Source organism: Papaver somniferum, chromosome 8, assembly GCF_003573695.1.
Source record: "Papaver somniferum cultivar HN1 chromosome 8, ASM357369v1, whole genome shotgun sequence".
NCBI classification, from domain to species: Eukaryota; Viridiplantae; Streptophyta; class Magnoliopsida; order Ranunculales; family Papaveraceae; genus Papaver; species Papaver somniferum.
This window is the reverse complement of record NC_039365.1, coordinates 154,934,263-155,006,351: the sequence shown is the minus strand read 5'-3', so window position 1 is coordinate 155,006,351 and position 72,089 is coordinate 154,934,263. Positions and strand designations below refer to the sequence as shown.

The window sequence follows — 72,089 nt, the reverse complement described above, 5'->3', positions numbered from 1 at the left end:
CGTCTTTTGATAAATCAAGGTGAACAGGAACCAATTGATAAACCAGACTTATATTCCCGAAGAAGAGCTCAGTATTATCAATCACCTCACAATAATCTTAATCGACTCGGCGAAAGAAGATATTGTGGAATCACAAACGATGAGACGAAGATGTTTGTGATTACTTTTGTATCTTCCCTATCTGAGATACAATATCAAGCCAATCGTTACGATTGTACTCAATACGATAGAATCAACAAGATCAGATCACACAACTACTAGAAAGTAGTATCGGTCTGGCTTCAAAATCCCAATGAAGTCTTCAAGTCGTTAACCTACAGGGTCTCGGTAGAAACCTAAGGTTAAAGGAGAATCGACTCTAGATTATACAACTAGTATCACACAGGAGGTGCGGGCAAGTTCTCCCTTATATTGTCTTTCAAATCATGGTTTGCAATCAATGTTAGCTTAGTAACAAAGCATTCAATATTCACCGTTTAATGAAAACCTGATTAGATTCAAGCTAACATATTTCAACCGTTAGATCGAAAACTTATCTTGTTACACACAAATGAAATGCACGTTTTAGGTTTGTGTAACCGTACCCAAACATGTACATTCGTTGGTTCAACAGTATTTAACCAAATGGTTAGCCGTATGAGCACTTTCATATCAACCATATTCTTCTTTACCATAACTAGTTCAAATGACTCAAATGAACTAGTTAGAGAGTTTTTCAATTGCTTAGATCTTATAGAAGTATACAAGACATAATCGAAGAAAAAACGATTTGATTCACTCGAATCGATTCATGAACTTTATATCCACGGTTTGCAAACTTGCATTCCGTAGTTTATATAAGTATAAGTTCACGAATAATCGTTTTTAGAAAATAACCAACCTAAGTACGCGGACTAGGTACGCGGACTTAAATACCCGGAATATGTTTCTAAATGGTTTACAAACTCCAGCAGATTTTCTCAAGAAGAGAACCACCGACAGTACGCGGACTGGGTTCATGGACTGAGTTCGCGTACTCTGTTCCGGTTTTCCTGAGCAGAAAAGTACGCATAGTTTGGTTCAAGGAATAAGGACTTATACATATGCTTATAGCCAACAATGGTTATATAATCTAAACTCTCATTTCAATCATTGAAACATTCTTAGAGGACGTTATATAGTTGTTGTTCACAAACTATTTTCGTCAAAGCCATTTTCAAGTAATTGAAACATAACATGACTTTCGTCACTTGGTAAAGATGAACTTGGCCAAAGCGAAAGCTTACCAACACATATTTCGAGAAATAGATAAGCGAGAAAAACTCGTCTCGAAATAGCAAATGTGTATAATCAAAGTCTATATAGTAAAACGACTTTTGTCTCAAGATAGGAGATAAATTAGATAGACTTTTGAGTGATAGATAAGTTCAAGTCTCCACATACCTTTTAGTCGATGAAGTTCCACGAGTTCCTTGAGTAGTTCTTCGTCTTGTAGATGATCGCCATGGAGTTCTTGATCTCAACTACACTTTCTATCCTACTACAAGACTTAGCTATAGTAGACTAGAAATCAAGATTTATAGTTTTGATCACTAACATTGACAAACATGCTTGAGATAGCAACACATGCGAGTTCGACCGAGAAGTGCTCTAACATGTTTACTTTTCTTGTTTGTATAAAATGTGCGGTTCTGGGTATACATTCTTTGTTATGATTCTCAACTAGTTTGGGGTTTTTTTTTAGGTATCTCTTAGGATGTTTTCATTAAGTAAGGCTTTCCTCTTTTTTATTATTTCTCTTTCTTGTTTTTGAATTACAACTATTGATGTAATTATGTTGCTAGTCCTTCTAGCTTTTTATTTGGAGTATCCATTCTTCATGGAGACTTCAAAATTTTCTAATACATTGCCCTTTCTCGAGTAAAAAAGAAAAGACTAATTAACCAGTACCCACAAGAAAATTCCAAAATAACGACTAACAATTACTTAAGTACAAGAGACTAACAACTACGACTACTTAAGTAGGAGTTAATTCGTTATCTGATTTGAGCAATCACCCCAGCTTCTTTTCCTTCTTGTCTTTCTTCTTCTGATCCGCGCCAGCATCATGCCAACTTATTTTCTTTCTTTTCTTCCTTATAAAAGTTTAGCATGTAGATGTTGCATGCCTGATCTTCAATATTAAAGTTCATTCAAAGTAGTGAAATAGTTTCTTAAGTCATTCTAGATAGAATGAATTAACTGAACATCTTCATCAAAATTATCGTCTAAATGAATGTTATAGTCGATGCCCTCACCGAGATCGGACTTTCCACATGTTCGAAGCCCATCTTCTACACATCTAGTTTTCTCATTTGCATCATGCTAAAACAATAAATTAAATATTTAGGTTTGACAAATGCTATCCCGCACCGTTTTGCAGGTTGCTATCCCTCTCAAGCGGGCTTCTTTACTGTTAGATGATCAAATTAACGGTTAGATTCGAATTCAGGAAAGGACCCATCATTTTCAGGAAAACATCCACCATTTTTCTTAAAGGGTTCAAGGCTGTTAGATCTGGATTTTAGCGTGATCTAACGGTAAAGAAACCGCTTGAGCGGGATAGCTACCCCGGTGCGGGACAACATTGCTCTTTAGGTTTTATTCGACGTTCATTCTAACTCATACCATAAAGAATTAAAATGTTGAAAATTTCAAATTAATTTTTAGAATAAAAGGACTTACCTGGCGTTGCTCCATTTTCATTGTCTAACATCTTAATGGGAGATGAGATAAAGCCGAGCAAGGCCGTTTACAAAAACTATTGAAGTCTAAATGATCTAGGGTAGGAAATACAATAGCTAGGTTGTATTGGTTGAAGATTTTAATATAAATGGTAAATTTCAATATTTTTTTTTTATTTTATTTCCTTAATATATGAGTTTCTCGACCGTTTAAAGATTTTGTATTTATATTAAGTATCCACTGGCACATGTTAATTTATCACCGGTGGATATACCAGACTCACAAAATCTTTCAAGCTCATCGACAAATAATTGGATATTTAGACATTAATTGAATTATTTGATATTGTTTTATATAGGAAGCCATCTTTAAAATTCTTTTCATCAATCACATAGAAAGAAATTCCAGTGCTTCCTTGCTTCACCTGGATTCGCAAGACGGTGAAGCGGAATGATTGCCTTCTTCGATATTTTTTATTATCTAATTTTTCAGCAGCAGCTTGTAAATTAACCCTTGGGATTAGTTGAAGGATAACCCTTTTTGGCGAGGTTACCCTTATTGTTGATTGCAATCGGCTAATCCCAAGGATTGATTTACAAGTTATTGCTGAAAAATTAGATGGTACAAAAGTCTCGAAGAAGGTAATCATTTTGTCTCAACATCTTGTGAATTCAAGTGAAGCAAGGAATCTTAACATACTAGTATACTCCGGAAGGGAATGAAGCAATGGAATTTCTTTTGATGTGATTGATGAAAAGAAATTTAAAGATGGTTTCCTATATAAAATAGTGTCGAAGAAATCAATTGAATATCAAAATAATCAACTTTCTTTCGACGGGACTATAATATTTTTGTATATCAAGTCTTTTTATTTATAGGTTTTCAAGGCTCCAGGTAGCTTTAAATTCAAGCAAACACTTTCTAGGTAGCTTTGAATTCAATCAAACACTTTCTCAGTTTAGATGAAATTCTTATTAGGAATTCATGTAAGCGTGTGAGATGTCTACCTTAAAATTACAAAGTAGAATATGCATTATTGACCCGATTCTGGAACGGTGCACAATGAGGCTAAGTACCCCGTGAACTTACAAGCACATAGTGGTGTTCAATAAAGACTAATTCATGATGAACAACCACAAACTGAATCTGTAAATAAAGTTTTCTTAGAGGTGTCTATGGGAGTTGTAGCAAAATCGAACACATTTATATAGAATAGTTCGTGAATTCTACTAATACTGAAACTGGACAGGTTTGCGAACATATGAAAGATCGCGAAGTCAGTCAACAAGGGTTTCCAAACATTGGAAGTTCACGAAAGGCGGATAGTAAGGGTTTGAAACCTGGGTTCGCGATCCTACCTCATTCCAGAACTCAGATGTAAAGGGTTTACAAACATGGTTCGCGAACCTATACAACACATGGGAATCAGAGTGACTTTGGTACAACATGCAAGTATGTGTACCATAGCAGCTCTTTCCTCATATAATTAATTCGAAATATTCCCAATAGAGATACATAGTATACATTATTGCTTGGGAAATTTCGAAATGATCAACTTGAAACAAAAATAGTTTGTGAACGATAAATTGTCCTAATAAAGATTGCTAAGGATCTACGAACATCCATTGCTTGAATCATATTTCGAAACTGAAAACTAGACAAGCTTGAAATCAAAATTTTTTTATTTGTAATATTAAATCTACTAAAAATATACGACTTAGTCTCATAAGATAGAATTTTAAACTCCTTGAATAAATAGGATATGTCACTCTTCACATACCTTTTTGTTGATGAAGTTCTCGCAAATGTCTTCTTTTGTTCTTCAGTCTTCAATCTTTGAACTTAGTGATGTCTGATACTAAACTACCATACTCTAATCCTAGTCCGAGACTTGACTTTAGTATACTATAAATCAATATATAGTTATGTACATCTAACATTGACAATAAGCTTGAGATAGCAAAACTTGTAAGTTCGACCAAGCGATGCTCTAACACCCTGCACCAAGGAGTCAAATGGGCCACATAATTATTTTTTTGAAATATGTTCATTGAAGGGTATTTCAAGGTAATTATCTTGTATTTATAGGGATGGGAAACCTCAATCACTTGGAAAAGCCACTCTATTTTGGAAAATGTTATAGCATTGCTCGGTCAAACTCACAAGTGTTGTTATCTCAAGCTTGTTGTCAAATTTAGTTAATCAAAACTATATCTTAATTTCTAGTCTACATTTAGTCAAGTCTCAGATTAGGATAGATGTATGTAGTTGAGTACCAGACATCACTACATTCTACCGTTTGAAGTCGAAGATCAACCGAAGCTTTTGGAGAACTTCATCAACAAAACGTAAGTGAAGACTGAACCACCTATTACTCAAGTTTTCACCTTTCTATCTATGAGATATTGTCGCATGACTAAATTAAACAGTACATGCATAAAAGAAATTTGGATTCAAGTTTATCTTGATTAATCGTTCTCGAAATATTCTAAGCTTTAGAACATTTGTTTATACTTGATGAATTTAGTTAAAAACAATTTATTGTTCAGAAAATAAATTATGATTCATAATTTAATCATTTGAGAATAGCTTGTAACAGTGATATGTGTCATTGATTTTATTCGGGAATGTTTCAAATTGATTATTAGAGAGATATATAACTACTGTAAATCTGGATACATGAAAGTAAGCATACCAGTTCACATACTGGGAGGATTGTAATAAGTATAGAGCCGTAGTACATGTATCCAGTGCACGTACCATCATAGCTATAGTTCGGCATCGATTTTTGGTACGCATATCCGTTATCCATACCATAAACAGTCTCTTGACTCGTGAACCAGGAAGGTACACATACCTAGTATGCAAATCGAAAAAGATCTGCTGGTTTATAAACCGTAAAGGTACGCATACCTAGTATGCAAGCCGAAAAAGATCTGTGGATTCCTGAACCCGTTTTTGTCTTAATGGTACACATACCAAGTACATGTACCATGAAAAAAAAACTCTCGAACAGGTATGCAGTACACGTACTTACCCTATCGAATATTTTTAGATGCATCAGAAATATTTCTATGAGATAATCGGCATTTGAACAACTCTCTAAAAATATTATCTAGACATGTTTGATCACATTTGTGACTCGATTAAAGCCTTAAAATGTTATATGAAAATGGTTAATCTTAATTGTTCAATTGGCTAGTTTCGACTAACCTTTCATGAACAAGCTAGTCATTGTACACGGTTTGGTTATGGTTCATCCTAACCAGAGTGTATATTCCGCAATATTAATCTCAAGTCAAATTTTTCATCTAACGGTGATTATTTATTGCTTGATTCCAAAGATACCTTATCTTAAATCGAAAGAAACCTTGATCTTGAAAGTTTATATAAGGAGAACCTCAAGCAACCGGGATCCTTGAATACCTGACACTATTATTGTGTCTCCTAGTTGTAAACTAGAGCATGCAAACATGTGAAATACCTAATAAGTCTATGTTTGAAGCAATCTGACTATATAGATGAAAATACTATCTCTAATAAAGTATCACCAGCTCAGACTATGACAGATCCCGAGTGTGTTCAACAGCCATCAATGATGACTTTGGTTGTGATGTGAAGAAGATGATCGAAGAACTTTGTTATGAGAAACAACGTTTTATAAGGAAAATCGATGGACTTGACTGTGAAGTGTATATCAAAGACTCTGATGTTCGAGAAGGATCTGACAAGGGAACAATCTCTCCAGTTAAAATTGGATGATCAGATTTGAAAAAGAGGGGGTCTAACATCCACACCTAACATTTCTCTTAGCAATCTGTATGGACAAACTCCAATATACTTTCAAGATAATCAACTAGACATTCATACTCAATCTTTATAAAAGTATATCAAAGAGTTTATATCTCAATTTCTTAATTCAATCAGCAATCAAACAAATAGGAATTTGCGAGCCCGATTGAATAAGAGAAACAACTTGGACGGTATCACAAACCAATATCCAAGTGTCAATCAATTCTATCGACAACCCAAAGGCCAGATTCAAGAACTGATTGAACTTAACACACAAACTGTGATATTTCTATTATACAAACAAATATAATGCGGAAAAGAAATAACACAGACACCTGAAATTTTGTTAATGAAGAAACTGCAAATGCAGAAAAACCCCGGGACCTAGTCTAGCTTCGAACACCATACTGTATTAATCCGCTACAGACACTAGCCAACTACCAATGAACTTCTTACTGGAATGTAGTAAATCCCTAATCAATCTCACACTGATCAAGGTACAGTTGCGCTCATTACGTCTATGAACCCCAGCAGGATTCTACGCACTTGATTCCCTAAGCTGATCTCATCCACAACTAAGAGTTACTACGACCCAAAGTCGAAGACTTGATAAACAAATCTGTCTCACACAAAAAAGTCTATTGAGATAGATAAATCTGTCTCCCACAGAAATACATATAAGTTTTGTTTTGTCTTTTGATAAATCATGGTGCACAGGAACCAATTGATAAACCGGACTTATATTCCCAAAGAACAGCCTAGTATTATCAATCACCTCACATTAATCTTAATCTTATGGAAGCGAAACAAGATATTGTGGAATCACAAACTATGAGAAGAAGATGTTTGTGACTTCTTTTTATCTTGCCTATCGGATATCAATCTCCAGTAAATCTTAGAGAAGATAGTATTCAGTACGATAGAATAGGGTAAGATCAGAACAAGCAACTATAGAGAAACTAGTTGGGTCTGGCTTTACAATCCCAATGAAGTCTTCAAGTCATTAACCTACTGGGTTTTGGAAAAAACCTAAGGTTAAAGAAGAATCGACTCTAGTCGAAACTAGTATCACACAAGAGGTGTGGGGATTGGGTTTCCCAGTTGCTAGAGTTCTCCCTTATATAGTTTTCAAATCAGGGTTTGCAATCAATGTCACCTTGGTAACAAAGCATTCAATATTCACCATCAGATGAAAACCTGATTAGACTCAATCTAATATCTTTCAACCGTTAGATCGAACTTAGCTTGTTACACATAAATGAAATGTACCTTCATTTAGATATAACTAACCGTACCTAAACGTTACACCTTGTTGGTTCAACAATAGTTTACCGAAGTTAGCCGTATGAACACTTTCATATCAACCTTATTCATCTTAACCACAACTAGTTCAAATGACTCAAACGAAAGTAGTTATAGAGCTGTTCAATTGTTTATATTCTCATAGAAGTATACAAGACACAATTAAAGCAAAATTGGTTTGATTCACTCAAGTCAATTCATGAACATTATAGCCACGGTTTGCAAAAGATTTCATTCCTTATTATATAAATGTATTAGTTCATGACACAACTGATTCTAGAACGTAACCCACTCAAGTATGCAAACGGGTACGCATACTTAAGTAGTCGGATGTGGACTGTGTCCGACAGTATGCGAACGGGTACGCATACTATCACACATAAAAAAAAACAGTTGAATTAGTATGCGTATGGGTACGCATAAAATAGTTCCCTGACTTCAACTGAGTTCGCCAGTACGCGTATAGGTACGCATACCAAGGTTCCCGGACTTTATCTGACCTCGCCAGTACGCATACGGGTATGCATATTATACCGGTCTTGGATCAACATATATGCAAGTATGCATATTATGTCTATAATCCAATTATGGTTAAGTGTTATAAACTCTATTTCAATCATTGAAACACTCTTAGAGGATGACAATAGTTGTTTTCACAAACTATTCGCATCAAAGCAATTTTCAAGTTATTGAAATAATCAATACGAAACATTTCAGGTCTACATCAAATGATTGTCTCATACAAATCATGTAAGGTGTTACTAGGAGATTTTCACATGATCATCTTTTGACTTTCTTCAAGAATATAAGATGAACTTGGTTAAAGTGAAAGCTTACCAATACATATTTAGAGAAATATGTAAGCGAGCTAAACTCAACCCGAAATATCAAATGTGTATAAATCGAATACTATGTAGTAATACGACTTTTGTCTCAAAGAGGAGATAGAGTAGAAATACACTTTCTGAGTGATAGATGAGTTTCAGTCTCCACACACCTTTTGTTGATGAAGTTCCACAAGCTCTCCTTATCAGTTGTTCGTCTTCAATTGATGAAAGTCGTAAAGTCTAAAGCTCAACTACACAATCTATCCTAGTCCGAGTCATCATTATATGTAGACTAGAAATCAAGACTTATAGTTTTGATTACTAAACTTGACAAACAAGCTTGAGATAGCAATGCTTGCGAGTTCGACCGAGCAGTGCTCTAAAAATCTCCCCCTTTGTCAATTTTAGTGACAAAACTATCAATACATATGGATTACAAAATAATTAAAACTTGGTAGCTTCTCATCCAAATGCTTGATATCCTTGGTTCTTCAACATTACTCGAAATCATCGTCACTTCCAAGGACTCCAGTGATTCTGAACGTGTTCAATTCAGCATCATAGTTGTTGAAGATCTGTAGCGATAACAATGAGAATACATTTGCTCTCAATCATTTTTATACAATGTCATAGTATTATTACACAACATCAAAGTTCAATTGTACCACAACTTTGACAATAATACCATGGTGACATGTATCACTCCCCCTTAGTCAATACTTCATCTCACAATGAAAACCACTCTCCCTTACATAATGATCTGTAAACCATATGTATTTCTAGTGTGAAGTACACATTAATTCTCCCCCTTTTTGTCAATATAAATTGGCAAAGGTACGAAAACTAGTGGGATCCTAATGAAATTTTCATAGAGATACTTCATGAACAAAAGAGAACATATCAACTTCGTTTAGATGCAATCAAATAGTCGAAACTAAATGAATTCATCAAGGAGTTCATAAATATACAAGAAAACTTCTATAATATTCCACAGCCGCACTCCCCACAAAGATTTGGCAATTAAGCACAAGTTCAAAAAGGATCTCTCCCCCATAAAACGTCATTCCCGAAAGAACAATTAGAGCGACCTTACCTTTACAAGAAAAGAAGGATTTCTTTGGACATAATCAAATCACATGAAACATGAATTTGTATTCAAAAATATCAATTGAATTAACCTCAAAGAAAGTGATTAATACAATCGATCATGCTCAACATAAGAAAACTTATGGAGCAACACAATATTTTCACAAAGATGTGAATCAGGGAAAGACCAATACTGCGGAATATTCAAAGATTCATTCTATTTTTCATCAATATTTGCATAGAGACGTATAATAGACTTAATCTTTGGTTTCAAAAGTTCATTATATCTTTCGTCAATATTTGCATAAAGACATATGATAGACTTAACTTTTGATCTTGTATGGGACAATCATAGTTCACGGACGTAAACACACATATCCCATAACAATTTGCAATAATAAAGATTAATATTGCAAAATCATCTTCCAAATAAACTTTAGAATTTAAATAAATAAATCTAAAATCATTGCAAGATGAAAATCGTTAGTAATATCTATGTGTACTCACAATAATTGTTATTCCAAACCCTAATTATCCTTCTTAAAACACCATAATAAATTCTCATGAGAAGTTTCCTTGACATTGTAGAGCTTTCTCAGGGCATCTACTGAGAATTCCATCTCAATATTGAAAAAACCATTGATTATGGGATCATTCAATTCCTACAAATCTTCAGAAATGTCAGTTAACTCAGTAAGTTCTCTTTTCAGTTCACGCAGGGTGTTTTTTGTCAGAGACAACATTTGTTCATAGTGAGTTATCTCTTCTAAAGATGAAATGATTTGAGATTTTCGATCATTTCTTTTGCTGATGAAATTTTTCACCATAGCCCTAAAGTTATTATCATGATGACAAACAAAACAATAGGCAGTTAGAGGAAGAACCATTTTCATCATTTGCAGTATTTTCCTTTTTCTTTCTTGAGGACTGGATTCCTTCACAAAGATACATATTGACTGCTTCTATTGCCTTTTTTTTCGTGATACCTCTAGTTATAGGAGCCATGAAATTGTATCTTTCAAAAAAAAAGAGGTGACGGATTATTTTTATCACAAATGAACATAAATAGACTATTGGAAGACCAAACCTTAAAAGATCTTTGAAAAAGTCTTCACGGTTCATGATCCATTATCTATTTTAACAACAAGATATTCACTTGCTCAAAATAACTTTTATAGCTAAAAATAGAATAAAAGAGAGAAACAATTAATTTTGCAGGACTTGAGCAACCTTGATATAATCCTTATTTTCAAGTTGAGAATAAGGATACATGACATCACTATAACTAGATAGTAATGGAGTGGACAAAATGTTCACTTCTTGTGTCACATGGTGACATATCAATGTTTGTTGAATAAACAGACTTACCTCGTCTGACTCTGATACTTTTAGACTTCTTCTTGTACTCAAGCGTCGCCTGCTGTTTCTTCAGAGCCAGATTCATTCTTTGCGTGTTATTCTGAAGTTTGGAAATTCTTTTGTTGTTCTTCTTGAATTTCCAACACTTACTCCGAACATGACTTGCACTTCACAAAACGAGCAAAACAGAGAAGAGTTTTTGTTTTTTTGGGGATGACTCATGTTTATCACAACCTTCAAGATCAATTGTTCCTGAACCGGCTGGAACAAATGAGTTGAATTTGCTCATAGTCTTATTTTTGAACCTGAAACCATTTTTGTGTTCCAAAATCCTTTTGACCAAATAACATTGTTGAAATACTGTCGGAGCTTCCTAACAGACTACACAGGTCACGCTTGAGAGAATTAATCTCTTTTTATTTCAGGGATAGAGTTCTGGTGAATTCTTCATTAAGACAATCAATCTCAAGAGTTATAACCTGAAGTGATGATTCAAGTTTCTTTAACATAACCTTCAGTTGAAGATTTTCTTGGTGAATTTCTTCACTTTTATCCAAGAATTCTAAAATCTCAGTATTAGACTCGTATTCTGAACCAGAATTTGAGTTAATGGAGGCTTCTGCCGAAAAGGCTGAAAATCCTGAACATACTTTGGGAATGTGTATATCATCGACACATTGAGATGTTTTTTCTTGAACTGAATCATCAGAAGCATTAGAGAGAGAAAGCAGTCTCTCAGATCTCTTGCTTTTCTTCACAATATCCTTGATCTTTTGTGTAATCAGCGATCTATTATGATCAAAATGATTAGAGCATTATTCATCATCCCAAGACAAGTTAGAAGCTTCACTTGTATTGGTCACAACATTGAAAGCAGACGTTCTAACTGTATTCTGATCATGATCAAGTAATTTTAACTTTCTAACAAAAGTGTTTCTGAAAGAATTGCAATGTTATTTCCTTTAACGATGGCATGCTTCTTATAATCGTTTATGGATGGCAATGATCTGAGAATTTTCATCACAATATCCTTTTCAGGAATAGTCTTACCCAACGTAGAAAATGCATTAACAATTTCAGGTAATTTGTGATTAAACTCATCAAATGAATCTTCATTTTCCATACGAAGGTTTTACCATTCAGAGTTTAGGTTTTGAAGTATAACTTATTTTTCACAGGTACTCCCTTCAAATACGGTTTCTAAGATATCCCAGGCTTCTTTAGACTTAGTGCACGTAGTCACATGGTGCTGAAGATATGGGGTAATGGTATGGATGATAGCATTTAATCCATCATATTTTGCTTCACCTTATGTAACTTCCGGAGGATCATAGCCATTAAATACATAAACCCATGATTGAAAATCACGCGCTTGAATAAAGGCATGCATAACAATTTTCCACCATAAGTAATTTGAGCCATCAAAGACTGGCGGTACGTTTATGGTGATAGAACTTCTGTCCATAGAGTCATATCGCTAAAAACACATACTTATGAGGTCTTAAACGTGTTTGCCTGCTCTGATACAAATTGAAAAAGCGGGGGTCTAACAACCACACCCAATATTTCGCTTAGAAATCTGTATGGGCAAACTCCAATATACTTTCAAGATAAACAGCTAGACAGTCAGACTCATTCTTTAGAAAAGTATATCAAAGAGTTTATATCTCAATTTATTAATTCAATCCACAATCAAACAAATAGGAATTTGCGAGCTCGATTGAATAAGAAAAATAACTTGGACGGTATCACAAACCGATATCCAAGTGTCAATCAATTCGATCAACAATCCAAAGGCCGGATTCAAGAACTGATTGAACTTAGCGCACAACCTGTGATATTTCTATAATATAAACAAATATAATGCGGAAAAGAAATAACACAAACACCAGAAATTTTGTTAACGAGGAAACCGCAAAATGCAGAAAAACCACGGGACCTAGTCCAGCTTTGAACGCCACACTGTATTAATCCACTACAGACACTAGCCCACTACCAATGAACTTCAGACTGGAATGTAGTTGATCCCTAATCAATCTTACAATGATCAAGGTACAATTGGGTTCCTTACGTCTATGAACCCCAGCAATCCCTTAGTTTATCTCACCCACAACTAAGAGTTGCTACGACCCAAACTCGAAGACTTGATAAACAAATATGTCTCACAGAGAAAAGTCTGTTGAGATATATTAATCTGTCTCCCACATAAATACCTATAAGTTTTGTTTTGTCTTTTGATAAATCAAGGTGCACATGAACTAATTGATAAACCGGACCTATATTCCTGAAGAACATCCTAGTATTATCAATCACCTCACAATAATCTTAATCGTATGGATGCGAAACAAGATATTTTGGAATCACAAACGATGAGATGAAGATGTTTGTGACTTATTTTTATCTTGCCTATCGGAGATCAATCTCGAGAAAATCTTAGAGAAGATGGTACTCAATACGATAAAACAAGGAAAGATCAAAACACGCAACTATAGATAAAATAATTGGGTCTGGCTTCACAATTCCAATGAAGTCTTCGGGTCGTTAACATACAGGGTTTTGGAAAAAACCTAAGGTTAAAGGAGAATCGACTCTAGTCGCAACTAGAATCACATAAGAGGCGTGGGGATTAGGTTTCCCAGTTGTTAGAGTTCTCCCTTATATAGTTTTCAAATCAGGGTTTGCAATCAATGTTACTTTGGTAACAAAGCATTCAATATTAATGATTAGATGAAAACCTGATTACACTCAAGCTAATATCTTTCAACCATTAGATCGAACTTAGCTTGTTACACACAAATTAAATGTACCTTCATTTAGATATAATTAACCGTACCTAAACGTGTACACCTTGTTGGTTCAACAATAGTTAACCGAGGTTAGCCATATGAACACTTTCATATCAACCTTATTCATCTTAACCACAACTAGTTCAAATGACTCAAATGAAACTAGTTATAGAGTTGTTCAATTTTTTATATTCTCATAGAAGTATACACTCGAATCAATTCATGAACATTATAGCCACGTTTTTCAAAATATTGCATTCCTTATTATATAAATATATTAGTTCATGACTCAACCGATTCTAGAACTTAACCCACTCAAGTATGCAAACGGGTACGCATACTTAAGTAGCCGGACTTGAACTGTGTCCGACAGTATATGAACAGGTAGGCATACTATCACACATCCAATAATAACAGTTGAATTAGTACGCGTACGGGTATGCATACAATAGTTCCCGGACTTCAACTGAGTTCGCCAGTATGAGTAGGGGTACGCATACCAAGGTATGCATACTATACTGGTCTTGGATCAACATATATGCAAGTACGCATACTATGTCTATAATCCAATTATGGTTAAGTGTTCTTAACTCTATTTCAATCATTGAAACATTCTTAGAGGATGACAATAGTTGTTTTCACAAACTATTAGCATCAAAGCAATTTTCAAGTAATTGAAATAATCAATAGGAAACATTCCAGGTCGACATCAAATGACCGTCTCAAACAAATCATGTAAGATGTTACAAGGATATTTTCACATGATCATCTTTTGGCTTTCGTCAAGAATATAAGATGAACTTGGTTAAAGCGAAATCTTACCAATATATATTTCGAGAAATATGTAAGCGAGTTAAATTCATCTCGAAATATCAAATGTGTATAAATCGAATACTATATAGTAATACGACTTATGTCTCAAAGAGGAGATAGAGTAGAAATAGACTTTCTGAGTAATAGATGAGTTTCAGTCTCCACATACCTTTTGTTGATGATGTTCCACAAGATCTTCTTATTAGTTCTTCGTCTTCAATTGATGAACGCCGTGAAGTCTAAATCTCAACCACACAATCTATCCTAGTCTGAAACATCATTATATGTAGACTAGAAATCAAGACTTATAGTTTTGATCACTAAACTTGACAAACAAGATTGAGATAGCAATGCTTGAGAGTTCGACCGAGCAGTGCTCCAACAAGATTCAAATCAATAAAAAGATAATTACAAAGATAAGTGATTCTAAATATGCACTTGCTCAAACTATTGGGATTTTGAACTATGTTGAATCTTCCGATATTACCAAGGATCTGAGTAGTTCTCTTAATTTTTGTTTAAAGAATTGTCGTCAATCTGGAGATAAATGAGGCTTATATCTTTGTTAAAACCTTTTAGAGAACTGCTCGGTCGAACTCACAAGAGTTTTATCTCAAGCTTATTTGTCAAGTTTATTTGATTAAAATATATACTTGATTTCTAGTCTACTTATATCTATGTCTCGGATTTGGATAGAAGTGTGTAGTTTAGCTTTAGACTTCACGATGTTCACCAATTGAAGAAGAAGATAAACTGAAGATCTTGGAGGATCTTTATCAAAAAAAGGTATGTGAAGACTAAAATTTATCTATCACCCAAAAGTATATTCTATTTTATCTTCTAAAGAGGCTAAGTCGTATAGTTATATAGACTTTTACATTATACACAATTGAAATTTCGAGCTGAGTTTATCTCGTTTATATATTTCTCGAAATACGTGTTGGAAGCTTTTAACTTTAACTTAAACTTCATCATCTACTTGACGAGTTTAGTTGGATAAAATTTATTTGTTGGAAACTAAATATTGAGTCAAGATGATCATGTGAAAATTACATTGAACATCTTACATGATTTGTGTGAGACAATCATTTGATGTTAACTTGGAAAGTTTCGTATTGATCGATTAATCACTTGAAAATTGCTGGAAGCTAGTGGTATGTGTAAGATTACCATTGTTGTCTTCTAAGGATGTTTCAATGATTAAATGAGAGTTTTAGAACTACTACCAATTTATGGATATAACACAGGTTGTATACTTTGTATGCGATCTGTGTAGCTCTAGTTCAGGTCCGGAACTCTTGTTTGTGAATTATGTTTGCGAATAAGTTTACCAGTGAAAGATACGGAATGTAGTTCGCGTACTCTGTTTGCGAACTACTAGACAAGGATAAGTCCGGAACTGTGGTTCACGTACTCTGTTTGCGAACGACATGACTAGGCCAAAGTCCGGAACTGTGGTTCGTGTACTCTTTTTGCAAACACAATGGTTAGGTTAAAATCGGTAAGTATGAATTTCATACTCATGAACTCAGGTTCGTTTGCGAACTAAAGTACCTGGAACTTTAACGAAATAAGGTATGTGAACTTGTTTTGCAAACCGTGGTATTATGTTCATGAATTGGTTCTTGTATAAGTACTTTGTACAACTCCAAACCAAACCGAATATGTTTCAAATGGTTCATATATATTTCAATGAGATAATGAACATTTGAATAACTTGTTAAAGCACATTTAGATTCATTTGACTATCTATCATGATTGATTGATCATCATATTTGATCTAGAAGTATTAGATGAATATGGATAAACTATAAGTGTTCATATGGATAACTTCGGTTAACTGTTATTGAGCCAACGGTTATACACGTTTAAGTACGGTTTATCCGTATCTAAATATATGTATATTTCATTTATGTGTATCAAGCTAATACCACCTAACAGTGAAGATTGATTGCTTAGTTTTTAAGCAGACTTAGCTTGAATCTTAAATCAGGAGTTCATCTAACGATGAATATCAATTGCTTTGTTACTAAGATATCTTAGCTTTGATTGTAAGCAACCCTGATTTGAAAGACTATATAAGGGAGATCTCTAGCATCTGGGAAACCTAATCCCGACACTCTCGTGTGTCCTAGTTGCAAACTAGAGTCGATTCTCCATTAACCTAGGGTTTTCCAAAACTATTATTAGGTTAACGACTTGAAGACTTCATCTGAAATTCGTGAAGCCAGATCCAATTGTTTTCTCTGTAGTTGCGTATTCTGATCTTACGTTTTCCATCATATTGAGTTTTATCTTCTCTAAGATTTACTCGAGATTTATCTCCGAAAATTAAGTTATAAAAAGTAATCACAATAGCTATTCGTCTCAGACTCATATGATTCCGCAATAACTTCTTCTGTTAATCAGTTAGGTTATTGTGCGGTGACTAATATTTCTTGGCTGCTCTTCAGGAGTATAAGGTCGGATTATTATATTTGAGTTTCTTGTTCACCTTGATTTATTGAAGGACGGAAACAACAACCATAATAGACTTATCTATGGGAGACGGATTTGTTTATAAATCTTAGAATTTGGGTCATAGAAACTCTTAGTTGTGGGTGAGATCAACTAACGGAATCATGTGCGTAGAGTCCTGATGGGATTCAAGAGGCCGTAAGGAACGCGCCTATACCTTAATCAGTGTGAGACTTGGTTAGGTCTCAAATGCATTCCAGTCCGAAGTTAACTTGTAGTATGCTAGAGTCTGTAGCGGATTAATACAGTGTGGCGTTCGAAGATGGACTAGGTCCCGGGGTTTTTCTGCATTTGCGGTTTTCTCGTTAACAAAATTTCTGGTGTCTGTGTTATTTCATTTCCACATTATATATGTTTATATAATTGGAATATCACAGGTTATGCGTATTTCAATCACAGTTGATAAATCCGACCGTGTTTGTTGGATAGAACTTGATTGACACCTGGACATTGGTCTTTGGTACCGTCCAAGTTTTTCTCACATCAATCACGGATTTCTATCTGTTCGATTTTCTGATTGTATTGAGAAAGAGATAAAGCTCTGTGATATATTTCTTGATTGAGTCTCACTTTTAAGTTGGTGCTCTCGGAACTATGTTGGAGTTTAGTCCATATAAATTTCCGATCGAAATATTGGGTGTAGTTGTTATCCATAGACGAATCCAAAATTTTAATTACATATTTTTTAGCATAAAAAAGAGAAAACCTTAATGGAAATTGGTAAGTCACATAAGTGAGTACAACGGCGTTTCCAAAAATAATGGAACAAATAAATGTTGTTATCTAAAAAGATAAAAATTGTAATTTTTTTTGGATATTTATGGTTTTGTTTCGGAAACTTTTGTTTTTCCTTATTTTGGAGTTTGTTATATAAATGATTTGAGCAAAGACACCATTGTTTTGTTTGCACCTCGCTTCTTTCTTTTAGAGTTTCTTGGTTTTTTTCTTCTTCTTCTTCTTCTTCTTCTTTGAGATTTTGTTGATTGATTTATGAAAAGACGAGGGTACCCAAATATACCTCAATCTAAAAAATTTCCTATCTATAAGTCCTTTCTCCGAAAGTGATTGTCTATGGACTGATTCGAGACAATACAACTAATCGGTTCACACTTCGTGTGATCGTATATGGATACGAGATCGAGACAATACAACAACGAATTATGTTTACTTCATAAAAGGTTCGGACTTAACCAAACACAATAGGATTACTTATCAAGTAAATAGGAACTAACGTTTGTGTAATTTACTTCAAATTATAATAACAAAAATTATAATTGTGGAAGATAAAAGTAAATGACAGAGCAAGATTTTGTTAACGAGGAAACCGAAAATGCAGAAAAACCTCGGGACCTTGTCCAGAATTGAATACTCTCAGGATTAAGCCGCTATACAAAATAAACTAACTTCGTATAGTTGAGACCAAGCAACTAAACCTATAGTTCACCTAGTTCCGTTTGTATTACCACGCCTCCAACTTGTAATAAGTCACGTACTTGGAACAATTCCTTTGGTTCGTATTCCAAACAGTAAAGGAACAACAAATTTGTTTGGTAGCAACTCTCTTCAACCAAGTGATATGAGTTCTACAAAGGCTCTTCTGTTATCTCAATAAACTCCTTCGTCAGGTTCCAAGATCTATCTTATTCTCAACTACCGAAGTAATTGTTAAGATTTTACAATCAATACTTTTAATCACAAAGAATTGTATTGATGACGATCTACATAACTAATCAATCTAATCTACCACAAGGATAAAACAATTATAGTTGGATCCTCTATACCGAAAAAAGTATTGTGCACACTAAAGATTATGAACCCCAAATCAGAAATCTTTAATATCTTCTTTGTCTTCGAATCTTCTTAGATCTTCAATAAACACCTTCCCATAACAACTTAAATCTATTGTGATCAATCACGCACAAAATGGAGTCTGTTAACAATGGATTATCACAAGACGTCTTTAGATCTACAAACAGTCTAAAGATCCTTGTCGAAACTTCGATCTAGTTTGAGTGAATCTTATATCAGAAGATAAGATTCTCAAGCATAAAGAAACTAGGTGCAATCAAAGTTCAACCACCGTTAGTCAATCAAATCAATCGGAAACAAAAGATAAACCGCAATTATCTAGTTTCCCACCAACGGTACTAATAGAGCTTCTCAATCCCAAAGAATACTTTAAACTGAGCGGCCGTAAGAGATTTCTCCTAATTAGGTTACTCTCCTCTCCGAATAGGCGGCTTCACCAGTAACAACACAACCGAGGAAGTTTGCTGTCACGAAGGATTAGTTTATTAGAAATGAAAACTTCAAGTATTTATAAACAAGGAAGTTTGGAAACCAAGGAATTTCCAAAACCGAAAATATTCTCAAGATATTCATTAAAACCAAGATTCGATTTCCATAGTTCATGGAAATGCTCTGTCCAAAATATTGACCGAAAATCTCTTTGGAAAATCTCTAACTAGTAAATGCACATTACTAATTCTCATTTTCCTAAAATAAAATTAAAAACCTTAAATAAAAGATTCTTAACTTATTTATGGTTCGATCCTGGGATTTTCTTCCTTTAGATATTAAGGAATAACTTTGAACAATTAAAGATATGCGTTACTGCACATGTTCAAAGTATGTCGACATCCTTACTTTGTAATTCCTCTTTCATACTTACAACCTTGAAACCGATTTGCCACACTTCAAAACAAGTTTAGAATTGGTTCATCTGACTTTCAAGAACTATGTGATTGATCAAGAATACTCAATCACAAATCATGGGTTTCACGGTTCTACCAAAAAAAGTTTCGGTTCAACCTCCATGTGAGTACTGTGCATAGTCACACTAGCTTTCCAAAATTCGGTTGACTATGTACTAGGATCGGTTCTCCACATATATATGGTATCTAACTTGAATGTGTTGCACATGTCCATAGGATCGGTTCTCATTTTCCTAAAAACGTGTTGCACGTGTCCATAGGATCGGTTCCCCTTTCTGCTATAAACTTGTTGCACCTCATAAAAGGATTGATTCCTCTTTGTGATGTGTTGCACCTCTTACTAGTATCGGTTACCCTTTACCCAGAGTTGGTCATACACAAATCAAAAACTCGATCATACCATCTCAGGTGATTACTTAAGATCGATTTCACTAATAAAAGTCATACCAATACAAAAGTCAGGCCTTTGTGAACTGTTTTACCAAGAACATAAACAAGTCATGAGAGGTTATACTAATCACACATATTGGTTGTTCAAAAGATATGCAATGAATAACAATACCACCTGGCGATTTCCTTTTTGATTCACAAAACAAGTTCATGAATTTACTTCCTTAAAACACATGTAAAACATTGTTTCCTAGGATGAAATCCCCACCTAATACCCATACATAATCACAATAGAATTCAAACAATTATGCCGATGTCTTATCTACAAAGTTTAATGGTTAAGCAATAAACCTCGTATTGTATTCCTTAATACTATGTCTATCTAGAGTTCAATCATGCTTCGCAATTTTGTTTTCAATATGCACGACTTGAAAGATATGTTAGGGAATGAAAAAGTTCAAGTCAAATATCACCAACCTCAAGTGTAAGGATGATGTTGTCGTTGTATCTCTTTGCTTCTTCACTTCTTCAAGTCTTCGCAATACTTGAATGTCCCATATCCTAATACTTTCAAGCTAACCTATACGAAGTTGACTCTAGTACATAATCAAGCGACTCTTTAAATGAGTTTTGATTCACTTAAATATGACAACCAAACTTGACATTCCAACGCTTGGTGGGTTTAACTGAGCTATGCTCTAACAATTTGCGTTTGTTGTTTGATTTGCAGGCATGCTCAAAAGTGTTCCATTTGATTTTCACAAGGAAAAAAAATCTGATAGCTTAGTAACATTGAGAGCATCACTTCAAGTATGTCAGGAATTACTAAACACTATCTAACCCCAAACTCCTGATGTGGTTTATTTACAAATCAGTAAAATTATCAATGAAAAGATTACATACAACAGCTTGCTAGGCTTTAAGCCTCCAGGTCAAATAGAGAACCATTTGTTTCAGAACATAAAAGTTTGAGTAAACGTCGATAAAGATGGTAAAAGGCCCCGACTTCTGAGAATTTGACATGTGATTCTCAAAAGTCGATTATTGCCGATAGAATGGAGATTTAAATTGCTGATAGACTAAAACTGATCAAGCTATAGAGAAAATATAGTTGTGAGCCTTCTTAATGAACTTTTAATTAGGAATTTTTATTTATTTGCTGCCTTTGTAAAGCCATGAATGTCCCCAACATTAACGAGAATAGTGGTAAGAAAATGGAGGCACTTGAAAGATGTGGAACAAGAGTAAACAATAGGTGATGGCTGTCGTAAGCGCAATTAAATTAATAATCTTATTTCCACACAATTAACTGGTAATATAATGGAAGCAAGGATCGTTCCCACGAAGAGCAGTGAGTTTTAGTTGTCAAAGTATCACAAAGGGGGGTTTGTTTTAGATTTTTAACAAAGTAAATAAAAGTAATTAAAAATATTAAGTTGTAAGAAATAAAGAGAGATATGATTGAGGAATCCTTCTTCGTTAATAAACTATCAATGAGTTAATATATTCATCTATTCGTCATTAATCATAGATTATCACCAACCATAGAATAACAGGTACGCTTAGCTATTCTCAAAATTCCTTATGTCACTGAATAACAGGTACGCTTAGTTACCAGATTCTATTCGTCTGAACCACCTTGAGGTACACTTACAAGATGTAATTCAATCGAATGCTTTAGTGTTTGTGAATTTAGGTTTGATCCTAGTAGTTAGACTCAGTACGCTCGTTCTACTTTCTAGGGTGGTGTCTACACGCGATTGATTTACGGAATCCCTTTGCAAGGTTTCACATTCTCTACTTGTGTAAGGAATTATTCAAAAATTACGGATATCCTAACCCTTACTAGCAATAGATTAAATCAATAAATATATTCAGTTGGCCACCTAAACAATCTATCAATCAATCATAAGTATTTTTAATGGTAAACACAAACGATAATCATATGAAGAAATCAAAGTAGATTCATATATTAAATAAAATCAATTTTACAACTTATAATTCATCCTAAATAAATAGTTTTTTATCTACTCATGGATGTAGAAGCCTGTATGATATACATATAAGAAAAGTTTAGAGATATCGTTACGATTGAAGAACCGCTCTGAAACCCTAACTTTCGCTCCGTGTGTTGTTTCTCCTTTCCAAGACTTACAATTTCGTGACCTCTTGATGATATTTCATTCATGACATAATACCTCTTTATATAGCTTTATATTGTTTGGCGTTCAAGTATCTAGTTCGGTTCAAGAACCCGATCGGAAAATATGAAATAAAGACCCTAACCGTGAGTTTTGGCCTTCAACAGTATGCATACCCGTTTGCATACTTAAATTTCAGTTAAAATCCAGAGGAATAAGTATGCATACCCGTTTTCATACTGAAAATCCGTTTGCGTACCTGTTTGCATACTTGCTTGTCTTCGGTATTCGATAAAAAGCTTGTTTTGTCCACAACTTCTTCGTCCGAAATCGGAATGACCTCATTCTTTTTGCATTATTTTACTCTTCAAATTCTGTTCAAGGTGGTGATGAGAAATCCTGAATTTAAATGAATTAAGCTTGATCTTTGGCCTGTATCTTGATTTTGAGCGTTTTGATCCTTTTCGTCGCACTTCTTCCACTTCTCTTGGACTTGGATACTTGGAATACTTCTCTTCTTAGATATTTTTGGCACTATGTTGCTCCTTTTTGGATGATTCACCTAATAGAGACAAATAAGAGAAAACAAGAGTAACAATACGAAAATATGCAAGAATAATAACTAAAACAAGTATAGAATGGACACTAAAATCATATGAATTATGCACTTATCAAATTCTCCAACACTTAGCTTTTTCTAGTCCTCGAGCAAACTAAATCAAACTAATACTAAATATAACAACTCCTTTTCGTTGAGAAAACGGTTACACTTAGCCAATGTAACAAGCCTTTAAACCCCTAGGTGTCCCTAGTGGACGAGTTATAGTCTCGTGAGGGTTTACAAGAGGTATACCCACAAAACTACTCCATTTTCTTTCCTTGAAAGAACTATTAAGGACATACACAAAGTAGTAGCTAATAAGAATCATTGTACGTATGTTCTTTAGCTGCAATCATCCCACAAACATTTTAATCATCACACATAAGCAATTACTTATGTGTGACATTCAAGATGATTGCAAAAATCTACTAAGATAGTCATCGTACTTGTTGCAACGTTTATCGTAACACTCGCATAATGAAATCACATGGATAAATAAGAGAATGGAAATAGAAAAGTAAAGTGTGCAAATGTTGACTAAAGTGAAAGATGTTACCCACAGTACTTGTATGAATGTCGTCAAAGGATTTTTATTTATAGATCAATAGTTGAGAGAAGTACCCATTTAACTCGTCCACATGATTATATACTCTAAGTGCATGTTTCCTTTCAGCAAGTATGTAATAGTTGCCTTGGATCCTACGTTCCATGCTTGTATAGGCGACGGAGACAGGGACAACGTTTCACACATACTGCTATCCAAGTGTCGAGAACATTATCAATAGTCTTTTTGACTTGCTAAATAATGATGATAGGTTTCACTCATTTCATCGACTACATGATTAATTCCCATGGATCCTGCGTTCCACGCTTGTTTAGGCTACGGAGACAGGAAGAATCCTATCTTTGTATTATTAATAATGTTGGTAATGAAGAGGAGCCTCATATATATTTTTGATTTTTGATTTTTGACTCACTCTTTATAAGTGTAAGACAATTGTCTATGGAGCTTTTATATATACTCAACGAATGATTACCTTGATACATCATCCATCGCAGTACTAGGATCCCACCAAATCACTTAGGGAAACATATAACTGCAAAAGTAAAAAGAAAGTGATTCAGTAATGATAAATTGCGAGGATGAATATTTCGAACGACTATCATGCCATTTCTAGCATCTGAGTTTCGCATTCAATTATGAACGTATATATTTAAGGATTTTAGAACGATAAAGTGGAACTTAATCTATAGATGTAAGAACTGTTTCAACCTAAAAAGGTTTAGCGTGTCATCCTAAATAACTCATAATTAACTCCAAAATATGAAGTGATAAGCATGTATATGCTACATTTTATACCCATATTTATATTAGATATGATACAATATTTTAGTTACTAATACTATTTTAGTGCTTTTGCAGAAAGTACAAGTGAATTCGATCATCCAGCGAATAAACAGCAAAATGTGAGACTTAATGGTGTTTGCAACGAAAATGGAAAAATATGGTTGGCCTGGTACTTCCATATATCAGCAACCACAATGATGAAATGTGGTTGTCCTGGTATTTCCATGTATCAGCAACCACAATGATCAATTATGTTGGCCTGGTATTTCTATATATCAGCAGCACTTATTATGTTGGCCTGGTATTTCCATGTATCAGCAACCACAATTATGAAATGGGGTTGGCCTGGTATTTCCATATATCAGCAACCACAATGATGAAATGAGGTTGGCATGGTATTTCCATATATCAACAACCACAATGAAAAATTAAATGTAGCTGGTCTGGTATCTCAGTATATATCAGCAACATAAAATTGTTTCATAGGCGAGGCACAAACGCAACAAATGAACTGAAATCAAAGTGGAGTTGGCACATGTAAACTGAAAATGGGAGTATTTTATCTTTCTTACTTTATTACAAATATATTCCACCAGGAAAGATAATCTATTTGCCATGTGAAGAATTAATTGAGGAATATTTACACTTGAGATTATTTTGGAAATAAAGTAACTCTTTCTTCATTTGGGAGATTTTGGAAATAAGGAGAGATTATTATTTCACTGGAAGAACGAGGTGGCAATACTATTTGGGGAAAGATACTGATGACGACATCAACTTGCATGCAAGATATTTTCATAGAATAATTTATTTTGATTCTTTGATTAATGAAATAAAAGAAAGGGAAGGTTATAAGAAGGGGTGTCAGCTATTTGAGAAGAGAGCCCGGCCACAGTGCCGTAAGCAGAGAAGGGTTTTGAAGTTTTATTTTCGATTCTTCATTTTTCATTAGCTAGAGTTTGATGTTAATATGTTTATGGCTTTTGAGAAATCCATGTCTAGCTAGAGTCATGTTAGGGTTTAGGTAGAAACCAATTTAATTGGGTAGACTCTACGTTTATATGCTCAATAATGATTTGAATGACTAGTAGTTTTTCTTCATATGTCTTGGTATTTTATTGTTCATGTGATTTTCTTGATTATTTATGCTTTTCAATTGATATGGCGTGCTTTGGTTAAGTTCTTTGATGTGATATGTTTTAGGATTGATAGGTAATGCTTTAGAATCACTACCCATGAAGCGAAGAAAATTACAGCGGAGAAACAATATTTGAAAATGCATGGAATATATTTTTAATGACTAGTAGAATTTGCATAATTAATTGGTGGAAACCGAAAATCCTAATAACCCGCTCTCATTTTGTTTACTGTTAGAATTATTATTATTCCATTTTGTTCCAAATTTCTGAAAATCGTTTAAACATCATCTTGTCGATTAGTTAGTTTTGATATTAATTAGTAGTAGTATTTCACACTCCTCGTGGGAACGACCTGTACTTGCCATTGTCTACTAGTTAGACGCTGTGCACTTGCAGTATTATTATTGTAGGTTTTTTAGCCTACCATGAAGTCTCAAGAATGTAAGAAATCAAAGAGTTTTTTTTTATGTGTATATGCATATAGTATGATACTAAATTCTCCCCCACACATATACTCAACATTGTCCTCAATGTTCAAAACCGAAAATTCTGATTTCTGACATAACAGCCCTGAAAAACTCAAAACCTGTACCAGTGGGTAGGGAACTAACAAAAACATCTTAAACAAAAGTTGTTCGCCTACGTATTTTATATAAGGTGTTAAAATTTCACAGTGTTTCGAAACATGGTCTGACTTTTATGTCCTTCGGACTGACAGACATGCAATCTTAAAAAGTTCTGGAAAAATACCGAAACTCAAATGTCCAGGCCTATTGATCCAACTTAACAGAATCCGAATTCATATTTTCTTTTTGTAAAAGAAAGGTGACTCTGTACTCTTTAGAAGTTGGGGTCAACCACTCAAATCGGACTCCATATGAAGTCTCGAGAGTTGTTTTCGTAACAAGTGCGCAATCAGAATTTTCCCGAAGAGAATTCGTTAAAACTTTCTTTATAGATATAAGGAATTTGTAAAATCTAAGATGGGAATGCAAGATATGATATGCAAAATTAAGAAAACTAAAAACAAAAGGGATAGAAATACAAAACCTATGGGTTGCCTCCCATGTAGCGCTTAGTTTAACGTCCTCAGCCCCACTTGGCATTCCAATTATGCTACTCCTCCAGAGGGAGTGAATCCCGAAGTCTCGTCACTTCTACATTCTCCTTAGATAAGTTTTCATAATAAGGCTTCAATCTATGGCCGTTGACTTTGAAAGTTATTCCAGTTTTCGTGCTAGTAATCTCAACTGCACCATAAGGGAAAACATTAGTAACAACATACGGTCCTATCCATCTGGACCTTAGCTTCCCAGGAAATAATCGAAGATGGGTATTAAATAAAAGAACTTTTGACCCACAACAAAATTCTTTCGAGAAATCATTTTGTCATGCAAAAGTTTTGTCTTCTCCTTGTAAATACGAGAACTCTCGTACGCATCATTACGTATCTCCTCTAGCTCATTGAGTTGTAACTTCCTTTGTTTCCCCGCATTGTCATAATCCATGTTGCACATCTTTATCTCCCAATATTACTTATGCTCAAGTTCAACCGGAAGATGAAAAGTTTTTCAATAAACCAACTGACATGGAGACATACCAATCGGTGTTTTGTACGTCGTTCTATGTTCCCATAATGCATCATCAAGCCTATAACTCCAATATTTACGTGTATAGTGTTTACGGTTTTCTTAAGAATGGACTTAATCTCACGGTTCGATATTTCAGCTTGCCCATTAGTTTGCGGGTGATATGGCGTACCTACCTTGTGTGTTATGTTCTACTTCTTGAGTAGAGCATTGAAAGATTTCTGAAAATGTGAGCCTCCATCACTGATAACCAGTCTTGGTGTACCATTATAGAGAAAATATATTCCTTCAAAAACTCACAAACAACTTGAGAATCATTAGTAGGGGTGGCTTTAGCTTCCACCCATTTCGAAACATAATCCACAACAAGAAGTATATAAAATTTTCCGTCAGAATTGACAAAAGGATCCATAAAATAAATTCCCCACACATCAAATACTTCTACATCAAGAATTGGTGTGAGTGACATTTCCGAGCACCTAGATTGCTCGTTCTTTGAAATTTATCACAAGATTTGCAAAAAATATATGTATCCTCAACTAGGGTAGGTCAATAAAAGCCACTTTCGAGCACTTTGAAAGTGGTACGTTTTGAACCAAAGTGACCACCACATGCGTAAGTATGACAAAAAGTAAGAAGGGATTGAAATCAGAATTAGGTACGCACCTGCTGGTAATTTGATCAACACCGTTTTTCCACAAGTATGGTTCATCCCACACATATTGATTGCTATTTTCTTAAGCTTAAGCTTTTGAAAATTAGACATTGTACTAGGTACTTGTCTTGTTACCAAGTAGTTCACTATATACGCATACCAAGGTGTTGAATCTTCAATTGAGAAAAGTTGTTCGTCTGGAAAACGATCTTGTAAAGGAAGTTCTTCTTCGGAAACAACAAGTCTAATAAGATGATCTGAAACACCTCTTTCATCCTTGATTTCGTAATCAAATTCTTGTAATAGCAATATCCATCGTATAAGCCTTGGCTTAGCTTTTTTCTTCTTTAATAGGTACCTAAGTGTTGTATGATCAGAAGACAGAACCACTTTTGAACCCACCAAATATGATATAAAAATTTCAAGTGCAAATAATATAGCCAAAATTCTTTCTCGGTGGTAGAATAGTTGATTTGTGCATCGTTTAAGGTCCTATATGCATAATAAATACATGAGACAACTTGTCTACTCTTTGGACCAAAATGGCTCCAACTGCAAAGTCACTTGCATCACACATTAATTCAATGGTAAACTCCAGTCTGGCGACTTGATAATTGGTGCAGTTGTCAACATTTCTTTCAATGTATCAAAGGCATCCTTGCACTCCTTGTTGAAGTCAAAAATAAACTATTGCAATAATTTGCACATCGGCAATGATATTTTGGAAAAATCTTTGATAAACCACCTGTAAAAACCTGCATGACCAAGAAACGAGCGAATTTCCTTCACCGAAGTGGGATATTGTAAGTTTCTTATTAAGTCTATCTTTGCTTTGTCAACTTCGAGCCCTCTAGAGGACACAATGTGACCGAGCACTATTCCATAGTTTACCATAAAATGGCATTTCTCCCAATTAAGAACAAGGTTAGTGTTTACGCATATTTTAAGCACAAGTCAAGATTTTGTAAACAAATATCAAATGAATTGTCATAAACACTAAAATCATCCATAAATACCTCAATGATGCGTTCCATGCAGAAAATATACGAACCATACACCTCTGAAAAGTGGCAGGCGCATTGCAAAGACCAAACGACATCCTTCTATAGGAAGACGTACCAAAAAGACATGTGAAAGTAGTCTTCTCTTGATCCTCCGGTGCAATAAAATCTGATTGTATCCTGAATAACCGTCCAAAAAGTAATAATGTGAATGTCCCTCTAACCTTCCTAACATATGATCAATGAAAAGCAAAGGAAAGTGATCCTTTCGAGTTGTTGTATTAAGATTTTTCTAGTCCATGCACACTCTCCATCCAGTTTAAACTCTTGCAGGAACGAGTTCATCATCTTGATTTTTAACAACAGTGACACCTGATTTCTTAGGCACCACTTGAACTGGGCTAACCCATTTGCTGTTAGAAATTGGGTAAATCACCCCCACAATTAGCAATTTGAGGATCTCTTTCTTCACGATCTCCATCATTGGGGGGTTAATCCTACGCTGAGCATCACGTACAGATTTAAAATCATCTTTCATTAGGATTCTATGCATGCACATGGATGGACTGATTCCTTTGATATCAACAATTGTCCAACCAATAGCCGTTTTGTGACCTTTTAGAACCCTAAGTAGACGTTTTTCTTGTATTGGGGTGAGGTTCTTTACAATAATCACCGGAAGTTCTTCTTTATAACCCAAGTACGCGTACTTTAAGTGATCCGGAAGTGTCTTCAGTTCTAGTTTCGGTGCCTGCATAATAGAAGGTAAAGGAATCTCATTAGTTATGGGTAACGAAATATAAGAAATATTACCCATTTTTTCTTCTTGTAGTGTTGTTAAGGCACCACATATCTCCATCAATTCTTTGGCTAAGTTAATGTCCAGGTTCGGCTGTCCGTGAACGTCTAAATCAATTCTATTACGTAACACAACTCCAAGTTCATCTTCACCGTTCAAATCAAACATTTGATGTGCTAATGAACCAATAACATCAATAGAGAAAGCAGAGTGAACATCCCTAAGATAACACATGGTTTCGAAAATATTGAACCGTATGATCTCCTTATCAAATTCCCATAGTCAGTGCACCACTATCAACATCAATCTTCGTCTTTGCAGTTTTCATAAACGGTCTCCCAAGAAGTAACGAAGAAGATGAACTTTTTCTCCATCCTACATATCCACAATGTAGAAATCAACCGGAAAGACTAACTAATTCACTTGAACTAACACATTTACCACGACCCCCTTAGGATATATATTGGTATTGTCTGCCAATTGAATAGTAATCCTTGTCTTTTTCAAAGGTCCAAGATTCAAAGAATCATAAACATCGGCTGACATAATACTTATGGAAGCTCCTAAATCAAGCAAAGCAAAGCTCGATCGTCGGTTACCAATGGTAACGGGAATTGTGAAACCGCCAGTATCATCACACTTTGTAGGCATCTTCTTTAGTAACATAGTTGTAGCATTTTCGCCCACCTGAGTAATATCATTAGCAATCAACTTATCCTTCCGTGTACACAAATCCTTCAAAACCTTGGCATACCTAGGTACAGTTCTGATGGCCTCAATAAATAGAATTTTCATTTGTATCTTGCTCAAAATATCCATAATCTCCTTATCTTGATCTTGCTTCTTGGATTTGGAAAAACGACTAGGAAAAGGAGGTGGTATAGTAAAATTGGGTATCGTGTCCTTAGGTTGGCCGGTTGGGGTTGGCTTTTCCTTAGGTACGGTTTCCGACTCTACTTCCTTCTTAATATTGTCACTAGGTACACGTATTTTCCTGTATCCATGTTAGAATCTGCTACTTTCCTTCCACTTCTTAAGGTGCCTTGACGTGCTCTCTTGGATTCACAAACGGTTGAGATGGGAATTGTGTTGATGCTTGTGATTTCATGATATTCATGTCTGTTGCCAATTGCCCAACTTGATTTTGCAATTCCTTGATAGCCGCATCATTCTTTTGTTGATTCTGTTGCAACATAGATGTGAGACCTTGCATCATGGTAATCATATTCTCTGAGGCGTCCTCCTTTTGAGCTTGCGGTTGTGGCTGGAAATGTGATTTTTGAAAACTGTTGTGAATGAACAACAAATAATCTATCAAATCAAACAAATGAATGGATAATTGTTGAATTCACCTTCTGAATCGAAAATCCAGACCTAAATATGTGCAAATGTGCGCAGCTAAATAGTATTTGTTTCATTAAACTTCAAATAAAATGATTTAGGTTTCTATTGCAGCTTAAATACCCAATCATTAACCCTACTAGACCAACAATCGATAAGAAACACGTGTCTCAGATCCAAGGAACGCCATTACACCAATAGCTAACGACAAAGAAGGTCTAAAGGCACCTAATTAATGTACTTAGAGCATCTAGGGTGCCCTGAATTACATTTCACATTGTGACATTGCCTTCCCCAAAACATGATCCTTGTCCTCAAGGATAAATTTTGGGTAATGAGCTTTATGTTTGACAGATCCTCCCAAGTAGCATTCTCAGGTGACGAATTAGTCCATTGTAAGAGTATTTGTCTGACCAATCGGCGACCCTGAAGAATGGTTCTGGTTTGAAGTATCCTCTCAGGCAGCATCAGAATTTGACCTTCATGATCAACCACTGATAAGTCTGGAGATGGAATGTGGTTGAAGCCAATGTATTTCTTCAACTGAGAAACATGAAAAACTGGGTGAATGCGTGCATGAGAAGGCAGCTGCAATTTGTAAGCCACATTACCAACTTTCTGAATAACTGGGAAGGGACCATAGAATTTAGCAGAGAGTTTAAAGTTCTTCCGGAGAGACACAAATGCTTGTCTATATGGTTGTAGTTTAAGAAATACCAAATCTCCCACTTCAAAGCTTCTATCTTTGCGTGACTTGTCAGCATAGAGATTCATTCTCTCCTGAGCTAAGTGAAGTGATTCCTTGAGAAGATCATGTAGAGAGTCTCTTTATTTTAAATAGGTTTCAACCGCCTTTACTGAAGTTGTTGCAGTGGTAGGGAAAGCTATGTGAGGAGGGACATACCCATAGAGTGCTTGAAATGGTGACATCTTCAGACTGGTATGAAAACTTGAGTTGTACCACCATTCTTCCAAAGCTAGCCATTGGCTCCATTTTCCAGGTTTATGTCCAATTAAGCATCTCAAGTAAGTTTATAAGCAACCATTCACCCTCTCAGTTTGGCCATCCGTCTGAGGGTGATATGTTGTGCTTAAATTAAGACTTGTACCCAAAGCTCTAAACAGATCCTGCCAAAAATTTCTGGTGAAGACCTTGTCCCTATCTGACATAATTGATGATGGCAATCCATGCAATTTGAATACTTGAGATAGAAATGCCTGAGCAACTAAGGCTGCTGTGTATGGATGCTGAAGAGCCAAGAAATGTGCATACGTGGTTAGCCTGTCAATAATGACAAGGATAAAATTCTTCTTGTTCCTAACAGGTAGGCCTTCAATGAAATCCATGGTGATATGTTGCCATGGCTGATCAGGGACAAGAAGAGGTTGAAGTAGTCCTATAGCATTGGTGGTGTCACTTTTTTTTCTTTGGCAGATGTCACAATGAGAGACAAAAAACAATATGTCTTTGTGCATTCCTTTCCAGTAGAAGTGACTCCTTGCTCTCACAGAAGTGGCTTGAATGCCAGAATTCCCTCCAATGGCTGAAGCATGTAGAGAAGTTAAGAGTGTTTGTCTCACATTGCCTCCAGTTCCAATGTAAAGTTTGTGTTTATACCTTAAAACACCCTCCCTATAAGTAAAGTGTGGGACACTGAGACGATTGAGGAAAAGTAAAGAAATAATATCTTGAGCTTGAGAGTCATTTGCATAACTACTTGTAACTTCAGCAAACCAATGTGGTGTAGATAATGATAGTGAATTACAAGAAGCAGTATCCAATGGTCTTCTGGAGAGAGCATCTGCAACAACATTGTCAGCACCCTTTTTATACTGAATATCATAGTCAAAACCAAGGAGTTTGATCAACCATTTCTGCTGGAAGGAAGTTGTGAGTTTCTGCTCCATGAAATATTTCAAGCTTTGGTGATCTGTCTTAATGGTGAATTTGTTCCCTTGCAAATATTGTCTCCATCTTTGAATAGCCATGAAAATAGAAAGAAATTCCTTTTCATAAGTGGACAAAGCTGAAGCTCTTGGACCTAAAGGTTTGCTATAGTAAGAAATTGGTCTCCTTTATAGTAATAAGACTGCACCAATGCAAGAATCACTTGCATCACTTTCAACCACAAATGGTTTAGTGAAATCAGGAAGTGCTAATATAGGAGTGTTTCTCATGGCAGTCTTAAGGTTCTCAAAAGTAGTATTAGTAGACTGGTTCCAATTGAATGCATTTTTCTTGAGCAGATTTGTGAGAGGCTTGTTGATTGAGCTGTATCCTTGAACAAATTTCCTGTAATAACCTGTGAGGCCAAGGAACCCTCTAAGATCTTTAATAGTCTTTGATAGTGGCCAGTTTTTCATGCACTCAATCTTGGAATGATCAGAACTTACTCCTTCATCTGTGATGATATGACCCAAAAGTCAAGTGAAGATTTCCCAAAACTGTATTTAGACATCTTAGCAAATAACTGATGTTGTCTGAGTAAGGAGAAGGCAATCTTGAGATGTTCCAAGTGTTCCTCCATGTTATGGATGTATATAAGTATATCATCAAAGAAAACTAAGACAAATTTTCTCAGGAATGGCTTGAAAATATCATTCATCAAAGCCTCGAATGTGGAAGGCACATTTGTAAGGCCAAATGGCATTACTTTAAACTCATAGTGACCTTGATGAGTTCTAAATGCTATTTTGAAGATGTCCAGCTCATGAATTCTGATTTGATGATAGCCATCCCTAAGATTTATCTTGGAGAAAATAGCATATCCACAGAGTTCATCCAATAATTCATCTATAATGGGAATTGGGAATTTATCCTTGATAGTAATACTATTTAGTTTTCTATAGTCCACACAAAACTTCCAAGTGTTATCTTTCTTTTTGACCAGAAGGATTGGAGATGCAAATGGTCAAACAAAACCTCCAAGTGTTATCTTTCTTTTTGACCAGAAGGATTGGAGATGCAAATGGGCTGTGACTTGCCTGAATAATACCAGAATGTAGCATATCTCTGACTATCTGTTCTACTGCATCTTTTTGAATATAAGGACATTTGTAAACTTTGAGATTAACAGGTGTTGAATTTAGCTGAAGAGGAATTTTTTGGTCTAAATTTGTTTTGGGAGGTAACTCAGTAGGTTCATGAAAGATATCTTGAAATTCATCTAGTAAAGGAAGTAGGATAGCAGGGGTTGGTGGTATAGGATAAGAAGAGATATAAAACAAGGTTTCCACCAATCCATGAGAAGTAGTAGAAAAGTTTTTTGTGATAGCTGCACTACTCATTTGAAGCAAGGAGGTTTTTGGAGTTATACCTTGTAAAGTAATATTCTGATTGTTGAGATTTAAAGACACACGGAGCTTTGAAAAATTAAAGGGTACATTACCCAAAGTCTTGAGCCAGTATGCACCAAGGAAAATGTCACAGCCGCCTAGTGGTAGAGTTCTCAAGTTCTCCTTAAACCGATTCCCTTGCATACTCCATTGTAGGTTAGAACAAATGCCAGTGATGACTGTCCTGTCCCCATTAGCCACAGTGACCATCACTGGTTTGGTTGGATCAATGTAGCAGTTCAATGAATTGGCCAAAGAAGAATCAATAAAGCTTGTGGTGCTACCAGTATCAATGAGTGTAGAAACTTTATTAGTGTTTATTAGACCAGGAATTCTAATAGTTTCTCCAGTTGCATTGCCTGTTAGTGCATGCAGAGAAATCTCAACATCAGACTGCAATGGAGATTCTTGTGCTTCTTCAAATACTTCTTCCTCCTCTTTTGTATCTTGAGGCGCAACAGTATCCATATGCAGCATGTAGACTTTTTGTCTCTCTTTACAGAAATGGCATTGTGTGTAAACAGTATCACAATTATAACACAACCCTTGAGCTCTTCTCTTGTCTATGTCCTCCTGAGAGAGTCTTTTGACAATTAGGTTTTGATGATTGGTCTTTGGTGGAGGTTGGAAGAATGATTTTGGGGTTGTTGGAAGATACTTAGGTGAAGTAAGAGTTGGTTTAGGTGACACTGGTGTAGGAGAGTAGTGTCTGGTGGAGGAAGATTTTGGTGAGAAGGATTTAGTGAACGACTTAGAAGCTGTGCTGGTCAATTGTAGTTTTTTCTCTTGCAATATAGATAAATTGAAAGCATGATCCAAAGTTTGTGGATGAAACATTGAGAAAAACTTTCCTATTTCATCTTTGAGGCCACTAAGAAAGCTCATAACAAAATATGTTTTAGTGAGAGATGGGTTCATATCAAGCATCAATGCTTTCAGAGATTCAAATTCTTCATAATAATCATCCAATGTGGTGGTTTGGACTAGTTTATTAAAACTTCCCACAAAATTTTCATCCACAGGGTTTTCAAATCTAGCACATATGCTCTTAGATAAATCAATCCAAGTAATTCGATGCTTATTAACTTGAAATTTTAAAAACCACTTTTCAGCCTTACCCTCAAGGTAGATTGCAGCTATATCCACTTTTTTGTGTGCTTTAATGTCATGTAATAGAAAGTATCTATCAACTTTTTGTATCCATCCACGAGGATTTACACCATGAACTCTTGGAAAATCGAGCTTGGGAAAACGATTAGGAGGGATGTATTGGCGATGATGAGCAAAACTCTGTTCCTCTATATCATGACCACGAGATCCAGAAGCATCTTCAGTATGTTCTGGATGTTGAGTATTGTAAGGTCGGCTGAATAATCTCACTAGATTTCGATTGTTCTCTTGTAATGTGTTGTTAAGATTTTTTGTTAGAGAATCAAACTTAGTAGTGAGTTTAGAGGATAGGGTATTGAAATCTGCTTGAATCTGATATTGAGAAGCTTTTAATTGAGCTACCTCTTCTTATACATCTTTAAGAGTCATTGGAAAAAAAAATTTGGTGGATTCGAACTGCTCTGAATACCAATTGTTGTGAATGAACAACAAATAATCTAGCAAATCAAACAAATGAATGGATAATTGGTGAATTCACCTTCTGAATCGAAGATCCAGACCTAAATCTGTGCAAATGTGCGCAGCCAAATAGTATTTGTTTCATTAAATTTCAGATAAAATGATTTAGGTTTCTATTACAGTTTAAATACCCAATCATTAACCATACTAGACCAACAATCGATAAGCAACACATGTCTTAGATCCAAGGTACGCCATTACACCAATAGCTGACGACAGAGAAGGATTAAAGGAACCTAATTAATGTACTTAGAGAAGCTAGGGTGCCCTGAATTACATGTCACACTGTGACAAAAACCACATTGTCTAACATACGGATTAGGAGCTGCAGCTTGCTTGTTAGCATAACTGAAATTAGAATAATCTTTCCAACCAGGGTTATAAGTATTAGAATATGGATCACACATGGGCCTCTGATTAGGAAATATAGCATTTACCTCGGTTTCATCTTCGTATGAAGGAATGATCACTGCTGCCATTCTTTGGAGTACCTTCTCTATGTTGTTATTTTGTTGCTCTTATTGTGAAGTTTCTTCCTGTTAGAGCATTGCTCGGTCGAACTCGCATGCGTTGCTATCTCAAGGATGTTTGTCAATGTTAGTGATCAAAACTATAAGTATTGATTTCTAGCCTATTTATAGATGTCTCGGACTAGGACATAGATTTTGTAGTTTAACATTAGACTTCACAGTGTTCATCATTTGAAGACGAAGAACTACTAAGGGGATCTTGTGGAACTTCATCAACAAAAAGTATGTGGGGAATGAAACTCATCTATCAGTTGGAAAGTCTATTTCTACTTTATCTCCTATATTGATACATAAGTCTTGTTACGATATAGTTTTCTATTGAACACATTTGAGATTTTGAGCTGAGTTTAACTCGCTTACATATTTCTCGGAATATGTGTTGGCAAGCTTTCGCTTCGACCAAGTTCATTTTACATTCTTGACGAAAATCAGAATATGATCATGTGAAAATTGCCGAGTAACATCTTACATGATGTTTGTGATACAATCATTTGGTGTAGACTTGGAATGTTTCGTTATGATAATTTCAATAACTTGAAAATCGCTTTGATGTTAATAGTATGTGAAAACGACTATTGTCATCCTCTAAGAAAGTTTCAATGATTGAAATAAAGAGTTTAGGATCAAGTAACCATGTTTGGATATAAACATAGCGTGTTATCACATTTGTGTGTAAGTCCAAAACCGGGAGCCTGAAGTATGCGTACCCGTGCGCGTACTGGCGGTTGCTGATGTCTGGGAAAGTATGCGTACCCGTACGCATACTGGTGGAAGTTTCACGCCCGTGAATTTATGCTGGAGTTTGGAAGTGTGATTTGATCTGCGCACCCGTACGCGTACTAGCGTAACCAAACTCGGTCCAGCTACTTAAATATGCGTACCCGTTTGCATACTTGAGTAGGTTACATTCTAAAATCGGTTGTGTACATGAACTTAAACATTTATCTAATAAGGAATGCAATCTTTGCAAACCGTGTCTATAATGTTCATGAATTGATTCGAGTGAATCAAACCGATTTTGTTTCGATTGTGTTCTTGTATACTTCTATGAGAATATAGCAATTGAGCGACTCTTTAACTAGTTTCATTTGAGTCATTTGAACTAGTTATGGTTAAGATACATAAGGTTGATATGAGAGTAATCATATGGCTAATTTCGGTTAGCTATTGTTGAGCCAACATGGTGTACACGTTTGGGTACGATTACATAAACCTAAATGAAGGTATATTTCATTTGTGTGTAACAAGCTAAGTTCGATCTAACGGTTGAAAGATATTAGCTTGGTTGAATCAGGTTTTGCATCTAACGGTGACTATTGAATGCTTTGTTACCAAGGTAACTTAGATTGCAAACCCTGATTTGAAAACTATATAAAAGAGAACTCTAGCAACTGGGAAACCTAATCCCCACACCTCATGTGTGTTACTAGTTGCATAAGCTAGAGTCGATTCTCCTTTAACCTTAGGTTTCTATAGAGACCATGTAGGTTAACGAATTCAAAGACTTCATTGGGATTGTAAAGTCAAACCCAACTATTTCTCTTTGTAGTTGTGTGTTCTGATCTTGCCCGATTCTATAGTTTGAGTACTATCTTCTCTAAGACTTGATCGAAATTTATTTCTCCGATAGGCAAGATAAAAAGTAATCACAAACACCTGTGTCTCATCGTTTGTAATTTTACAATATCTAGTTTTGCCATCATACGATTTAGATTATTGTGAGGTCATTGATAATACTAGTATGTTCTTCGAAAATATATGACCGGTTTACAATTGGTTCCTGTTCACCTTGATTTATCAAAATACGAAACAAAAACTCATAGGTATTTCTGTGTGAGACAGATTTAGACTTTTCTGTGTGAGAAAAATTTGTTTATCAAGTCTTCGACTTTGGGTCGTAGCAACTTTTAGTTGTAGGTGAGATCAGCTAAGGGTATCAAGTGCGTAGTATCCTGCTGGGATCAGCGACGAAAGGAGCGCCACTGTATCTTGAATCAATGTGAGATTGATTAGGGTTCAACTACAGTCCAGTCCGAAGTTCATTGATAGTAGGCTAGTGTTTATAGTGGCTTAATACAGTGTAGTGTTCAATCTGGATTAGGTCCCGAGGTTTTCCTGCATTTGCGGTTTTCTCGTTAACAAAACTTCTGGTGTCTGTGTTATTTCTTTTCCACATTGTATTTTGTTATATAATTGAAATATCACAGGTTGTGCATTGAATCGATCAATTGGGAAATCCAAACTTTGGTTGTTGATTGAAATTGATTGATCCTTGAACATTGGTCTTTGGTACAGTTCAAGTTTCTCCTCTTACATTCAATCGGGCTCGCAGATTTATATTTGCTGATTGCGGATTGAATTAAGAGTTAGAGATATAAACTCTTGTATATACTTTTCTGTAGATTGAGTCTGACTGTCTGGTTGATTCTCTAGAAAATATTTTAGAGTAAATCCTCTCAGATTTCCAACGAATTGTTGGGTGTGGTTGTTAGACCCCCGCATTTTCACTTCCATATTGTTAACTCTTCTGACATTTGAGTTATTTCTGGTGTAAAATTGTTAAGCATTTGAAGCCATACTCTCGATCAAACTAGTTTCCTGCGAGATTGTCTTTTCAGTAAGTGAACCACCAGCAGCTGCATTAATCAAATTCCGTTGCTCTGGAAGTAATCCTTTGTAGAAATTTTGAATGATGAATGTTGGAGATATGTTGTGGTGAGGGAAACTCGCCACCAATATTTTGTACCTATCCCAATATTCATAAAAAAGATTCCCCAATGATTTGAAGAATACCAGTAATCTCTTTACGAACGGATGCTGCCTTAGAAGCAGGAAACTACTTTTCTAAAAATATCTTTTTCATCTCAGTTCATGTTGTAATACTCCCTGGAGGAAGGTAAAATACAACCATTCTTCCGGTGAATATATTAAAGAGAATGGGAAAGCTTGCAGCATTGACGTATCACTGTCTTCGGTACCTTGCCTAAGACTTGTCATCTTGTGTTGAAATTTTTGAAGATGACGATTCGGATCTTCACCTGGAAGTCCCTTGAACTTTGGTAGATGATGAAGTAGATTCGACTTCAGCTCTACTGGGTTAGTGATTGTAATACACAATGGTTGCGAATCTAAGCATGGAGCAACTTCCTCTCCTGAGGCGGGGGAGGTGGGTTTGCACCGTCGACCATCTCCTCTGAAGCTTCTTGTTGCGTTTGCTGACGTGCTTGTAGTACCGTTCCCCTACGATTTTAAATACCGCACCTCTGATAATCCCAATCTTTTGGTGCCAGAGATTAAGTACCTGAAACCAAAATCTAGAAAATGAAAATTAAACACTAAAAATAAAATCTAAAAACAAGAATTAAACTAATAAAATAACAACTAAAGCTACCGACTGTTCCCCGGCAACGACGCCAAAATTTGATGGATGTCGTGGGTGCAATCAAATTAATAATCTTATTCTAAACAATTAACTGGTAATATAATGGAAGCAATGATCATTCCCACGTAAAACAGTGAGTTTTAGTTGTCAAAATGTCACAAAGGAGGCTTTGTTTTAGATTTTTAACAAAGTAAATAAAAGCAATTGAAAATATTAAATTGTACGCAATAGAGAAAGATATGATCGAGGAATCCTTCTTCATTAATAAACTATCAATGAGTATCTATTCGTCATTAATCATAAATTTTCGAGGTTCTATTGAGAAACTTACACCATGTTTGCTTTTGTTCTTTTGAATCCGACTCATGTGGATCTGAAATGGATCTGAGCCAGAACTAGGTCTGAGTTTGGTCTTGATTAGATTTGACTCAGAAACTAAAAAAACGAACTGACGTCTGTCTCGTGCTTAGTATGAACCAATGGGAAAATAAAATGCCCCATACCAAGATTTAAGCAATATGGCTCAATCTAAAACGAGTTGGTTACTCTATTCGATATCATTATTGGTTGTTACTAAAAGTATTGATCAGAAAAACCAAACTTATAGCAAAAAATGCCAAAGTAATTAAAGCTTGTTGATAAGCTTTCGACTTCCTTCAGTAGTGGTTATAAGATACTAACATTCCAAATGTGGAACGTAATTAAAAGCTGATCAGTTGCTTATGCGATACATAACTACATCAATTTGGCTTGCAAATAGTGAGATATAAGTAACCAAGATATGACTCATAACTCATTATGTTTAAGAAAGCACTACTGTTCAAATATCCACAATCACCCTTTTATAACAGGATGTTATATGCATTTACACGTCTCCATTGCTAGCTTTGTACTATTTATATATGCAACTATGATCAGTTTGCGCATATAATTATATCAGAAAACTACAACATACCGACTCTTGGGCTATATATATGTATGGAGGTCGAACTAGTTTTTCACAGTTCACAGTTGAAGTTATGGGTACAAAGATTTGGTCATACAGTTATTTATGTTTTCTTCTTAAGATTTTTGTCTTAAGTGCTTTGTTTAGGATTTGCTTGGCATATAATGACAGTGAAAGTAAACCTTCAGCATTCTTTGTTTTTGGAGATTCTTTGGTTGATCCTGGAAACAATAACAGACTTGATAACATTGCAAAGTATAATGTCTGGCCAAACGGAATCGATTTTCCAGGCGGGATACCTACTGGACGATACACTAACGGAAGAACTGCTGTTGATTTTTTAGGTGAGTTTCCTGATAAATCCGACTAACTCACTGTGTTCGAGATGATTATTGTAATCGCATATTCTTAGAAGCTGTTTTTATTTTTTTGTAGCTCAAGGTTTGGGTTTTAAGAATTTCATTCCAGCTTACAATAATCCAGCTACTGCCGGAGAAATTGTTTTTCATGGTGTCAATTATGCATCTGGTGGGAGTGGAATTCTTGACAAATCCGGTTACATCTTTGTAAGTAAATCTTACACCGGTAGCTGATCCCAGTTATTTCTCGGAACATTTCATATTCAGATCATTTTATTTCGTCGAAATATGTACAGGGACAAAGAATTTGTATGAACGATCAACTCGCTAACTTCGCGAAAACAAGGCAGTACATAACTGTTGGAGAAAGTACTAATAATGTAACTGAGAAGAAGATACTTAGCTCAAAATAATATTGCTGATGTTGCTGCACAGAGAATGTAGAGGCACGTAAACTACGCTGTCCTAAAGGCAATATCGCCTGCCACTCCTCTGAGATGCTACAACAGTTGGCGAGTCACCTCCAGGATACAACTACAGTTAGTACCCCTCAATGTAGCATACAATGAGGGTACCCTTAGAGCTTGGCAGAACTTAAAACAGTAGAAGAAATGTTTACAGAAAAACAGAGGGAGAGTAGAAGAGATGTTTCTCTGTGGTGTATCAAATGAGCTCAAGACTCCTCCCTTATATAGTGTTTAAGACGTTACAAACGAGAGGAAAAATGCATGCAACCAAACCATGCGTATGACAGAAATACTGGTAATGTTGGGTTAAAAACAGTGTTGCTTTTGTCAGGCTTAGAGCAGTGTGTTGTCAAGAAGCCAAGCCAAACATGTGCGGACAAGAAACCCAAAACAAATACGTACAGACAAGAAAGCCAGGACAAACATGTGCAGACAAGGAAAGCAAGACAAACACGTACAGATAAGAAAGCCAAGACAAACATGTGCAGACAAAGAAGAAGATTCTTCTGCATGTGTGTAAAACACGTACCAAAAGTTTCAGCAAAAAGATAGGGTCTAATGAACCCACACCCACACCCACACCCGAACCCGAGCCCGAGCCCGACCGACCGACCGGACGGACGGCGGCGGCGTGCGTGCTTCTGTGCGAATCACCGCGCGTACGGGAAAGGCAACCTTGCCCTAGTCTAAGCCTTCCCTCCAAGCACAAAAGTCTAATGACCCAAGGGCCATGCCCTTATAGCCAATTCTATGGTATTTATGTCTAAAACTCTTTAGATTTTAGTCAATGTGGGACTATTGTTTTATCTATTCAAAAGAAAAAACAATTAATGGGCAATAGGTCTAGGGATCAAAACATAGTCCATGGAAAAATTGGTAATTTTAAAGCGTTTTTTCTAACAATCCCCCACATGAATGATAAAACATATCGACGAAATACGAGAAAACATAATACATCAATATTAGGCTAAGGTGTCCCAGAGATTGAACCTTAACATAGTGAGAGGTTACCGGAACTGCTTGTTGTTTCGGTGAACACAATGTCTTGAACCGTCAACAGTGAGTGCAATTCAGAAATAACAACCACACTTTGATGTCTCAAAGAAAAAGAAAGCTTCCAAGCTCTTGCCGTTGTGCCCATTTTGGTCGTGGGCTAAATCCCGGACTTAATGAATGTCTCTAGAGAAAAAGCTCAAATTCTCATAGGAAGCGGCCCCACTTCCAACATCCACATAGGTGAGTCCATTAAGAGTGTCCTGCCACACTCCGCTTTAAGCAAAGCCATGGAACTCATTAAGATCTTGACAGATCATCCTAAAACATGCAAGCAGCACTATCATACGGTTACACCATAGGGAGGGACAAAGATAGTGCTTTCTCTCGTCATCACCAAAAATTAGTTATCTCATTGAACCTTGATCTTGGAGCTCCGTTCACAAGGTTGAGTGTCCTTCATGGCGATTTATTCTATGAGCTTGAGTCCCATCCCCTTCGATGTGGATCTAAATACCTCTCTAGATAACCCTTTCGTCAAAGGATCTGCAATATTCTCTTTAGACCTTACAAAGTCTATAGAGATGATGCCAGTAGAGAGTAGTTGTTTCACTGTCTTGTGTCTTCTTCGAAGATGTATAGACTTTCCGTTGTATACACTATTCTTTGCGCATCCAATAGCAGCTTTACTGTCACAGTGGATTGCGATCGAAGACACAGGCTTGGGCCAGAGTGGAATTCCACCCAGGAAACCTCGTATCCATTCAGCTTCCTCTCCAGCTTTCTCCAAGGCTATAAACTCAGACTCCATGGTGGATCGGGCTATACATGTCTGTTTGGTAGACTTCCATGACACAGACGTACCACCGAGTGTGAAGATGTACCCACTAGTGGATTTTCACTCATCTGAGTCTGATATCCAGTTAGCATCACAATACCCTTCTAGCACAGCAGGATACTTCCCAAAACTTAAGCAATAGTTTGAAGTTCCTCTCAGGTACCGTAGAACTCTGTAGAGAGCATTCCAGTGATCCTGCCTAGGGTTGCAAGTGTACCTGCTTAATCTACTCACAGTATAGGCAATATCAGGTCTTGTACAGTTCATTAAATACATAAGACTGCCAATACACGAGAATACTCAAGTTGATAAATACCCTCACCCTTGTTCTTTTTCAATTTGCAATTGGGATCATAAGGAGTAGTTGCAGGTTTAGCATTTTCATGATTAAATCTCTTAAGCACAGTTTCAACATAATGAGATTGACTAAGACTATATCCATCAGACATCTTTCTGATTTTCATCCCTAAGATTACATCAGCAGGGCCTAAGTCTTTCATGTCAAAGTTTTCGTTAAGCATGCTTTTAGTGGTATTAATACTATCAAGGTTACTACCTAATATGAGCATATCATCAACATATAGGCACACAATAACATGAGAATCATCCACAGATTTAATGTAAACACATTTATCAGATTCATTAACCTTGAAGCCATTAGATATCATTACATGATTAAATTTTTCATGCCACTGTTTAGGTGCTTGTTTTAAACCATACAAAGATTTTTTCAGTTTGCATACTTTATCTTCAAAACCTTTCACAACAAAACCTTCAGGTTGGTCCATATAAATTTCTTCATTCAATTCACCATATAAAAAAGCAGTTTTAACATCCATCTGATGTATATGCAAATCATAAATAGAAGCAATAGCAATCAGCATCCGGATAGAAGTGATTCTAGTGACCGGTGAATAGGTATCAAAGAAATCTAATCCTTCCTGTTGTCTGTACCCCTTAGCTACCAACCTAGCTTTGTGTTTTTCTATAGTTCCATCTGTTCTAAGTTTCCTTTTGAAGACCCACTTGCAACCTATGGTTTTACTACCAGGAGGTAAGTCTACAAGCTCCCAAGTTTCATTTTGTTGAATGGAATCCCACTCATTATTTGAAGCTTCTTCCCAGAAGGGAGCTTCCGGAGAAGTCATAGCTTCCTTATAGGTTTGGGGTTCAGACTCTACCGTAAGAGTCACAAAATCTGGACCGAAACCTTTCTCGGTTCTGACCCTCTTACTTCTTCTAGGTTCGGTTTCAGCATCTAGAGACGGGGGTTGACTAGTCGAAGGAACATCTGAGAGATCATCGCGGACCCTTTTATGAGGTCCAGACCCTAAAGGGAAAATGTGTTCGAAAAACACTGCATCTCTGGATTCCATTATGGTGTTCTCACCAATTACCATGAACCTATAAGCACTAGTGTGCTCAGGATATCCTAGGAAAACACAATCTACAGTTTTAGGTCCTAGTTTGGTTTTCTTGGAACGAGGAGTGGCCACCTTGGCCAAACACCCCCACACTTTAAAGTATGCATAGGACGGTTGTCTTCCTTTCCATAACTCATATGGAGTTTTTCGGATTTCTTAAATGGAACTCGGTTCAAGATATAGCAAGCAGAGAGAATTGCTTCCCCCCACAGGTTCGAAGGTAGCCCTGAACTAGCTAACATAGCGTTCACCATATCTATGAGTGTTCGGTTTTTCCTTTCAGCTACTCCATTCGACTCAGGTGAAGAAGGTGCAGTAGTTTCATGAATGATGCCATTAAGTTTGCAGAATTCTCCTATAGGTATCACATACTCACCGCCTCGGTCCGACCTAAGAGTTTTAATAGTAACACCTCTTTGGTTTTCTACTTCAAGTTTATATAATTTGAAAGCGTCTAAGGCTTCATCTTTACTTCTAAGAAGATAAACCTGACAGTATCTTGAGTGATCATCTATAAAAGTGATGTACCATTTTTTACCTCCTCTAGTTGGTGTTGATTTCAAATCTCCCAAATCTGAGTGGATTAGTTCTAGGGGAGTTGTACTACGTTCAACCTTTTTGTTAAAGGGTTTTCTAGCATATTTAGATTCAACACAAATTTCACATTTATGACCTCTGTCAAAGTTTATTTTAGGAATGCAGCCTAATTTAGCAAGTCTTTCAATAGATTTGAAATTAACATGTCCTAGTCTATCATGCCAAACATGTGAGGAGTCACAAACATAAGCAGAAGAAGATGCATTATCATTCAAGTTCAAAGAAAGTACACTAAGCTTAATCATGTTATCAGTGACATATCCTTTTCCTACGAAATCACCACCTTTAGAGATTACAACCTTGTTAGACTCAGCTACAAATTTAAAACCTTTCCCAAGTAAGATGGTTTCTGAGATAAGATTCTTGCATATGTCCGGGACGTGATACACGTCATTCAATGCGAGAGTTTTTCCTGAAGTGAGTTTCAATTCAACCTTGCCTTTTCCCACCACTTTAGAGGTAGAAGAGTTTCCCATAAACAATTTCTCATCGTCTCCTACTTTGTTATAGGAGGAGAAAGCATTTCTGAATTACAGACATGCCTAGTGGCTCCAGAATCAAGCCACCAGTCTCTCACATTGGTCACATTAGAGACAAGGTTGACTTCAGACACCATGCCAGTAAAATATCCAGAATCATCTACTACGTTTGCCTTATTTTTGTTTAGGATCATTTTTGGTCTTTTTAGGTGCCCTGCAATCTTTGGCCATATGACCAGTTTTCCCACAGTTATAGCAGTCGCCTTTGATGGTGTTTTTGGAGACACCACCCTTTGGCTTAAGATGGTTACCTTTGGAGTTACGTTGTTTGTTACGTTTACCATTTTTGCTGGATTCTCCGTGCTTTTTCTTTGACGCAGCATTATCGTCCAGGACATGAGCTTTGTTTGACATGTCTTTGCTCAGCATCAGGCTCTTGTCCTTGCAGCACAGAAGTTCCTCCACCTGGATCTTTTTCCCCAGCTCCACCATGGTGATTTCACGATTCTTGTGTCGCAGCCTCCTCTTGTACTCGTTCCATGAGGGTGGTAGCTTTTCAATCACTGCAGATACTTGTAGAGATTCATCAATATGCATGCCTTCAGCAAGAAGTTCGACGAATTGTTCTACAACAGGCTTTTCATCAGTCATCTTATATTCCAGGAACCTAGCCACCAAGAACTTCTTGCTTCCAGCAGCTTCAGCAAGATATTTTTCTTCTAGGGCTTCCCATAAATCAAAAGCAGTAAAATTCTCTTTTGCATTGTAAAAGTCGTACAAGGAGTCATCCAGACAGTTAAGAATATGGTTTTTGCACATGTAATTTTTTCTAGTCCACCTATCCAGTCTATCTTCATAACCACGGTCATGAAGCCTTCTTGAGGGTCTTTCTAAGGCAACTTCATCTAGCCTTTGGTCTTTTAAGAAGAATAACATTTTGGACTGCCATCGTTTAAAGTCTTTGCCACTAAACTTTGGGGGTTTGTCTACAGTACTCTTTCCCATGTTGTTACAAAATATAGTAAAGAGGATATTGCCTTTAGATTGTTGGAGAAAGTACTAATAATGTAACTGAGAAGAAGATACTTAGCTCAAAATAATGTTGCTGATGTTGCTGCACAGAGAATATAGAGGCACGTAAACTACGCTGTCCTAAAGGCAATATCGCCTGCCACTCCTCTGAGATGCTACAGCAGTTGGCGAGTCACCTCCAGGATACAACTACAGTTAGTACCCCTCAATGTAGCATACAATGAGGGTACCCTTAGAGCTTGGCAGAACTTAAAACAGTAGAAGAAATGTTTACAGAAAAACAGAGGGAGAGTAGAAGAGATGTTTCTCTGTGGTGTATCAAATGAGCTCAAGACTCCTCCCTTATATAGTGTTTAAGACGTTACAAACGAGAGGAAAAATGCATGCAACCAAACCATGCGTATGACAGAAATACTGGTAATGTTGGGTTAAAAACAGTGTTGCTTTTGTCAGGCTTAGAGCAGTGTGTTGTCAAGAAGCCAAGCCAAACATGTGCGGACAAGAAACCCAAAACAAATACGTACAGACAAGAAAGCCAGGACAAACATGTGCAGACAAGGATAGCAAGACAAACACGTACAGATAAGAAAGCCAAGACAAACATGTGCAGACAAAGAAGAAGATTCTTCTACATGTGTGTAAAACACGTACCAAAAGTTTCAGCAAAAAGATAGGATCTAATGAACCCACACCCACACCCGAGCCCGACCGACGGCGACGGCGTGCTTCTGTGCGAAGCACCGCGCTTATGGGAAAGGCAACCTTGCCCTACTCTAAGCCTTCCCTCCAAGGGCCATGCCCTTATAGCCAATTCTATGGTATTTATGTCTAAAACTCTTTAGATTTTAGTCAATGTGGGACTATTGTTTTATCTATTCAAAAGAAAAAACAATTAATGCAATAGTTCTAGGGATCAAAACATAGTCCATGGAAAAATTGGTAATTTTAAAGCGTTTTTTCTAACAATAACCTCCAGTATAGGTACTCATGCCGCTACCGAGCTTTTCTCGAAAGCTATCTTCGCAGTTGGCATGGGTGCAAATGATTTTCTTGTCAACTACTACACTCCAGTTCTTTCAATACTTGAACAGACGTTAATTGCTCCAGAAGAATTTGTAGATGCAATGATCTCAGAATATAGACCTCAACTGACAGTAACTAAAAAATTACTTTTTTACCTTCTTTTTTATCCTCTGTATTAAAATGCCTAAATTTTTTGTACGTAGAAATTGTATGAAATGGGTGCAAGAAAATTTGTCATTCAAAATGTTCCGCCCATTGGCTGCGTCCCATTAGAGAGAGACTTGAACCATCTATGGGTTGGGGATTCCTGCGTCACGTCCATGAACGACGCAGCAATGTTATTCAACACGAAACTGAAAACATTAGTATCCGAGTTGAACTCAAATCTTGTCGGATCGAAGTTTGTTTACGCAGATCTCTACTACATTGCTTCGGATATCATCGAAAATTATCAGTCTTACGGCTTAGAGAACTACAATTCTGCGTGTTGCCGTCAATTAGGCCGATACGGAGGATTGGGTTTGCGCGGTCCAACAGAGAAAGTTTGTTCAGACAGATCGAAATATTTTTTCTGGGATGCAGTTCATCCTACTGAGGCTGTCAACTTAATCGTTGCTAAACGATTGCTCGATGGCGATTCGAAAGACATTTACCCGATAAATATTCGCCAACTATGTATCAGTTAGGAAATACTAATGTACTGATACTGAAATTGGCCTTTGAAAGTCTTCAAAATGACTGATATAATGTTACTAAACTTATGTCTGTTAAACTTGCTTATAAATTTAGAGTTAGAACTTCAGACAAATATTCTTTAAATCTAGCAGCAGCAGATTCAGATAAACAAATACACAGCACCATTGAACGGCCAAGAGATTCGTTACTATCCGGTAAGAACACGCAAACTTGTGGTGTTGGAGTTAGATCAATAGGTCCTGCGTAAATGGGCAAACCCCATCCAAAATCTGCAGATTCATACATCCCAAACCTAGTCCATTGTGTAATCATTAACTTACCAGCAAATTCAAGTCTTTGTGGTCTATCTACTTCAATATAATCGATCGTTGATCTTACATATTCTTCGGTTACGCCTTTCCTAGCTTCACGAACCAATTGAGTCGTTTCCGGTAAGTCTCCATCTATGACCTGTGAAACAGTGGCTGTAGAACAAGCTAGACACACCACGTTACCGTAAAACCCTTCTTTTAATGACGGATTAATAAGCTTCTGTCGAGCATTTACTGAAAATGTAAGCCTTAGTTCATAATCCAATGGTTTTACATCTAGTGCTCTGACCCAGGATCTCCAGACATGAGCTGCCATTGCGTCGAAAGCTGTACAACCTTGCCCGTCGTCCGGATGAGCTAAGCTTTTAATTAGCGTCTGAAACTCATCTGAAATGCGGTAGCACTTCTGAACGGCTTTCGTCTGCCACAGTGTCGTTGTAAGGCTTGAGCTGTCGTCTATTTTTGTGAACTCAACGTGCCGGAACTGAACTTTTGGTGGATCACTAGGCCGAAAAAACTCGCGATCCCAACATGGTGTAGGATCAGTCACAAGGGAACCTGACCGCGCTGTGGCAGCCCATGCACTGACAAACTGCATTGCTCCGAGGCCATCACAGAGGCAGTGGCAAAGGCGTAAACCTAGGCTAAATCCGCCACACTTGAATCTAGTAACTTGTGCAATTACCAGTGGCATATCAATAACCTTATATGCTTCTTCATAAGGATATCTGAAAATCAAAGGAATCCATGCCGGGTTTGGCACTGTCAGGTTTCCTAAATCTGACATTTCCATCTCCGAAGAAGCTTCAACGAAAAGCACACCTTGTTTCGGTCCGAAAAACACCTCCAGTTTTCCATTTTTAGTCTCTCTGAGTCTCCCGGAAAATGGGTAATAAGGGACTAAAACTTTGGCTAGAGCATCACGCAAGATTTTGGCTTCAAACGTTCGATTGGAAGTCTGATTGTTGGCTTCGAAAAAGTATAACGTCGGAGTGAAAACTCGTGCTCCGATCATGTCATCGAGATTGGATAGATAAAGACAGTCGCCATGAGCGGCAGGAATTGGAGATTCTGGTTCCACTGTATGGAAATGATCATGTTTTACAGGGATATTTAGGTGAGGGAATTGAAGCTCTTGTATCCATGAAGCCATCAGAGTGAAAGATGGAACAGAGAACAGAGAGTGGAAACTGCTGTAATTTATAGTGTGAAATTTATTCCATGACATGCAAAGCTTCATTTCATGGGTAGAAGAGGTTTGGTATGAAGCAGTTGAGAGTGAATGCACACATGAAATTTAGTCTATGATTTTTCATTAGATTTTATAACTTTCAATGTTCTTTGTGCTTATGCCATTTTTAATCTTAATTTCTTTAGGGGTGTTTCTAAAATATACCATTTTGTAAGGGCGTATAAAATGTTTTAAATGTATTAAAGGATGATATTAGAAATTATGCAGTTGTGTAGGTCTTTATTTTGGCAATATAGCTTTCGTTTTAACACTAACACTGAGTGGATGAGCTGACAAGAAACACGGAGAAAGAGAGAGAGAAAGAATGGCAGCAGCAACTGCTCTTCTCTGTCAACCTCCATCTATCTCTAAAATCCTTACAAATCCATTGAATTCCAGGTAAATTCTCTTGCATTCCATCTCTAACTCTCTCTTTTCTAACTCTCTCTTGCACTCTAACTCATTTTCTTATCTTCAACAGACCCCAGAGCACTAGTTTTATGAACCAGAAACTATGTCAAAATCCAGAGAAATCCAATAAAATTTCTTGTAATTATTCAAAACCCACCTCAGAAAATGCATTTCCAATGCTAAATTCTGTGGAAACAACTCATTTGGGTAAAAGGGAATTAATGCTGTTTGGACTTTCATCTTCAGTATCTATGTTCTTATCAACTCCAGGTATAAGCTGAACAAAACAAACCCATTTCTTAATTATTATAAAATTTCATGAAAAGGGTCTGAAATTTGGATATTTCTTTTGTGATTTTGTAACATTTAGGTTCGAATGCTGTTGTTGAGACGGAGAAGGAGAAAATGGCTTTATTTGTTGATGATATAAATGCTTATTCATTTATGTACCCTCTTGAATTGCCATCAAAGAAGTTTGTCTTCAAATGGTAAGTTAATTTTAGAATATCAATCTGTTAAATTCATCCTGGCATAGGCTATGAATTTGACTAGTTCTCATGAATCTAAGGTTTATCTTGAAAGGGTCAGTGTGGGGACTGGAACTACTGACCTCAAATACGAGAGTAGTACCCTGACCAAACTGGCTTCCCAGCTGGTTTACAATCTAAGTTAGTCCAGCTTGATACCATTTGGAACAATCCTATTGACAAGTGTGTCTCTTCACTGCACTACCTTTAACTCATATTGCGCATTTTGGTCTAACACCACTGGGCAGTCCTTTTTCGGTATGGCTAACATAAGGTTGTTGCACTATAGAGAAGTTATAAATGAATTAGATGTATCTGAAAACTGACTTTGTTCGTCTAATTGAAGGGTGGAATCCAGAAAGCCCGAGCGTTATTCATCAGCTGCACCACTATCTCGTATGTTTTATTATCCGAACCATTTCTAAGATAAGATAGCGGTCTTCATGAGGACTTCTAATAGAATTTTCCTCTTGGTGTTGTTATTAAACAGCTGATGCGAAGATGCGAATTGTATCTGAGCGCGTTGACATAATTGATAACCTTATCATTTCTGTTTCGGTAACTAGACTGAACCCGTATAAAGCAGAAACAATATCTATTTCATGATTTGTGAATTTGACGCTCTTTGGTTCAGATAGGTCCTCCGAATTCTCAGTTCATAGCATCTGCAGACAAGAAAGAATGGAATGCAAAAGATGTTGCTGATTCTGTTTTGTCATACAAATCTGCACTGGTAATTGGATGTTTTGACCTTTCGCCGTAGTCAATTAAGTTTATTTATGTTTGGTCATTGTCACTTGATGCTTGAACTCACATGCATAAACTGTGCAGCGAGTAACCTCAGCAGAGCGCAAGGCAGAGAGTCAACTTCTTGAGACTCGTACAAGCCAAGTAAATTCCTACCTTGATACTTTCCCTGTTTTGACCTGTTCGTTTTAGAAGGCGCTGTGTGCTCTGCCAAGTATAACTTCCCTTGTTCTTATTTTTCGCTTTTAGTTAAGAAGATAATTTTGTCTTCGATGCATTGTTAAAACACCATGATACCAACTTAGCCTAGAAAATGTACTTCTTTTGTACACAAATTCCAAAAGCTTGACGCCTTGACCATGTCTAGTTTTGCCTGACAGATTGATGGTGAACCTTATTGGTACTATGAATACCTTGTCCGGAAATCACCAACAAATACTGTAAGTTTTCACTATCCACAAACTTGCCAGTGTTTTCTTGGCCAATGATCACCAATGATCCTTGTGGATGAATTGCAGGTTCAAGAATCAAACATATTCCGGCGCTATGCTGCTGTAACTGCAGAACGAGATGGTAAATATTATATCATCAAATTGTGTAAAATATTCTGTTCCTTGTGATTATGGTACACCATAAGGATTTTCATGATTTTCTGTAGGTTTTTTATATTCATTGAACACGTCCACTCTCGATAAGAAGTGGGATATAGTAAGTCCCGTCCGCCTCCACTAACTAAATTGAATAGACCCATTCAGAAAGATCTATGTTCTTAAATATTGTATCTGACAAAGAAATGTTTTTTCTTTCATTGTCCTTGTGTTGCAGATGGGACCTGTTTTAGAGAAAACGGTGTCCTCATTCCGCCTTCTTCCTCCAACTGATAACTACGTTTCTCCAGGGCAAGATCCTTGGAGATTCTGGTGACTGCAGTAGATAGTTTCCTGCAACAATTTTCAATTTTCTCTTTTGAATTGTAGAGTTCAAGGCTGGCGACCAGTATCATTCACTTCACAATGCGCACTTTTGTAGCATCAGTGATTAGAAAGAGATTTGTGTTAAGTTTTCTGATGTCCGTTCTGTATATTTAACATAAAACAATTTTACATGGTAAAATCCTCATTGTAAAAGAGTTCCAAGAGAAATTGTTTCTACAATGCTATTGTGCATTCTGCATGCCCAACATCACAACTACCATGACAAACCTTGCTGCATTCTATTTTATGAATGACCTAAAAGACTAAAACCAAAACCAAAAAAGAACAAACATAATATCGAACTATTCTTGGAGTGCAACAAAAACCTAATGAACAGCGTTCTTTATAAAGAAAGAATTGATTGAGTTGATTTTAAGAGCTTACAGATACAGACAAGCTCGGTATGTACTGAGCAAAAGAATGTTCTACTACTATTACTATTACTTCTACCACTAGAGTAACTTGGATACTTTTCATATTTACAGCATCTAACTTTACAATCAAAATGATTAACTGAACAAGATGTATGTTCTGTAAGTCCATAATGTACACGAGATTGACTGAGCACTTACAGGACCCAAATCCCCAAAATGTTTCGAGCCATTCCTTTCCTGGTGAAAAATGTGAGTTGCTTCCAACTTTACCAGACAGATGATCTGGATCAGTTCTGAGATGTAGCTGAATATTCAAACAGGAGGCGTTTGGATGGAGCAGATTGAAGGAGCACACGTAGACGACTTGTAAGCTGATATGTTAACGTCCATTGAGTTGCCATTTCCGAGTCCTTGATTTGTCTCACCATTGAGGCCTAAAAATTCCAATAGGAAAAAAGGAAATCAATGAGCAAGAAAAGTTTAACCACCATGGCTGCATGCACCTCCGAGTATGGAGTCTGCTCAGTAATCAGAGAAGTAGTCTAGTATATTTGTAAACTGTATGTGACGAACATGCCTATATCAGAGAACTCGGTTTAGCTTTCAGGTGCGTGAATGGCCATTAACTCTAAAACCTAAGCTCTTAAAAAGGCATTGACTTCTAGGGCTGATGATTATTGTGTATGAGATGATCACCACGCGAAATGGAAGATAAGCTGATGTGATGGAAGATGACATCAAAAAGAACATGAGGCTTCTGTGAAGCTAAACTAACCTGGAGTCGTTTCCCAAGATGGATCTCAACTTCAGCACCAGAAAACATATTATTCGCAAGTGATTTGAGAGGATCCCCAGTGGGATTAAGAGAAAGCAAACTAGGAATCTGAGGGGCATATGCTAGCCTCCACCGAGCCTGCCCAAATTCTCCCTTTCCTTCTATCCTCGGCATCAATGTCTCAAGTGTTGCAGTTGCGAGTTTTTTGAATGCAAGCTTACCATCACCTTCCAAGATAGACTCTGCCAATTGGCTCTCAAAGACTCTAGCAGCCTGCAGGTAGATGAAAATACAGAATCTTAGCCGAATGTTTTGGGCTAGGTCCATGCAACCACTCATAAGAATAAACACAATAAAACTATGATAAGGTTGAAAAAAGATGGCGGTAGAAAACAAGTGAAGAAGCTTCAGCAGCTAAAATTTCAGCTGCAAAAGCTTCCATAACTGATCAAGGATTGACCATATTTAAATAATGGGATGAAGTTAACAATAACCATATATGCTGCAAAAAACAAGCATTGGGCCCTAAACGTAGTGGCAGTACCTCGGTAGGTGAGAGGACATCTTGTTCAACGGAGCGTGTTGAGGTCACCACTAAATTATCCTGCCAATTACTAGCTCGGCCTTGAATCCGCAATTGCCATTCAGACCCGACTAGAGCAAAATCTAGTATGGGATCTAGCCCAAGATCAGGCTCGAACTTAGCAATATTTACATGCTCTTTTTTTAACCTCATCTGGATTTGAACAGGAAATAAGCAGAGTCAACATAATATTGAATACAGAGAACAATCTAAATTTTAAGTCAAGTTACAAGAGATAAAAGACGATAACCTCACCTGGGTAGCCACAAGATTCACATCACCATTATCGAATGTTAAAATTCCTTTGGGCTTTATGCCTTTGGGATGAGCCACACCATTTAGCTCAACTTCTCCACTGGCAGCAAAGTTGAGAATTAATGGATACACTATTCTCAACTCAGGCCCAAGGACCAGCTTTAGGTCAGTAAGACGGATATCAAATCTTGGCTTGCCATTTGCTTGCTCCATTTTCTCTTCATCTTCCACTTGTTCTCCTGAAAACCCCAAGTAAGCATGTGAGTAGTACCCTTTGATCTTTATACACTTTAGGGTAACTTATCGGGAGGCCTCTATGGATTGGGCAAGACTTCAGCTAATTATTCTGCCTATAATCATATCTTCTAGTGGCATTTCACGAAAACACAAAAACGCCTAACAAAGAAGCTAGAACAATATGCTACTAATGGTGTAAGGAACGTCATTCGACTGCTTTTGGTTCTGTGCAAACAAGAGGTGTCGGTGTACCCTAAAGTGGTAGGCGCTAGATAACTTGGTGATAGTTCTAGTTGGTTACAGTTTCAGTGTAACCAGAAATGGATAGACAGTTCTGTTTCTCAAACGTTCTTGTTCATTTCAGTTCTTCACTATCTGTATGCTTGTACTTCCTACTGTTTGATTCCGGTTCCATAGGATATCAACATATCCAGAACTGAGTAGTCTTAATAGTAATATTTCCTATTCCTAGAGAATCCGCTACTTATATATAGAACCAAAACTGGGAAATCGGTTCTACCCGAGTTCACAGGTAAACAAGTACCACGGGACACCTCAGAGGAACCAGATAAAGTTTATTTTAACATAATGAACGTGTGTAACCTTACACGTACTAAAATATAGTCAAAGCAAAAGCCTAATATATACAGCACCTGAAGGAGGAGGGGATTTGGCCTGTGAAGCAGCAGGTTCCAAACTGAAGAATCGTGAAACATATCCAGAAGCAGTCATTCGACTCTGTCCTCCTGTAGTAAGGCTTGACTGATTTGAATTCAACCTATTAATGGCAGCAGTTCCGCTACCCTTGTCATGGGGCAGATATGTTTCTCCATGGCTCAATTTCACCATTCCACAAATGTTTGGTTGCAATATGGAACCAGATACTTGCATCTGACTGTCAACCTGGCAACTGTTAAGTTGAGTAAGGTACTGTAAATTTGCTTCCGTGGAACTAAGGAAAAATGTTGAAGCCCTAATTTATGTGAAATTCAAATTTCTCATGGATAGCATAGAATACCTTAGAATATTTTTTGCCAATACTTCAAGAACCTCGCACTTCAGATCAATTTTATCACTGGGTAAGGCTTCACTCGTTCTTAGAGGAAGGTTCCCTTTGACAAGCAGCTTACCCCTTCTGCTAACTCTACCTTCCAGAGAACTGATACATAACTTATTTGAATTCACGTGCACAGTACCCCCGAAGTTCGTTAATGGCTTGCGGAGCACTGGTGACAATATGGATGCCCTGTGAAATGACGCAGATCCATCTAGAACTGGTTGTTCAATTGTACCTCTAACCTATTGATTTAGAACAGTTCAAATCTTAGTCGGGAACAAATCTTTCAATTCCTTCATGATCTATTAAAAATTCAAGAAATTGAAGTTCAAAATATACTTCCAAGAATCCTAAATACCTGGAGCATAATGTCAGCATTGCCATGAAGCCACTTGGCATGAGGGCATAAGGCTGTTAACAACATCATACCCCCATCCTTAATATCTGCATCAACCCTAACTTCTCCTGCATCTAATATGTTCCAGTTTAACCCTTTAAGACTTTCAGCTAACTGAATATCCCAACCTTCTGATGATTTTTTTTCACTAATTTCATCAACTGACTCTTTCTCCTTTGCCCATCCTGGTGTCCATATTGCTCCTTTATCAATTTCTTTATCTTCTTCCTCTAACATGTTACTTTGGATAGAAGTTATCGGGATACTTCCTTGGACATGAACGTGACCGCTTTGGATAACAGGTTCAATGTTGCCTTTGAAGAGAAAACGACTGGTTGAGGTTAGGGAAGCAACGACTTCAGCTCTTCCAAGATCAATGCCCCCAATAGCACCATCAAGTAATCTCACTTGAACATCACATTCCGGTTTCGCAATACTTCCTCTCAGATCCCCTTCCATATGTAATATACCCTTAATGGGTGTTATTAGTTGCCGCAATGAATGTAAGGCATCCGTGGCAGAAGATTCAATGACTTGCACAAGTGTAGGGACCAGATCGACGGGGAAATTTAAAACAGCAAAGTGAAGGTTTGATTTTGGCCCCAGCAAAGTCCCATCAGCATGAACGGTGGCATTATCTCTTTGAATGAACATTTTCTCAAGGCGAAGACCATCATTGTTGCTGTATGCACCTACAGCCAAAACTTTCTGGGTTTTGTAGGTTCCCCATTCCCAATCCTCCCCACTGAAGTCAAAATCGGCCTGAAAAAACATGTCTTAGTCAGTTTATCCAAAAACAGGCAAGTCATTAACTAAGAAGTCTTAATTATGGGGATTAAACATGACAAGTTGAATACCCATCTTCTTCCTACAACAACTTTAGGGGATTAAACATGACAAGTTGTATTCCCATCTTCTTCCTACAATAATTTTACCTAACGTTGCCCTTCAAATCTTTTTTTTTTTAAATAAAATTTTTGGGAAAATAAGTAAGTACATTTCACAACCTATAACACCTGAAGATAATAGTCAAAACCTTGTCCCAAACACAACGGGTAATTTATTAAAAAGAACGAGAAGAAACTGAAAAGCACCTACTTTCATAAAGAAAAAATAGGTCTACATATATAATCGGAAAGCCTGCCACAGTTCCTAAACAGATCTTCAGAGTACAAGAATTCAAATTGGTTGCCGAGTCTGACCACAATGAGCTAAGATAGTCAAGCTTAATGAGAACATTCTTTATTGACTAACGTTTATCCAGACCTCACCAATTGCAATTTCTGCTATGTAAGATGAAAACTATACTCTGGCGTCTTATATCCACCAGCCTCCAAAGTAAAGAAAATGATTTCTTATATTAAATTCTGAATTCAAGTTCTCAAGGAATTCTTTTAACTGAACCAAATGAATGTATAACACACATGGGGATGGTTCCCTTAAGGCTTACCATCGTGTCTCCATTGCCTCCACCACTAGCATCAAGACAACCACGCCAATGGCCGTTTAATTCAGCCAAGCCTGGAAGGCTTATATCTTCGAGAATAACCTCATCCAATGGAGCATGATCTATGCGTACAAGCTGAAAAGTCACTGAACTACTTATATATTGTAAAGAACAAACAGCAAAGCCATGATTAATAAAAGGTTTCGTTGAACAAAATTATCATGTCTAATATTTACAATATTCCCAGGCAATATGTTCATGACATATCCCATGCTGATAAAGATATAAAAGCAAGGTGCACACAGCAACCATTACATACACAGAAACTGCAGTGAGTGCATTTTGGTCTAAAAAGTACCTCCAGCAAGTCACGGAGACTCCCTGCGTTTAATCCCACCGACTGCAAATTGCGAATGAAGAAGTCCTGCAGTTGATTTAACAACAAAAAGAATCAGGACTAAAGAGAGACAGAAGTAACCACAACAGAAGCCCAAAATAGAGAAATTATACACCACAAATTATCAAGACAACCCCAAGAAAAGGCTGGATTAGGGTCTCCAACATATCATTCTATACCAGTGTATGCTCAGATACGCAGTATGGGTTAAAGAATAAGGTACATGTTTTGGTATGTGGTAAGTTAGCTTAAGAGTATCCCTTACGCTAGGGGTATACGAAATCGAATACTCTTATTCATTTCAACAGAGCAAAATTCATAAAATCCTATTATACCTGAAAGAAATCCCACTAACAGCCAACAACACTTGTCCACAAGTCCAAAAGCAAGATATAAAAGAATACAGAAAGAGATGAGAAACTAAGAAACCAAGTGTTATAAAATATTACATTGTCTTGTAACTTAAACCAAAAATAAGAGACTTCAATTTGTGTGTAAAACCGCTATGCAAACGGTTCCTGAAAGGATACACCAGTAGCGGAACATGGTTCACTGGGGGATGAGAGTTAACGGCCAAAGGATGCATTGAAGAAGTCCAAAAGAATGCTAACTATACAAAAGTAGTTAATACTTCCTTCTAAATAGTCAAGACTGGGAGGTGGTTAAACAATATATTTTGGCAAAGTGTCAATGAAGTCAAATTCAAGTTCCCAGCACTGAAGTTCTAAGACAATGGAAGGTGGCTTGGTCAAAGGAACATATTAAGCATGAGTCACACAGTTTTATGCCAACTCTTATGAAGAAAACAAGCAAACCAAACTTCGGCAGGTTATAGAATAATAGAACCCTTTTGACGGCATATTCAAACTTATCCAGTTTGCTAGAGAATATTGGTTGAATACTGCAGGTGCATTGTTAGCATCACATCAGGGCTTCCAGGAAATTGAGTTCTCAAATCTCAGTGTCCAATTTGTGTATATAGCACAATGCATAAGTAGGAAAACTACAATTACTTGACAAGATAATGTCTGCACATTCACAAGTAAGCCAATTACTACCTTTGATCTAGAGAGAACAGCAGGGTCTGTACTCCGAGAAAGAAGTCGGGCAAGTGGAAGCATCTCAGACGCTTCAGCTCCAGGAACTTCTAGTCTCATCCGCCACCTTCCCATTGAAGATATTACACTACCCAGATGCCCTGCCATAGCCCTTTCCCACAGGCCACTTCTCTCCTTTCCAGTAGGGTGACGATCCCGTCCAGGCAATACATATTCTCCTTGGAGCTCATATCGACTATTGGCTTGTTCCAAAACAGTCTTTTCAATGGTAATCTGAGCAGCAGACAGTAAGAAATAAGAATTCAATAAACACATTGAAAAATGGACGAGACATTTAGCGGAATCAAAAGTCTGTTATTTAAGTTCCATTCCTACAAATGTTTTTTCTGTCCCTTTCGCTTTAAGCTCCTCACAGTCTGTTAAAACTTAAAAGTGGAGTTCTCAGCTGTTTACAAAATGACACTAGCCAAAGTATGTATGGGGACAGACTACTTTGTTTGTTCATTTTTTCTAATTTATAGAACTTAGAAAAAAGTGGAGTTAAAACTTAAAAGTGGAGTTGTCAGCTGTTTACAAAATGACACTAGCCCAAGTATGTATGGCGACAGACTACTTTGTTTGTTCATTTTTTCTAATTTATAAAACTTCCTTTCATCCACAAAAAGTAGTAGTCCAAAGATTTGAGATGGTAATTCTTTCAAACACAAATATTTCAAATTTGAAGTTGAAATGTGTTCCTAACATCCGCTAAACACTAAAGATGGTAATTCTTTCAAACACAAGTCTATAAATTTCGACAGTCCAACCTTGCAAGAAAAACAGTAAAAAACTAAAAACTAAGGTGATGCTCAGGCTTTTTATCTAAATTATTGGAACTGCTTACAGCAAAAGAGACTTGAACAGTTTTAGTTAGAATAAAGCTACTCACAACATCTCCACTCCACCGAGCAGCCACATCAAGGGCTTCACCGAGTAAACCACTAAATTTTGGGCGAAGTACAGATAACATTCCATGACCCCTCCTTTTCTGAAAATTAAGCTGGATTTCGGCCTGAAAGTGAGCAGTGTTAATATCGTCATAATTATGATTTCATGTTTGAAAGACTAGTGATGAACAATAATGACACATAAGCCTGCAGACACCAAATATTTGAAGGGATAGGGATTGAACTGTTGTAGCCTTCACAATGTGTCAAACATCATCTTTGATAAGAGGGTTCTGGTAAACCAGGTATATAGGCTCTCGTATAAAAATGCAAAGACTACAAAGTGTGAAGCTGTAGAAATTTTTTGGTGAGCGTTAACTCAAAATGACTGTTCCTCAGGGAGTGTCTCTCCTCGGGTAAAGATTAAAAGCATCAGAGCCACAACACAATATTACTAACAAATGCTCTTTCTTAGTATTTCTTAAATGCCGCACATCTTTTAGATGCATACAAACTAATTCTTTGAACATATAGATCATCCTCCACCTCTATTATGCACAGTTTTTTGTTAGTTTTTTTCACACCATCTTGCATGATTAACATTTCAATCCCTTGAAAAATTTATACTTCATTGGCTCCTTGGCATGAGAAAACCTACCAACCTGACGTGATCAATCACAGAGAATGGATACCACACCTTTTTACTTAAATTTGCATCAGCAATTGTTAACCAGAAGTATGCAGCATATTATTTCTGGTGCCTTAACCCTGGCGAATATGCAGCAGTACACATACGAATTGAGAGGAAGAATACTTATAAATGCAGTAGAATATGTTGTGTGTATATTAAAGCTGTAATCCACCCTCAAACTGAGATGTCTTTCATAAGTGGCCGTTATGACAACAATGATTGCTTAAATCATTTCAGCATCAAAGGTCATTGAGCTTTTTCTATCTCAAGGATATGCAAGTATGTGTTGAGTAGAAAATAATTAGGGTTTCTGATGTGAGAACATCATTGAATCTGTACGAAGGATATGGATGAAATGTTGAGATATATAAATTAAGACTTCTGTGTGACCATATGACAGAAAAGCTTAAGTAATTACGACCAAGTTTAGGCTGTTCACATGTCCAGGCCCTATGTGAGACTAATACCAGAATCTTAAGGCTGTACATGATTCACTAGGCTGACTCGACCTTGTACGGGCGGATAAAACAAAAATAACAAAGCAAACTCTTAAGAATTCAAACTAATAAGGTACAGACTAAATGAGAATAACAAGGGTGCCTTGCAGAAAAAAAAATTAGCACGAACTACAGATACAACAAACTATTTCTCACCCTTTGTATTGTTCCTCTTAGTGAAGCCAGCTCCAGCTCATCAAGCGGTAAATGTTTCACCTACAACATTACAGCGTGAGAAACAAGTGAACAGCATAACCGAAACTACTCAAAAAAACTAAGACCACTAGTAGAACGAAGTTAGGTACCTCAACATTAGCTGAATATTGAGGTTGATAGCAGACATTGGCTTTAAGTTGACCCTTTTGAATAGCAAGGGACAACATTGTTCCTTTTTGCAAGTTCTCTTCCTTAGATGTAGTGAGTAGAGGACCAACAATCTCCATTGCCAAGCTCTCGTCAGGCCTCCCTGTGGTATCCAACTGCAAATAAGAAAACAAACATAATAGACAATGAGATTTCGGTTAACGTGGAGTACCGGAAGAAATATGCTGAACAAATAGTTGGATATGATTCGTGAAGAAAGTCCATACAAGCAACTCTAATGTGAAGGATACAGCTCTTAAGTTAAATTAGTTCTGACTGTATAGAAGAAATATTCAAAGGGTGATCTAGTCGTTGGTTGGCCATTGCAAAAATTTATGCTACATAGAAGTCTCAAATGCCAAGCTAGGAACTTTATGAGTCCTAAATTAGGAAGTTCTCTACTAACTCAGATTGACCAGCAAAAAGAAAATGACTGACTAAATCGATAGTGGAAACTATTCTAGAAATTCTCACTAGCAATTAGAGGTTCGTTAGGAAAATCTGTAATATAGTAACATATATGCATTTTTCATGGTCGTAACTAGTACCTTAATCTTTTCATGTGATATGCTCAAGGATCCAACCAATTGAGGTGCTATCATCAGCTGATTTAGCTTGATACCGGAGATGGAAACCTCTCCAACAAGACCAGTTTCCTCTGCATCGTCCATCATCTGAGTACTTGCATTCTCGTCACTTGCTGCCAGTTTAGTATTAGAAACAAAGATGGGGACAACCTTTCCTTGAAATTTGATCCTTCCAGTAGCTTTCAAATTCATAGGCCTTGGAGAATCAAAAGTATAAGAGGACATCAAGCTGAAGAACTCAAAGCCACGCATACGGAAGTCCAGTTCAACTCCCTCAATGGTCAAGGGTACATCACTCTTAAAATCATCAGGTTTTCTGTCTAACCGGCTTTCTTCGGGGTAAGATGTTTGAACTTTCGTATATAAGTCGAAAGCAACTGATGACGAATTGACAGTAATATGTTCATGGGAAATAATAATATCCCCACGTGCATCAGTGAAGGATCCTTCTGCTTTTGGGGCAGCCCACTTGATATCAAATCTCCTGGTATATCAAGTCTAGAATGTTAAGCCCGTTAAACTGAAGAAAACATCCAAAATTAAAATGGAAAAAATACGAGAAAGGATGAGAGAGATAGTCACGTCATAGCTTTAAATGAATCATAAATTGTCACATAGAACGAATCTTACGGTCTCAAAAGCGCCCCAGAAAGTTTGGTTTCTCCTTTTAGTTCCCCTATCTTGAGAGGCATCAGCTGAATTTCACCTGGTACATATCGATGCATAACTTTATCGAACGACAAATTTCCAGAAAAGTTCACATCCATTGCCGTGTCATCGACTTCACCCTGAGCAAATGAAGATATCAGGAATATATATTACTTAATTTGATTTTTAGTCAGCCGAAAGGGTAACTGAACTGGAGGGAAGGAGGGGTAGGAGCGACATTATCTTTTCACACAATGGCATTTCAAGGACACCAAGCAAAGAAGATAAGGAACCACGACATGTAGCAGAATTAGGCATTACCTCTGGACAGATCCATGCATTTCCAGCACCTCTAATTTCACCACCATCCAAAAGGGTGGCTCTGATTCCGTACAAGTCAGCAACCTGTAACCAGATAATATTTTAAAATAATAAACTGGGTAGATAAAGAGAGAGAGAGAGAGAGAGAGAGAGAGAGAGAGTTACACAGTTATCGGTATTGAAAGTGAAATTTGCTGACACATATGTCAATGGAATACGGTCAAATGCTGCCACAGCACCAGCCTCTTTACTCTTCATCATAGCCTCAGCTGCCTCGGATGATGGGAAGTCAGGAGCTGAGTAGTTTGTTTTTCTCGAAACAATCCCACTCCCCACAAATACAGGAGCATCTAAGGGGCCTTGGCAATTAAAGACCGCAGTTACTGAACCTGCCAACTGCAGTAAACGTGATGGTAAATGAAATGTACACAGATAGACAATTCATTCAGCTTGCTGTATCTATAAATTCTTTACACGATAAAGATTAAAGAGAACGATGGGTCATACAAAATGAAAGTTACTCCTGCCCATGATAAGAATTTCTCGAGCAACTGTAGCAAGCTCAAGAAACATGGTCACCCACATGTATCCCAATAACAAGCATTTAACCATTTGTACAGGAGTGTCAGAAGATATTAGCTCTTAACGCATGAATCAGCACGAGCAAATGGAAGCTGGTCTGCTTAGAGTTTCATGTAGTAAATGTTCATTCACCAAACAATTGGCAGGTATATGTGACTTATCTAGGGACCAGAGTTATCATCATGAGAAGGTCGGGCACCAGAAAAAGGTAAACATACCGGAAACAACAAAGGCTTCATCTTGAAGGTCTTCATAAGAGCATTAACTTCAACGCTAGGGACCTGATAATCAGAACAGGAAAAAAATTGCATGTCAGATGAGCTCTGCTCTGACAAGAACATATAACGAAGAAATGATTCTCCATAGATTGTAAGTTTCAGAGAGAAAATGTCCTCAGAAAGTTTAAGAACACAAGTCCTGCTCCTAGACCAAGAGGCAGGATTAGGACTTTAAGAACATGAGAGGAAATTGGGTCATTATGTACTACTTTTAACCAAAAGAAAGTCAGTAATTTCAGATTCCAATATGACACTCATGAAAAGTTTACAAGCAATACCTGACACATAAGATGAAACTCTCCATCGTCAGGATTAATTCCAAAATCTCCAGAAGCTTCCACAGGAACAGCGCCAAACCAACCCCTAGCATTGTGTAGAAATATTCGTTGACCACGAAAACATAAAATTGCTGCTAATTCCTGCACACAACCAAGTAAAGTTGTTTATAAGAAAATTCAAGTCTCTACTTGGATAAGATATCAACAAAAACAAGCATTTATGCATTCCCCACTTCAGTTGAATCTGCAAACTGCAAAAAAACAATGAGAAAAGAAAAGGGAAAGACTAAGAGGAAGGGGGAGAAGTACATATTTTGTATATCCTATATGCTTTATTAAGACAGATGAGAGGGACTGCGCAATTATCAAATTCGTGTATCCTATATGCTTTATTAAAACAGATGAGAGGGACTGCGCAATTATCAAAGGTGGCCACCATAAAAACGGGGAAGTAGAACAACTATCAAAGGTGGCCACCATAAAAAAGTGAAAATAGTTGGCCAAGACTCGTTATCTTTAGAAGAACCATTGATCATAGGATCAGATAGGAAAGGTAAAAGAAGGGAGGACATGTAATACAACTTGCAAAGCTTATCTCAAATTTACTCCACAGGTAGCTGAGAATCGTTTCAGTAGATCTCAAGGTCTTTACAAGTTGTTTGACTCATCAGTGCAGTGATCACATAACATTTAACATCTGCAGAACATCGAGATTCAAGACTCGCGATACATATCAATCATGCTTCGGTTGAATCGGATGAAGTACACAAATGACATCTAAATCAACACTGTTATAGAGTTTTTAACGACGTCAGTTTTTCATCAACAAATGCTCGAATATTATATGAACAGCAACCTACATCAACACTGTTATAGAGTTTTTCATCAACAAATGCTCAAATATAATATGAACATCAACTGCTTCAAAAATAGAAATCCAGGGGGTAAAGAAAATAGAATGAGAGTTAGAACTTACTGAAAAACATGAAGGAGCATCGAAAATCTGAAATCCCAGACCCTTTACGTCAAGCTGACCATGAATATTGGGAAAAGTCTCCCCTCTTGACATGCAAATGTGAACCTGTGTAAATTTTAGACAACTGAAGTTCAAGTAACAAAACCGTGTCGAACAAACAGTACGCATTTAAGTCAGACAACAAACAACCCTTATTACAGAAAGTATTTTATGATCCAAGAAAACTTGGGTCCCAGAAATTGCCAACACCTTGCACTATCACTTCTTTTTACCATAATACAAGTCATTAACTCAAGAAATGATGGCATTGAAAGGATGAAATATACCCATAGTAATATACATAACAAACTACCCACCTAAGCCTTGTAGACAAGATAAAAGATCACAAGCACTAATGGTAACCATCTAAATACATAGAAATTCATAGATCTGATATCACTAAGAGTCTAACACAGTAGTGTTTCGGGTTTGCTCCACCTTACCCCAACTACTCTTCTGGAGTGTTTTGCCTATATACCTATTATTACCCTATTTCACCCTTAAAACTCTATTGGTAAAATTGTCATCCGTCGTAATGATGGAACAGGCGTTCCGTGATGAACACATAATGAGGATGATTTTTATGTTGTTTCAGGTGGCCAAAATGACTTGGAATGCATAATCAAGGCGCTAGCTATCAAACTAATTTTCCAGTATTCACTCAAATTAAAAACCCTCAAGGAAAAAAGAAAAGAAAAGAAAAAAATATTAGAGACATGGAGAACGGCTTAGGATTGCCTTCACATTCCAGAAGCCAAATAATCACTAGCTTAATGTTGGATTAGTGACATGATGACACCGATGACTACACAGGAATACAGATTTAAATAACTTTTATGGAAACTAATTGAGTTGGATTGAAGTTGGAGAAGCACCTCACCACTAGCTCTTCCTTCAGACCACATGATTGGAATATCTAAAAGTCTTTCAAAAAGCTGCAAATAAATAGAAAACCTAGAAGTTAACACCAAACGATCTATTCCATTGCAAACTTTGAACTTTAATACTAAAACCCAACAACTTCGACCTCTTAGAAATTACTTTTTTCCAAGAAAGTTGATAAAAAAACCAAGACATCAGTAAGTACCTTACCGGAACAAATAGGTCTGCGATCTTCAAATTGACATGCCATTTATCTTCAACGGTGTCAATAAACACGTTTACAGCCAGAGACCCACCATCTTCGGATGTTGTAACTGATCTCCACTCCTTACAGTTCCCACTCACCTGTACATGCACACGACCATAGTGATTCTGAAATTTCACATGTCCGCTGGCATTCTCCATCTCTCTATCAACGAATGTAGAAAATCACACATTAGATAAATAGGCAGTTATATCATTATTACATATACAAATTAGAATCAGAAGATCACATTAAATAGATTAAAGTAAAGACCGTATCCAGATCAGCCAGAAGTATCCTATGATCCTTAACCTTCATGTGTTTCAAAAAAAAAAACTCACTTATCCAAAAGAAAAAGAAAGACCCCTCCAAGAGGTGCCAAAAATCCAGAAATGGGTATACGCATAATAACCCGCTGCTCCAAATTTAAGGACCAATGGAGCCGGATGCATTAACACCAAAGATAACATGTAAACTGAACTGGAGTAAACAGTACTGCACAACCTAAGATATTACAACAGGAGTCTCCTCCAAGCTGTTATCATGTTGGTATTATTGAAGCCGTAGGCACTTTTCTAAGTCAACAAAAACAAAAATACTAGACCATACTAGAAACACTTGTAGTTGCAGTTATCTCACCTAGGCTCGCCGTCCCCATATCCTAGTAGCATTAGTGTTCCTCCTGAAAAATGGACAGAATCCAGCGTAATTGGAAGCATCTTCTCAATGCCCACAGGCTGGATCTCTTCTACTCCTTCAGTAAGCTCGGCAACAAGGTCATCAAGTTTTAGATTCACACATGACTTCAGCTTCTGCATTTGACCTCCCAAATAACTAGATAATAATTCTCCAAAATCCTTCGAAAAGGAGGGAAATCCTGATTTCAGGCTCAAGGGCCAAATGGGAACCCAACGGTTTGTCAATACCCAGGGGCCAAGCTTTACAGAACTTGCAGCCAGGAATGAATATCTGTTGTGGCCGTCGGATCTTTCTTCAACAGACCCCAGTTTCTGCAAACCTTTGGACCTGATTCTAGAGTTGAAATGACTATCCTCATTGTCAAATATTCTCGGCACCCCATCAGTTACATCATAACTAAGTGTTTTCTCTGCTTCGGCAGAAGTGCTACTCCCAGGTATATGTTCATTAGATGATTTTAATGTACTGTGTTTTCCAATACTTAGAGATGGATCAGTTGTACAGCTGAGATTATCAGTTTGGGCCTTGTTTGTTGTATCACTAGTATTGCTTGCATAACCATGATCATCCTGCATATTTCTAAATAAACCGTTCTTTCCATCCGGTTTAGAAAACTCAGCAGTTATTCCAGAGTTTCCTGACTTGCTATGTTTTTCCATCTTCGTGACAACTGGTTCATGCTCATTTGCTGTCTTTTTGTTTGAATCACTTGCATCCCCACCTTTCGACACAATTGCTTCAAGTTCGACAGCATCCCTGCTTCCAGATGAAGGTGCTCCTCCCAACTGAGAAGGGACACTGGATTTCCTACCATCTATACCCTGGAAATGCGCAACTGCAGCTACAGCACTATGCTCAAGATTTCTTTTTTTAGCTAAAAAACAAGCCTTGGAGATATCTTTCTGACGACCCTTCCTTTTGAATCTGCGCCTTAAAGGAGCGGCTATGATTCGAGACCATAATTTGAGCCCCGACCCAGGTAGTTCAACTCCAAGTGATTTTTCCAAATCCCCATGTTTCAAGCTATATTCAACACCTGGATCCATGGAATTATGATCCCTCCTATGCAACCGTTCATCCACGCAAAAAAATGAATTCGAGCTTGTCATATCATCAAATTGAACAACACCCTCCTTGGAAACCTCACCAGCTGACGAACCAGAAGCATGTTCCGGAACAATATACCCCATTTGTGCAGCTTCCTTCGCTGCAGTTTTCCTTTCAGAGGCCCAACTAACAGCGGCTCCCTCTCTAGCAATTCTCCTGGTTTTGGTCCGATAATCAATCCCTTCTTCCGCTGAAGAGTGCCTATTGAACACACCATCTGACGAGGGGATCCCTAACCAAGTAAAATCTTCCTTCTGTACAACCAATATATTCGGCCGCGACAAAACTGCGTCGATCACAATCTTCCCTTTCCTAAGACTATCAAATGGACGAACACGAATTTTAATAGTAGGCACTTCACCACAGGAGAACTCTTCATAATGCGGTCCAATCGAACAAGATTCCAACGTAATACCCAAAGGTGAAATCCTCTTCACCTTACCAAAATCAACCTTACGTTCAAGATACTCACTCAGCACTAAACATACAGAAGGCAATAACTTGGCTTCAATTACACTCTTAGCTTTTAACTGGCCATACCATACCAACGTTCCGATTGCAGAAATCACCGCAACAAAAATAGAACATCTAATTAAAACCAATCCTTCATTCCATAACGGGACTAATGATTTAACTAGAGCTTTACTTCGTGAGAATCGTTCTTCTATACAGTTCATTTTCAACCTATCTCTCAATTTCTCCCCTGATATAAACTTATTATAGTTTCCCCAACCAAAATGTGAAAACAAAGGCCCTTGTCCTTGCCCTTTACCATGACCCTTGTCATGGTCTTGCTTTGCACATTTATACTTAGGGAAAGATGAAGACCTAGTTCCTGTCTTACCTCCAATTGATGAATTCTTGTTGGTTTTTCCATTCAAGGTGAACCCTAAAAATGGAGTGTGCAGATATTTGGTGCTCATTATATTTGGGGACCGAGAAAATGATTCTCAGACCCCTAAATTCACACAAATTATATGAGTTGGGATAGTAATTTCATACCTTTAGGTAATGAATCCACCATTCTGAACCCTAAATCTATAGATAACGTATTTGGGGGTTTTCTGGAGAGAATAACTGATTCTAGGGATTGCTTGCTTGCTTGCTTGGCTCTCTCTACTCTTTTTTTCCTTTTACTTTTTTCTTCTTTCTTCTTTCGAAGTACTACAGAGAGGGAGACGGAGAGAAATATTTTTGTTTTGTTTAAATGACAAAAATGGCCTTTTGGGAAATATAAGGATCCGAAAGATTTGCCGAAAGTATGCGTTATCTGGTTCGTAGTGTACCCAGTGAAAGAGTCCAATTTGCGGACTAGTTATGCTGCTGACACAGTGACGCCTAGTAGGGAAGCATCCATGGGCCGCTATAACCAGTGAGCACGGGATAACTTTGAGGCAGGCTGGGAGATCTAGTGATCTTTTTTTTTTGAAAATAGAAATATATTACTGGAAACCGAAAAGGCTAAGTATTTGATTCAGTCTCATTAGGAGCGAGCTCAGATGGAGTTGTCCTTCTGATGACCGAATCTGTAAGATTAGCCTCCTCTTGAACTGATACAAGGCTTGTACAGGATTCATAAGCTTTGACTGTGTCAAAAGCAATTGTTGGAATTAAAAATAAGGAAGCTTGGTCTAACCAAGAAATTGCAGTGTTACTTTTTCTTCCTTTCTCTGCCAACTTGTCTGCCACTTTATTTGCTCGTCTGTCTACGTACTGGAAACCCAAAAAAGATACCATTTGTTCTACTAGCTTCTTAACTTCATCTAGGATGCAATGCTTTGCCATTTGATAGTTGATTCATTTCCCTGTAAATACCTAATTGTTGCCATGTTATCTCCTTCTATCACCACATGATGTACGTTGTGTAGTTTGACCCATTTAGCTGCTTGAAGGAGGACTAGAGCTTCTACTTCTTCCGCAGTGGATGACCTGAAGATGCCCGATTCTGCTCCTTTGAAGGTTCATGTCCAATTACGAAGAACAAAACCAAATCCTGCATTAGTTTTTTCAGACAACTAGGAAGCATCACAATTTAGTTTGAAGGTATTTGTGATTGGGAAGGTCCAATATGGTATTGGTTTGATAGTTATGTCTTGTGTTTGATTCAAACTATTCAAATTCATTGGATGCCAGTACTCGTAGTGTCTTGATATATCTAGTGCTAACTGAATTGGTGTTCTAGATTTATCTTCAAATATCCTAAGACACCTTTCTTTCCAAATAAACCGACATTTTGTTGCAGCTAGTGCCGTTGAGATAGAATTCAAATCTCTTGTTAACCATTCATTATATTTATGCAAGAAAAAAGTACTAAGAGAAGCTGAGTTGTGAGGTACTCCCTGAACTCCCATTGGTTGTAGATTCCACACATCTTTAGCATAATCACACTCAAAGAACAAATGAAAAGTAAATTCCATCGCAGTCTTACAGAAAATGCATTTGTTGTCCACTGATTATAACTTTTGTTTAGTAGGTAATGCATCTTGCAAGCATTTCCAAATAAACAGTTTGATTCTCTGCGAGGTATCCATGCTCCATAATCCTTTCCACAACTTCTTTATTTTGTCAAGGATGGTGTTAGATGGATTTAGCAACTTTGCATATAAAAATTTAACAGAAAATTCACCGTTTCTAATAAGTAACCATCTCAATTTATCTTTTTTCAGTTTTTCATCCCTTTGTGTGTATAATCTTATGTTCATTATTTACTGACCAAAGATCTATCAAAAGTTGAAAGTAACAGAGACTCATTCCACTTCTTTATGTCATGATTTATCAAACCAGACACAAGTGTTATATTAGAGTTTCTAGGGACAAAACTAGATAGAGTTCGTTCCCTGTTTGGTAACCACTTATCATCCTAGATATTTATAGAGAATCAATTTCCTACCTCCCAAACACTATACTTTTTGATATGAACAACACCCTGTAAAATGCATTTCCAAATCCAAGAAGTCGTTGACTTCTTTTTGGATTGAAGAGCTCCTGTTTTTTTAAAGTATTTTCCTTTTAAAATTTGAGCCCATAAATCATCAGTACTACTCACCAATCTCCAAGCTATCCTGCTAATCAAAGCCTGGTTTATTTTGTTAACCTCTTTAAAACCTAAGAGCAACCACAGTGGTAATATCAAATACCAAAACGAACGACCAAATTTGATTTTAGTCTGGAGTGTCACGCTAAGGTGGGGGAGTATATTTAGTCGAGCGGGTGTATAATATCCGCTTGTTTGTGGAGCCTGGATGGGGCGGTGACTATACATGAGCCTCTTTATGGGGCAGTGATTATACATGAGCCTGCATATGGGGGGGTGACTATACATGAGCCTCTTTATGGGGCAGTGACTATATATGCGCTTCATGTGAAGCGTAGTTTATATACACGCCTGATGACAAACGGTGACTATACGTTCGCTCGACTATATATAATTTTGGTCTTGGTCCCAGACCAAATATAGTCCAGAATTTGGTTTTGATCCAGTTTTTAGTCTTTACTCCGTTCCGCTGTGTCTCGTCTCTAGACCATAGTTATAGGTTTGATCATCCACTGCAGTTGC

The 72,089-nt window shown here is 36.9% G+C and overlaps 4 protein-coding genes across 4 annotated transcripts; 2 read left to right on the top strand and 2 right to left on the bottom strand.

The window, feature by feature from the left end:
• The first annotated feature begins 40,798 nt into the window (after nt 1–40,798).
• Nucleotides 40,799–48,624, top strand: LOC113306262 (GDSL esterase/lipase At4g16230-like). The gene is made up of 5 exons (XM_026555220.1): nt 40,799–41,070; nt 41,162–41,292; nt 41,382–41,436; nt 47,879–48,069; nt 48,142–48,624. The coding sequence occupies exons 1-5, from the start codon at nt 40,800–40,802 to the stop codon at nt 48,622–48,624; spliced, it is 1,131 nt and encodes a 376-aa protein (XP_026411005.1). The 5' UTR covers nt 40,799.
• A 91-nt stretch (nt 48,625–48,715) lies between these two features.
• LOC113306261 (omega-hydroxypalmitate O-feruloyl transferase-like) lies at nt 48,716–50,098 on the bottom strand. The gene has a single exon (XM_026555219.1). It carries the CDS (start codon nt 50,096–50,098, stop codon nt 48,716–48,718), a length of 1,383 nt encoding a protein of 460 aa, XP_026411004.1.
• A 367-nt stretch (nt 50,099–50,465) lies between these two features.
• LOC113303615 (psbP domain-containing protein 5, chloroplastic-like) lies at nt 50,466–53,027 on the top strand. The gene is made up of 11 exons (XM_026552655.1): nt 50,466–50,575; nt 50,658–50,857; nt 50,958–51,075; nt 51,461–51,510; nt 51,605–51,672; nt 51,749–51,847; nt 51,946–52,005; nt 52,242–52,301; nt 52,380–52,434; nt 52,520–52,569; nt 52,687–53,027. Exons 1-11 carry the CDS (start codon nt 50,502–50,504, stop codon nt 52,783–52,785), a joined length of 933 nt encoding a protein of 310 aa, XP_026408440.1. The 5' UTR covers nt 50,466–50,501; the 3' UTR covers nt 52,786–53,027.
• A 122-nt stretch (nt 53,028–53,149) lies between these two features.
• Nucleotides 53,150–69,776, bottom strand: LOC113303614. Its single transcript, XM_026552654.1, has 23 exons — nt 67,367–69,776; nt 66,694–66,892; nt 66,477–66,536; nt 65,563–65,667; nt 64,587–64,727; nt 64,249–64,311; nt 63,614–63,844; nt 63,449–63,532; nt 63,110–63,267; nt 62,441–62,963; nt 61,835–62,008; nt 61,686–61,745; nt 60,344–60,466; nt 59,416–59,688; nt 58,319–58,384; nt 57,964–58,095; nt 56,475–57,275; nt 56,078–56,358; nt 55,713–55,969; nt 54,823–55,061; nt 54,529–54,720; nt 53,985–54,257; nt 53,150–53,643 (listed from the first exon to the last, which is right to left on the bottom strand). The coding sequence occupies exons 1-23, from the start codon at nt 69,454–69,456 to the stop codon at nt 53,497–53,499; spliced, it is 6,672 nt and encodes a 2,223-aa protein (XP_026408439.1). The 5' UTR covers nt 69,457–69,776; the 3' UTR covers nt 53,150–53,496.
• Between the last annotated feature and the right edge of the window lie 2,313 nt (nt 69,777–72,089).

Coding starts and splice junctions, on each gene's coding strand:
- LOC113306262 (XM_026555220.1), top strand. CDS start 40,800: ATGGGTACAAAGATTTGGTCATACAGTTATTTATGTTTTCTTCTTAAG. Junction 41,071..41,161: donor AACTGCTGTTGATTTTTTAG/GTGAGTTTCCTG, acceptor ATTTTTTTGTAG/CTCAAGGTTTGGGTTTTAAG. Junction 48,070..48,141: donor AATATAGACCTCAACTGACA/GTAACTAAAAAA, acceptor TTTTGTACGTAG/AAATTGTATGAAATGGGTGC.
- LOC113306261 (XM_026555219.1), bottom strand. CDS start 50,098: ATGGCTTCATGGATACAAGAGCTTCAATTCCCTCACCTAAATATCCCT.
- LOC113303615 (XM_026552655.1), top strand. CDS start 50,502: ATGGCAGCAGCAACTGCTCTTCTCTGTCAACCTCCATCTATCTCTAAA. Junction 51,511..51,604: donor ATCAGCTGCACCACTATCTC/GTATGTTTTATT, acceptor GTTATTAAACAG/CTGATGCGAAGATGCGAATT. Junction 52,006..52,241: donor TTGAGACTCGTACAAGCCAA/GTAAATTCCTAC, acceptor TTTGCCTGACAG/ATTGATGGTGAACCTTATTG.
- LOC113303614 (XM_026552654.1), bottom strand. CDS start 69,456: ATGAGCACCAAATATCTGCACACTCCATTTTTAGGGTTCACCTTGAAT. Junction 66,893..67,366: donor TATGGGGACGGCGAGCCTAG/GTGAGATAACTG, acceptor ATTCGTTGATAG/AGAGATGGAGAATGCCAGCG. Junction 65,668..66,476: donor AAGGAAGAGCTAGTGGTGAG/GTGCTTCTCCAA, acceptor AAATTTACACAG/GTTCACATTTGCATGTCAAG.